General features: G+C 43.4%; 2 protein-coding genes across 2 annotated transcripts; both read right to left on the bottom strand.

The window, feature by feature from the left end:
- Positions 1-17,149: 17,149 nt before the first annotated feature.
- Positions 17,150-21,846, bottom strand: LOC100491339 (chemokine-like receptor 1). Its single transcript, XM_031906345.1, has 2 exons — positions 21,708-21,846; positions 17,150-19,022 (listed from the first exon to the last, which is right to left on the bottom strand). Exon 2 carries the CDS (start codon positions 19,012-19,014, stop codon positions 17,932-17,934), a length of 1,083 nt encoding a protein of 360 aa, XP_031762205.1. The 5' UTR covers positions 19,015-19,022; positions 21,708-21,846; the 3' UTR covers positions 17,150-17,931.
- A 23,243-nt stretch (positions 21,847-45,089) lies between these two features.
- LOC100491504 (chemokine-like receptor 1) lies at positions 45,090-50,251 on the bottom strand. Its single transcript, XM_031906688.1, has 2 exons — positions 50,076-50,251; positions 45,090-46,494 (listed from the first exon to the last, which is right to left on the bottom strand). The coding sequence occupies exon 2, from the start codon at positions 46,488-46,490 to the stop codon at positions 45,390-45,392; it is 1,101 nt and encodes a 366-aa protein (XP_031762548.1). The 5' UTR covers positions 46,491-46,494; positions 50,076-50,251; the 3' UTR covers positions 45,090-45,389.
- Between the last annotated feature and the right edge of the window lie 21,838 nt (positions 50,252-72,089).

Raw genomic sequence — 72,089 nt, 5'->3', positions numbered from 1 at the left:
GTTGTGATTTCACGGGGGCAGGGAAGAGGCAGGACAGTGAGCGGGGCTATGACATGGCAATTGTTGATTGGTCGATCACCGTGTCAATCTCAATGAATCCTACCCGGTTTTCCTAATTTGGAAAACTGGGCAGGAGGTTCGGAACAGGACAGCCCTTCCAAAAACCAGCTGTCTGGGTCAAAACTAGACAAGTGCCAACCCTAAATATGTCTGATTGGTTACAATGGGTTACTGGCCCAGCAAAACACTGGTCATGTTTCTACACTACATTTATAATATAAGCATATAATAAACTGACCACAAGCAAGCCAACTATGCAGGCTATTGGTCTAACTGACCCCCACATTGACCCTCATATGTGCCAAATCTTCATCTGTCAGTCACCTTGTTTAAGCTTATGCCAATAATTAAGCATCAGTGTGTAATTAAGCAGTAAGATGTTGAGAATTAAATTGCCAACTCTCAAGTAACTTTAACAGTAGCAACAATTTACCCTTCCTCAGGATCACTAAATACATTTTTTAGTATGGCTGGTATGGACCTTGTCAAGCTGCTCTTAAACTCTCTGCCCAAGAAGACATAGAGGATGGGATTGAGGCAGCTGCTGGTATAAACCAAACAGACTGAAACTGAACTTATTATCAAGTCGGCACCAATGTGATCTGCACTTCTCCCGAGTGCGATAAACTCCCATACGTTATATGGGAACCAGCAGCCGAAGAAGCAGGTGACAATTGCAATGATGATCTTCAGCGACCGTTGATATTTGTTTCTTCTTCTCACAGAGGCCACTTTGCAGATGATCAAACCATAACAGAGCAGGATAATAGTAAATGGTAACAAAAACATGACAACAAACCGAGTAATGTGAATAGTTTGCTCTAGTATATAAGGCTCCATCATCCCAGACTTCTTGAGTACTGGATAAAAATGACTTTCTTCTGGAGCGCACATCAACAAATCACGAAATCTCCAAATGAAATATATATTACTGACTAAGAAGAGTACAGACACCACCCAGATAACAACAATAACAGTGATTGCTGATCTTTTTGTCCTGTGACTTTTTGCCCAAAACGGCCACATTATGGTTATGCAGCGATCGATACTTATGGCGGTTAGGAAATAGACACTGGTGAGCATGTTTAGGAGGAGTGGAATAAAACTGAAAACACACAGAATGTTATCATCCACCAAAATCCACTCTGCAATACGCACAACGGTACTGACACTGCATATAAAGTCTGTTATCGCCAGGTTAAGGTACCATTTGGCACTAATTGATTTCATCTTGAAGCCGGCGATCCAGATGACTAAACCATTCCCTATAACACCAACGGGGCAGGTAATGCTGTGACAGATGATGGAGAAAATTTGCATGGCTCCAAATATATTTGGTGGAAGTTTAATCAATTTAAACCACCTGTCATCATCGGCAAAATCTTCTGTTTCCTTTGTGATGTTATAATGAGGTGTGACAGTAACGGACATGGTGATAAATGTTCTGGCAAAAAAAAAATAAGAAACATCAATTAACATGACATGAGCGGGAGATATAATACTAGGCAATATCAGTCCTGACTGGCTTAAACACAATCAGTGGTTTGGGTAATACTACATGGATAGTTATCCCCAGTTCTAGTAACCCAGTGATCCCCAACCAGTGGCTCAGCAGTAACATGTTGCTCACCAACCCCTTGGGGGGGGGGGAGCTGGAGGAAGCCGCAGGGGAGCCGGAGGAAGTTGCTGGGGAGCCGGAGGAAGTCGCTGGGGGGGGGGAGCAGGAGGATGCTGGAGGAAGTCGCTGGGGGGGAGCAGGAGGATGCTGGAGGAAGTCGCTGGGGCGGGGGGGAGCCAGAGGAAGTCGCTGGTGGGGGGTGAGTTGTAGGAAGCTGCAAGGGAGCCGGAGGAAGTCGCTGGGGTGGGGGGAGCCACAGGAAGTTGCTGGGGGGAAACTGGAGGATTCTGGGGGGAGCTGGGGGGAAGTCAGAGGATGCTTGGGGGGGTGCTGGAGGATGGTGGGAAGGATTCTGGGGGGGAGCTGGAGGATGCTGGGGGGCCCTGGCTACCAATGTTTTTGGGGCCCTGGCTACCAATGTCTGTGTATCCTTTGTACTGATGGGAGGGACCCCTGTACTAACCTATAACCTATGATACTTGACAGCAACCATCTGCTCGGTTGGTAAGAGTTAGTAGCCCTAGGTAAGCTTTGCATCTGTTTCTATTATACATTGCCCTGCAGCATTTAATCTCAGCTGTGCATTAAAAAAATCAAAAATGTCTGCTTATTTGTGCTTACTATAGGGGATTACCCATTGTAATATAATATTATGTCATTCTTTCTATGGGTTATTATAAAAGCAGGGTTTTATGTCTTTTGCATTTAAGGGAGCAGTTCAGTGTAAACATGTGCAAAGAGACAGACTGCGCAAAAGTTTCAATATAGTTAGTTAGGCGAAAATGTAATCTATAAAGGCTGGAGTGGGCACATGTCTAACATAATAGCCAGAACTCTACTTCTGGAATCCTACAAACACAGGGGTGACAGGTGGTTTTTTGTTGTACATATACTGTAGCAGAGAACTTTTGTTTTAACAGAAAATGGGTCTAATAGGACTTAATCCAACTCAACATTAAAATGCGTCAGTTCTAATGGAAACGTGGTCTCCAACGTGACAAAACCTGGAAATGTCTACATATTGTAAGGGAAGCCAAACCCTCTATGAAACTGCCCCGTTAGTTCCTACTATAGAAAGTGACCAAAAACATAACTACGGAAGCGAGAGAATTCAGCAGAGAGAATGTTAAAGACCTAGAATTTATATACAGATACCATGGAATTAACCAACAAGAATGCTGCTAACCAAGCCAACCAAGTTGGCTTGGTTGGGATCAAGTACAGGTACTGTTTTATTATTACAGAGAAAAGGGAATCATTTAACCATTAAATAAACCCAATAGGGCTGTTCTGCCCCCAATAAGGGGTAATTATATCTTAGTTGGGATCAAGTACAGGTACTGTTTTATTATTACAGAGAAAAGGGAATCATTTAACCATTAAATAAACCCAATAGGGCTGTTCTGCCCCAATAAGGGGTAATTATATCTTAGTTGGGATCAAGTACAGGTACTGTTTTATTATTACAGAGAAAAGGGGAATCATTTAACCATGAAATAAACCCAATAGGGCTGTTCTGCCCCAATAAGGGGTAATTATATCTTAGTTGGGATCAAATACAGGTACTGTTTTATTATTACAGAGAAAAGGGAATCATTTAACCATTAAATAAACCCAATAGGACTGTTCTGCCCCCAATAAGGGGTAATTATATCTTAGTTGGGATCAAGTACAGGTACTGTTTTATTATTACAGAGAAAAGGGAATCATTTAACCATGAAATAAACCCAATAGGGCTGTTCTGCCCCAATAAGGGGTAATTATATCTTAGTTGGGATCAAGTACAGGTACTGTTTTATTATTACAGAGAAAAGGGAATCATTTAACCATTAAATAAACCCAATAGGACTGTTCTGCCCCCAATAAGGGGTAATTATATCTTAGTTGGGATCAAGTACAGGTACTGTTTTATTATTACAGAGAAAAGGGAATCATTTAACCATTAAATAAACCCAATAGGGCTGTTCTGCCCCCAATAAGGGGTAATTATATCTTAGTTGGGATCAAGTACAGGTACTGTTTTATTATTACAGAGAAAAGGGAATCATTTAACCATTAAATAAACCCAATAGGGCTGTTCTGCCCCCAATAAGGGGTAATTATATCTTAGTTGGGATCAAGTACAGGTACTGTTTTATTATTACAGAGAAAAGGGAATCATTTAACCATGAAATAAACCCAATAGGGCTGTTCTGCTCCAATAAGGGGTAATTATATCTTAGTTGGGATCAAGTACAGGTACTGTTTTATTATTACAGAGAAAAAGGAAAACATTTTTAAAAATTAGATTTGTCTGCTTATAATGGAGTCTATGGGAGATGACCTTTCCGTAATTCTAAACTTTCTGGATAACGGGTTTCCGTATAAGGAATCCCATATCTGTATCTAGATTTGATTTGTATGTAGACTTTGTATGTATTCATGGCAGTTGTGCTATTCCATTGTTATAGTCTACTGAATCTACTGTGAATTATTTCCCAGTAAACAGTCGTCAGTTTTAATAACAGTCATCAATCATTCAGCAAAAATGGTAGAACCCCTTTAGCTTGCCAATATAATGTATAGGTCTCTTTCATTTGATGAGGGCACTTTTCTCAGTCAGTGGAGAACACAATACTACTCTTCGCACGTGTTAATCACATGTACTAAAAAGGAACAAAGAGAAAAAATTGATGGTGATCGACTCACCTCAGTGTGGATAGTTGCGGCTGTACTTGTTATTGGGTAGAACAAGGTAGTGACCAGTTACTAGTCTATCAGGCTCAGTCAGTCTCAGAGGCTGCCGTGACTCCGATAATCTAGAGCAGAAAAAAAAATCCATTGTGTCAGATGTACAGTATGAAGCAAAATGATTTAACGGCAATAATAATGAAAAACTCAGCAGAGCGAGGTAAATAGATAATACACAAGTCCTAACACCAGTCCAGAGGTCAGAGGTAGGCGGCAAGCAGAGACGGGTCCCTTAAGCAAAAAGTCTTGGAGGGCAGCAAGCAAGGAGAGTCCGATGAACAGGCTGAGGGCAGGGCTGGCTGAAGACAAGGAAAAAGTCTAGAGAACGGGCCGAGGTCAATACCAGGAGATGGAACACAAGCAGGCAGGGACTGGGCAAGGGTTCAGGAACTCTTGGGACTTGGGAACTCAGGAACGGGCAGGAAATCAGGCAGGGATCAGTCAAATATTCAACAACCAACTGGTAGGATCAGGCTCCTTAATTGATCAATTGAGGCCCCGTGTAGCAAAGGAGGTAGGAGGAATACATTTTGCCAAAGAGAAAGATATTGAGACCTTTTAAGAAAACTGGCCAGCACTAACTCAAATAGTGGCTCAGTGGGTTAATGCAGGTACAGTTCAACTCCAAACTTCGAGTCCATCCAGGACCTGCACATTGTGTTTCTATTCTTTAACATTTGCACATATTTCTGTCTATATAAGAGATGTTCAGTCAGAGAGTCACCATCTACTTTCTGAAGATACTGGAAGTCATAGTTCCATGACTGCCCACAAGTTCTTAGCTAGATCTCTATATTATCACAGAATATTTGGACTCCTTTCCTATGTTCATGATCATTCCTCTAGTCTCTCTATACGCCTACTTATCCCAGCTATATACGTTCTTACCGGACTTGCTGGTCTCACCGCTCGCTGCAGAGTCTCCCAACACAACCCCAATCACTAAGCACTGACGTTGGATCTCAGTGTGTGAGAGAATATTATCTCCTTCTGACACGCAAAGTGATTTTACCCAAATGTATCAGTTATAATATCACACGCACCTCATTATCTCCTAAGCATAGATTGTATCTACATATTTCCATCTCTTATGGGTTTACAGCAAAGATGTTCATTTAAGGGGACATATCCCTTCCATAGCAGTGTTGTTTTTCTTCAAATGTTGCTGGACCAACTCCCAGCAATCACCAGTATATATCATCAAGGGAATCTGAACACTGCTTGCTTAACCACACTACCGTTTTGTTTTCTGACTACAAATCCCAGTATTCTATAACATATTATCAATAGTGAGGACCAGTTTAGATAACACCTCTGTATGCTGCCGGAATCAAATGCAACCCTTCATCTACCTCACCTATTATTTACATCCTCCCTATAGTGGCTTGTTGCCCTGGATATGCTTTTAATTCAAAATGATAAGCCATAAAGGCTCAATTATTCTATAAGATGTCATAACTATGACCATGGTGACTGAAGAAGAACCCAGAAGGGGTTCCAGCAGCCTAGTGAGAAAAGGCCCAATTAGGCCTACCCAAAGCTACTGAATGTTACCATTACCATGCAAAATATTATTGCATTTCAGAAACCCTTCCCCCCCCCTACACACACACACACACAAGTGACTTTTCTCTCCTACTTACCATCAGGGACAATGGGTGTTTGTTGCTGTAGAAGTTCCCAGTTACAGAATTGGAGCTCCCGGTATCGCTGACCAACCATGGCCAAGGTCTCTCTGAATTGAATCCCAGTAGTTGAACCACTGAAACCGAATCTCACTGTCACTGATTGGCTTATTTTGTGATGCATAATACATGTTTTAACCAAATATAAGAAATATTCACATGTGCACTGTCACCCCTTTAGCTTAAGGGCTATCTATACGTATCCATCTTCTTGGGATTCCCAGCAAAAGATGTTCAAACAAAGTAAAAGTGCAGCTAAATGTTCCAGTTCCCCTGGCATTGCCGGGACCCAATGTCTTCTGAAGGTCGGGGGGAGAGTAAATGACCTTTCTTTCCTACCCTTAATTAGGTCTTTAGTCTTAAATTAGCAGAGTCTTCTACAGGATTAAATTAAACAATTCCAATGGACTTTAGTAGTTTATCTAGTACCACACAACCACAATATAATATACAATATGTAATGTATACAAAATGTGTTTTTGACATTTCTTTTTCAGTTTATATTTGTTTCCGGGGAAGCTCTGAGGGGAAGCCATTGGGTCCCACACGAGACCTGCATGAAGGGTGTAGAATGCGCCATCCTAACACTCGTACTTGACATTCCTTACTTGTATGTGTATAGCAGTGAACTGGGTTTCAAGCATCATCTTTCATTATGAACAGTCATTGCATCATGAGAAATAGCGAAATGCTGTTTACTTCCCATTGCATTGCAAATCTCCCAGACTTTAGTGCAACACTGAATGGGTCAAGCCCTACGAAGAAGGTGTTGATATTTTAATCTGTAATTCAACAGTAGAATGTCCTTTTAAGCACAAAGCAAGAAGCCAAAATAAGACGAATAGGCAACATGGTACAAATAATGAAACTCTTTACAGAACGAGACAAAAAAAATAACAGTAACCATAGGAATATTCTAGTAGGGGGCCCAGTAAGGCCCTAATTATAAAGCAATTTCAATATATCTTGGTAGAATAGATCAACTTTAGGGGCCCTGGTGCCGTGGTGCCCAGTAACATCTAGTTACACCCCTGCAAGAAACCAAATAATCAGAGATACCAAAGAGGCCCAAAGTGTTTTCTCCTGTGGTTCTGAGACCAGACAGGATACACAGAGACATGGCGGTCTGAGACACTGGCAAAATGTTAATAAAAGCAAAAGTATTGTTTAGTTTGTATATAAAGTTACTATAGGGCCAAAATGAACAATCATGGCTTAATGACCCAAGTTGTAGGCCTACTTTTTACATAGCAAATAATTTCGTCTGCCATTTAAAATGTTGTTCTTAAACCAACAAATGTATTTGTAGCTGTAATATTGGTGTGTAGGCGCCATCTCAGTGCATTGTGACTGAGTCTGAGCTTTCAGCCAGCGCTACACATTAGAACTGCTTTCAGCTAACCTATTGTTTCTCCTACTCCCATGTAACTGGAGGAGTCCCAAGCCGGACTTGGATTTCTTACTATTGAGTGCTATTCTGATACCTACTGGGAGCTGCTATCTTGCTCCCTTCCCATAAGTTAAAAGTAAACTTCTTTAGATACAGCACTGTCGAGGGTGAGTGAAAGCAGGCACCAATTGAGAAGTGACTATACAATTTATGTGCACGTTGGGGACTAACATGATAACTCTGCAATCTGTGGTAATGTGTAGGGACCAGGTCCCGAGGTATAAGGTAGGGCCCATGTTTAAGCAGCAGCATAGGGACCCTTACCCAATAACTGGGGTGTCATACCCATTAAATGAGTAATAATATTAAGGTTAAAAGACAGTATATATTCGTTTTACAGATTATCCATTGTACATTTGACAGTCCTCTGGAGAGGCAGTTGAAGCTCAATGTCTAAGAAGTGAATTATTATATTTGGTATATATTGATTGATGGTAATTGTGTATGTAATCAATGGGGACGTTGCTTTTTCTAATCGGGGGAAGGGTGTAGGGACCCTAATATTTAAGTTCCCTTACAAAGGTTCCCCTTTGAAAGTTCTGGCCAACTAAGTGGGCCTTAATTTAGTTCGGACACCTATAGGTGGTCCTAATTCTGTGTAAACACAATTCTCTCCAGGCCTACTTCCCTGTAGTTTTAAGAATGCCCAGTAGGTGGCAGTTGACTTCAATATAAAGAGGGATAGCACATGGGCTCAGTGTGTGTTTGCTGTTTAACAAATGCCTGGAGTCTGTGGGAAGTCCTGTGGGAGTTACGGGATCCTCAGAGGGGAAAAGAGGAGGAAAACATGTAGCGACAGATGAAAAAGTGGGATTTGGAAATTTGTTTTCTCTGGAAAAGAGGCGCTTGCGAGGGGACATGATTACTCTGTACAAGTACATTAGAGGGGATTATAGGCAGATGGGGGGGGGGGGTTCTTTTTTCCCATAAAAACAATCAACGCACCAGAGACCCCCCCTTTAGATTAGAGGAACGGAGCTTCCATTTGAAGCAGTGTAGGGGGTTTCTCACGGTGAGGGCAGTGAGGTTGGGGAATGCCCTGCCGGGGGATGTTGGGTAGGGGGTTCCTCACGGTGAGGGCAGTGAGGTTGGGGAATGCCCTGCCGGGGGATGTTGGGTAGGGGGTTCCTCACGGGGAGGGCAGTGAGGTTGGGGAATGCCCTGCCGGGGGATGTTGGGTAGGGGGTTCCTCGCGGTGAGGGCAGTGAGGGGGTTGGGGAATGCCCTGCCGGGGGGTGTTGGGTAGGGGGTTCCTCACGGTGAGGGCAGTGAGGGGGTTGGGGAATGCCCTGCCGGGGGGTGTTGGGTAGGGGGTTCCTCGCGGTGAGGGCAGTGAGGGGGTTGGGGAATGCCCTGCCGGGGGGTGTTGGGTAGGGGGTTCCTCACGGTGAGGGCAGTGAGGGGGTTGGGGAATGCCCTGCCGGGGGTGTTGGGTAGGGGGTTCCTCACGGTGAGGGCAGTGAGGGGGTTGGGGAATGCCCTGCCGGGGGATGTTGGGTAGGGGGTTCCTCACGGGGAGGGCAGTGAGGTTGGGGAATGCCCTGCCGGGGGATGTTGGGTAGGGGGTTCCTCACGGTGAGGGCAGTGAGGTTGGGGAATGCCCTGCCGGGGGATGTTGGGTAGGGGGTTCCTCACGGTGAGGGCAGTGAGGTTGGGGAATGCCCTGCCGGGGGATGTTGGGTAGGGGGTTCCTCACGGTGAGGGCAGTGAGGGGGTTGGGGAATGCCCTGCCGGGGGATATTGGGTAGGGGGTTCCTCACGGTGAGGGCAGTGAGGGGGTTGGGGAATGCCCTGCCGGGGGATGTTGGGTAGGGGGTTCCTCACGGTGAGGGCAGTGAGGGGGTTGGGGAATGCCCTGCCGGGGGATGTTGGGTAGGGGGTTCCTCACGGTGAGGGCAGTGAGGGGGTTGGGGAATGCCCTGCCGGGGGATGTTGGGTAGGGGGTTCCTCAGGGTGAGGGCAGTGAGGGGGTTGGGGAATGCCCTGCCGGGGGATGTTGGGTAGGGGGTTCCTCACGGTGAGGGCAGTGAGGGGGTTGGGGAATGCCCTGCCGGGGGATGTTGGGTAGGGGGTTCCTCACGGTGAGGGCAGTGAGGTTATGGAATGCCCTTCCTAGTGATGGGGTAATGGCAGATTCTGTTAATGCCTATAAGAGGGGCCTGGATGAGTTCTTGAACAAGCAGAGTATCCAAGGCTATTGTGATACTAATATCTACAGTTAGTACTAGTGTTTGTATATATAGTTTATGTATGTGAGTGTATAGATTGGTAAGTATAGGTGTGGGTGCTGGGTTTACTTGGATGGGTTGAACTTGATGGACTCTGGTCATTTCTCAACCTTATGTAACTATGTAACTATGTAACACATGGAAGCTGTACACACAAGTGTTGGTTTCACAGCAGCATAGATTGCATTGCAGTCAGCACCCAGCACATACAGTTCTATAACAATAGCTGGTCATTAGTTTGATCCTGGCACCGACTCATAATGCGCTTATATATTTTACACTGAATACTGGCCGGATAAAAGGCTCCTATGATCCCTGTGACTGTAGGGAAGGAACCTCCTCCTTTTGTTATAATACATTAACTGAACTTGAACTCTCTGCTCTGCAGTAAAGCAAATGAGGAACAAATCTGACACATTCATTTAAGCAATGTTAAAAGAAATCTGCCCCATTTTAAAGAACTCGTTTTCAATCTCAGTACCAGCCCAAGGCCCCCCCAACCCTTTAACAGGGAAGATCTGTGCAGTAAGTTCAATATATAAAGTACAGCATTTCTACTCCTATTTGTTTTTAATGTAAATATTACATTATATTGCGTGCATTATATTAAGTACAATTATAAACAAACAGGGACGTGTGTGCCCACATTTGGAATGATGCTGTCTATACCATACTAACAGTTAATTTTAAGGTAAACTTCCCCTTTACATGGTGATAAACATATTACAGAGATTACTGGTATAGTGATAAACATATGAAGGGTTATTAGACTCGTGCCCCATGTGACTTCCTACTTACAGAACTAACGGAGCCTAAAATAGAAAAAGCAGAATCATTGTTTTTTTATTTTGTCTGAAGCTTCTCTTTTTCTATTATTTATTCCGCGCACTTGGCAGCAGGCCCTGGAGAAAAGAGAAATAAGCCTCAGGGGTCATTATTAGATATATATCCACAAAAGATTTGTAGGGACCCATAGGGTTAAATTCTCCCATGGATTGGTCCATCCCCTACTAGACTATTTCCCCCTACCAGGTCTGGGTCGGACTTGGGGGTGCAGGACCCACCAGGGCTGCCACCACAGGGGCCCCATACCCCCCTCCCAAGGGACCCCTGCATTTTACTCTTAAAGCGGTATTCCTTAATAAAACTCTAGCTGTACAGGGCCAGCAACTAGTGAGGAGCGAATCTGTTTCGTTTCGCTTCGCCGAAAAATTCACGAATCTTTCAAAAGATTCGCGAAACGCTGAAAATGTCGTGCGACAAAAAATTGTCGCCCGCAGCTATTATTTTGTCGCACGGCTATTGTTTTGTTGCCCGCGGCTATTATTTTGTTTCGCGGCTATTGTTTCATCGCCCGCGGCTATTATTTTGTCGCACGGCTATTGTTTTGTTGCCCGCGGCTATTATTTTGTTGTGCGGCTATTGTTTCGTCGCCCGCGGCTATTATTTTGTTGTGCGGCTATTGTTTTGTTGCCCGCGGCTATTATTTTGTCGCGTGGCTATTATTTCGTTGCCCGTGGCTATTATTTCATCGCACGGCTATTCTTTTGTCGCCCGCGGCTATTCTTTTGACGCCCGTGACTATTCTTTTTTGACACAGGCGACAATTTTTGGACGTGCGGCGAATTTTTCCGCGGCAAATTTTTTCATCCGTTTCACGAAACAATACGCCAATGGCGAAACGTGGAAATTCGCCACGAATCCATGCCTGCCAAAATATTTTGCCCATCACTACCAGCAACCTAATGAATGCCAAATAATTCTCCAATGAGAATCTCACCTGGACTAAACCCTGCTGCACAGCGCTGCTCAACCAAACTTTACTCAGTTGTTGTCGGACTACCAATCCCAGAATAATGTAACATATTATCAAAGTGAAGGCATGCTGGGAGCTGTAGTCCAGCAACATCAGGGTTGTATTCTTAAAGCAATATTGCACAATAAAACTTCCCCCCAAATCCCCATTAAAATGCAAGAAATCCCCCAATGAGAATCCCTGTTCTCTGTTCCTGCAATTGGAGTTGGGAGCAATAAGCACAGTTTCCCAGCACTGAACAAGTCTGTCCCTTTATCCCCATGTCTGATTCCTGTGCCATATATAGTATATAGAGTTATATGAATTCAAAAGTTCTACTTTGGAAATCACTGCTGGCCTATTTGCAGATTATATTCATATGGCAAGATAATTATTTTTGTATTTCATTCCGCGGGAGCATTTTTTTCATCAAATCCTTCATGATCACCATTTAGTTTTCTGGGCTTACCTGCCCCCTGCTGGTCTCATGTGGATATATCACTTCTGCAACCTCAAATGATTATTTCTGTTTTGTCACCCTAAGAAACTTGCCATTGGAAAATTCACTTATCAAAACTGTTTCTCTGCCGAGTCTGTCACTTTCATGGATGTGATCTGGTTTTAAGGAATTCTGATCCTGAAATATGGCTTTGGGATAATCCAGGATGATTTATCTTTATCTTTGTCTGGTTTCTGTTTTTTATTTAGAGCCAAAGACTGGTATTCTGATTGGTCGGCAGTTGCTCACTATTATATACTAGAGGAACACGTATGGGATCCCTTATCCGGAAACCCGATATCCAGAAAGCTCCAAATTACGGAAAGCCTGTCTCCCATAGACTCCATTTTAATCAAATAATTCAGATTTTTAAAATTGATTTCCTTTTTCTCTGTAATAATAAAACAGTACCTGTACTTGATCCCAACTAAGATATAATTACCCCTTATTGGGGGCAGAACAGCCCTATTGGGTTTATTTAATGGTTAAATGATTCCCTTTTCTCTGTAATAATAAAACAGTACCTGTACTTGATCCCAACTAAGATATAATTACCCCTTATTGGGGGCAGAACAGCCCTATTGGGTTTATTTAATGGTTAAATGATTCCCTTTTCTCTGTAATAATAAAACAGTACCTGTACTTGATCCCAACTAAGATATAATTACCCCTTATTGGGGGCAAAACAATCCTATTGGGTTTAATTAATGTTTTTTTGATTTCTTAGTAGACTTAAGGTATGGAGATCCAAATTACGGAAAGACCCCTTATCTGGATTACCCTTGGTCCTGAGCATTTTGGATAACGGGTCCTATACATGTACATTATAAGCCTATTGGTAACTGTAGTGCTGCACTTTGTGTTTCCCTGTTTATCCGACTCAACCCAGTCGGGTCAGGGTAACTCCCAGCAACTCCCCACAGAGCGGATAGGCCCAAGCTGCGTTAGTGAAGGAAAGGGTGTAGTTGAACAATAACTCTTAGGTTGAATAAATCAATTGGGCGCAAGTGATTTTTTAACAGTTAACTGCAACTTTATTTAAAAAAAAGGGAGGATAATGGTGCTAAGTTATCGTTTAAAGTCTATTTGCATCTGGCTATTAATGTTGCTCAAATGAGGTAGAACACTAAATAAGTAGAATATTGCTCATAGATGAAACCTTGCAAGATGCAGAGACGCCCAGTGGATGCCATTCAGGAGCTGGGAGGATATCCTAGGTCCCTTTCCACTGTCTATTCTAGGCCAGTATTGCCTGGGGGAGAGGGTCAGACTGGGCCGGCAGGGCACCAGTGAAAAACCCTTGTGGACCCCACAGCCCCAGCTGACCCAGTCCACTTTCTCTGCCAACTGCAGCCACAAGGAGGAAGCAGGGTCAGACTGGGCCACCGGGATACCGGGAAAACACCCAGTGGGCCCCGGCCCAGACCCAACCCTTGCCGGCGCTCCCCCAGCCAACTGTTGCTTCCCTGACACATTAAACTTCTATGCACTCTGCGGGGGTAAGGAAGGCTCAGCAGGGGCCACTTCGGGGGGGGTTAGGGGGTGCTGGGGACGCGGCCGACAGGGGCACCTGCAGGACCCTGCACCCCCCAGTCCAACCCTGGGAGGAAGTGCAGTATGTGGTGGGGGGGAGGGGGTTCAATGTCATGACTGGGGTGGGGGGGAGGGGGTTCAATGTCATGACTGGGGTGGGGGGGAGGGGGTTCAATGTCATGACTAGGGTGGGGGGGAGGGGGTTCAATGTCATGACTAGGGTGGGGGGGAGGGGGTTCAATGTCATGACTGGGGTGGGGGGGAGGGGGGTTCAATGTCATGACTGGGGTGGGGGGAGGGGGTTCAATGTCATGACTGGGGTGGGGGGGAGGGGGGTTCAATGTCATGACTGGGGTGGGGGGAGGGGGTTCAATGTCATGACTGGGGTGGGGGGGAGGGGGGTTCAATGTCATGACTGGGGTGGGGGGGAGGGGGTTCAATGTCATGACTGGGGTGGGGGGAGGGGGGTTCAATGTCATGACTGGGGTGGGGGGGAGGGGGTTCAATGTCATGACTGGGGTGGGGGGGAGGGGGTTCAATGTCATGACTGGGGTGGGGGAGGGGGTTCAATGTCATGACTGGGGTGGGGGGAGGGGGGTTCAATGTCATGACTGGGGTGGGGGGAGGGGGGTTCAATGTCATGACTGGGGTGGGGGGAGGGGGGTTCAATGTCATGACTGGGGTGGAGGGGAGGGGGGTTCAATGTCATGAATGGGGTGGGGGGAGGGGGGTTCAATGTCATGAATGGGTGGGGGGGAGGGGGGTTCAATGTCATGAATGGGGTGGGGGGGAGGGGGGTTCAATGTCATGAATGGGGTGGGGGGGAGGGGGGTTCAATGTCATGAATGGGGTGGGGGGGAGGGGGGTTCAATGTCATGAATGGGGTGGGGGGGAGGGGGGTTCAATGTCATGAATGGGGTGGGGGGGAGGGGGGTTCAATGTCATGAATGGGGTGGGGGGGAGGGGGGTTCAATGTCATGAATGGGGTGGGGGGAGGGGGGTTCAATGTCATGAATGGGGTGGGGGGGAGGGGGGTTCAATGTCATGAATGGGGTGGGGGGTTCAATGTCATGAATGGGGTGGGGGGGAGGGGGTTCAATGTCATGACTGGGGTGGGGGGGAGGGGCCCCAGACAACCCAGCCCCAGACAACCCAGTCTGACTGCTGGATACTAACCCCATTGATCCCCTACTAAGCTGCCCTGGCTCACTAACCCTGCCTGCTCACTCCCCTAGGGAGTAATCCCTCATTCATAGGATCCTGGTACCCCAGTATAACCCAGAAAGTGAGGCCCAGAGTAGCGTCAGAACTCCCAGCACCTCTGCCTGCCCCTCACCTAAAGCCAAGCACATGGTGATTCCGCACATTTATCAGCCAGAGACAGGGATATCCCATAATATCACCTCCCTCCCACAGGGCAAGGGTCACCCCCTATCTCACATCTTGGGAAAGATAAAAAGATGAACTTTTGTTCCATCCCTACAAGTATATGTATGAGGGACATTTATCAGCAGTGTGTAATGTTCCATTGTTTAGACTCAAATTTCATTTTTCCCCCACAATGCAACATTATTTATAACAGAATTCCTGCTACAAAACTGAAAAATTAAGACCCACTAACCAGAAACTTGAGCAGTTTGGCTTTTTATATTGTTATTTTTATTATTGTAGTTTCCATATGCAACAAAAGATCTCGGGGCACCTATACTGAAGCATGGCGGGGGATTTATTTGGCATGATAGGGTTGGAGGGGACTTTTTTTGTAATAGTGGCCTTTGAGTGGGGGACGGAATAGGGGGCGGGACAATAACATGGGGTGGGGCAATGATGTCACCGGAATGAGGAAATGGACAGAGTAAGAGGAGGAATTGGGCAGAGTAGGCAGGTAAATGGGCAGGGTATAGGCGGGTCTATACTTATAAGCACTAATCCTTTAGCGGAGAGGGTCAGGGAAGGGAGGAATTTGTAGGGTATTACAGATTATACTGTAAATTTGTAATTCTGGCCCAGCCATAGCTGGTGATTTACCTGGACCTGAACAGTGAGCTTAATGGAAGCACCTGGCATATGCCCTTTATCCTACTGATATTCATCAACTGATCACTAAAGTCTGTGGAGCTCTATTGGTTGGTGAACTGCAAGTCCCAGCTTGTTATCCATAGCAGGAATCTCATAAAATGTCATCAAACCCCATGTAACTCTGCTGGGGAATTCTTATAACATTAATGACTCTATTTAACCAATGGCAGCCAAAGATCAGTTAGCTTTGGTCACTTTATTGCAGATAGAATCATAAAAGAAAATATATGATTGGTTGCTATGGGCTGTTGCACTGGAGTAATATGGCACCTACAATGTCGCTTCAGTGTTTTGTTGTGGAGTTGCTGCATGATGCAATGAACTCATTTCTTATGTTAGTAATGTTAAAATGGGCCTGTCCTGTTTCTCAACTATCCTGTATGCAATATCTTGGCTGAGCGTGAAGTCTAAAATGGAGTCAGTTTGCTGATTTAGGGGAAGCAGAAAGTACAGAAAGTACAGACAGAATGGAATCCAAAAATGGCCATTTTTTAGTGTCTATGGGGTTCAATTCACCATTCTGACCCCACCCCCCAATATTTTAGGGCAACTTATTTCCATTTAACTAAAGCACTAGTCCTTAGATCAAATTCTTCCTGGACCTGGAGCTCAGTCAAGTTTCATGACCCTCCGTGCTTAGTATCATCAAAACTGAAAAATAAACTTCAATAGGAGGTGTCACTGTGCACCTTTAGGCCACCAAGTTGAAGGTACTATCTACAAATCCATGTAGATCTATGTAGCCATCTCCTGTAGAAGGGGGCCAGAGAGCTATGGGACCACAGGTGTAAAGAATGGGTTTGTGAGCACAGGATCCTTTTAAAAAACTATTGTTGGACTGGGATGCCAGGGGCCCAACAGAAAACCTTAGCCCATAAGCCCACGCTCTCCATACTTGTCCTCTTCTCCTTATACCAATTTTTTATTCTATTAGTCTCTTCTCTTTACCTACTATAATCAAGCCTTCACTCCATTTCTTTTTCTACAGAAAAGATGAATGAGAAAGATATAGGCAAACAACCCAAAATGGTTGGGTGAGAAGTTGGGACCCCACTGACAACGGGGCCCACTGGGAGTTTTCCTGGTATCCTGGTGGGCCAGTCCAAGGCCAGTTCCTATGCTCTAGGTACTTCATCACACTCAGATGCGATAGGCAGGATATACAGTACTGCAGGGTCAGACTGGGGGGTGCAGGGCCCACCAGGGCTATCACTCCTGGGGCCTCGCACACCCCAAGGTGCCTCCTCCAGTAGCGTCCCGTGCATCCCACGTCCTCCCCTGAACGCGCATATGTGAAACGCGTCAGGGGAGGACATCGGAGGCCAGATGAAGCAGCAATAGGGTCAGATCTGGGCCGCTGGGGCCCTCCGGGTATTTTCCCGGTGTCCCGGTGGCCCAGTCCGACCCTACAGTACCTGTAGTTACTTAGGAATATACCCATGCCAAAAAAAAGCAAAAGAAGACAACTGCGCTTATATCAATCAGATTTACTTGTAATTTGTAATTAGCTCATTATTTACAGTATTTACAGAATGTTGACACTTTCAGGGGCCATTTATCAGAAGGGTAGGGGCACACGTGATGGAAATAGAGGAAAGCGTGCATTTGTGGGCCAAAATCCGCTCAGTGTAGCTGCACACAGGGTGGCCCAGTAACTGTCTGTGGCGCTGCCCAGTACTGCGGATAGGAGCTCATCTGCTTTTCTCAGTATAAAGCTAAGAAAAGTGGCTCATCCGCCATTCGTGCCCCTGCCCTAAGGGCTGAAAAAGCACCCAACAGGTCTCTGTGCTATAAAAAGTATCACCAAGACCCGCGCCAATCCATATAGGCCGGAAGACAGGGAGCAAAGTGCAAAAAAAATGGAATTGCGTCTGTTTTTGTGCACTTTGCACCCTGCTTTCCACATCATAAATGAGCCCTTTTATATATAGTGTTTGTCTAAGACCAGTCTTGGCTTTATCATATAATGAAAGGCCTTTGATTTTCATGATATGGAAATTATATAGTTTACACCAAATATAGAATGAAGGGGCCTTTTTAGATTAAGAAAGATAGTGGAAGAAACACAAAGTAGAGCATTGGCAAGAAAACCCTGTTACCATATAAAATGTCACATACATTGGGTTCACAAAGTTATATGGACATGGCGGTGCTAATTTAGTGGTGTATCTCTTTGGAAACAACAACAGTACTTTCATGAGGAAGGGTATCCCCATATAACACTTTATAATACTTTATAAATTCCTTCTTGATCTCAGACCAGGTTCGATTCGGACACTGACTTTGTTGACTTCGTTTGCTTGGTGTCTGTATGGAGCGAGTCCTCGCTGAAGGCCTTCTCGAAAACAGACTGTATAGAAGTCATGAACTTATTCTTGAAGTCTCTGCCCATGAAGACATACAGGAAAGGGTTGACACAGCTGTTGAGAAACGCCAAACTGGAGGTGATGGGTGTTCCAATAAGCAACACTGTTCCGTAATTGGCATTGGGGTTGGTGTATTCAGTCATTTCCAGGAACGAGAAGACGTGGTAGGGAAACCAGCAGACAAAGAACGAAATCAGCACGGCTATGATAATTTTGAAAGGCTTGGAAGATGTGGCCATGCGATTCCTTTGGAGTTTTAGTGCAATCACCGTGTAACAGAAGATAATGACTGAGAAAGGAATCAGAAATCCTACAAGGAATCTTATTATCACTGTGGCCTTGATTCTTTGTATTCCCAGATCAGTAAAGGTATTATCCTTATCATAACCAAAGTTATTGTAGCAAAGGACGAAGTCACGGTGCCGAAATGTGTCCCTAAAAATAAAATAAGGCAAACTGAAACACAGGGCAAAGAACCACACAGCCAGAGCCACAAAGGAGGCCAGACGGGGGGTCCTGTGGTTCTGAGACCAGACTGGAAACACCACTGAGATGCAACGGTCAACACTAATGACGGTGAGTAGGAAGACGCTGGCAAACAAGTTGATGAATGCAATGCTACTGTTCAACTTGCACATAAACGTGCCAAAGGGCCAGTGGAAATCAAGGGCAATGTAGGCCACGCTGAGCGGAAGGAAAAGGGTGAAGATGAAATCAGCAATGGCCAGATTAACAAACCATATAATATTGACCGTCTTCTTCATCTTGAAGCCTGCAATCCAGATGACAAGGCCATTCCCGGTAGTCCCGAGTAAGAAGGCCACGGAATAAACCAACATGGAGGAGATGTGCATAATTTTTTTGATGAGACGGGTTTCTTGGTCTTCTTGATATTCATCATCATCATAGTGAGACATTGCAGTAGGGGTCGTGTCAGAAAACATGGATGTTGGATATGTGACGTTGTCCATTTTGATATCTACATAAAAAAAACAGACATGAAGCAGTCAGTACATTCTTCTGTTACTCTTATAACCAAATCAATAACCATATATCAATATGGGATGAAACTAAAGAGCCCAGGGAAGGGTGAATAAGTTATAGCCAACTCTAATCCCAAAAGCCAACTTTGTGCTACTTTTGATGAAAATGGCACTTGCAACTGTCAGCCAAAGATAATTATTGGAACATAAATCAGTCCAGCTGAAGCATCCCAACATTTAACGGGGATCCATCTCTATGCCCATATAAGATTTTGTCATTGATAGTAAATATATGGTGTCACTAGGTGGGGTTTAGCGTCATGCCATAAAGTGAGCATTCAGTTGGGTTCTTATTATTACAGTTGAATAGAAAGGTTCATGTTTTTCCAATGCATTACTCCTGTGAGCCCTATTTAAATAAGTCATGGCTGGAGTTTTGCAGGAAAGGGTGGTGTAATAGACATTAAGACAGGCTTAGAGACCCCTGAAGAAGGCTATCATTTTAAAAATTTGTTTGGCCCCTGTGGCCTATGCAAAGGATATGTCTGTAGGGTTTCCACATTCTATGGAATAAATCCTGGTCTTTCTATTTTCTTTCCACCCTGGGCAATAAGTGTAATTTTTACTGGTTGGGCCAGTAATACACTGGCAAGGTGGCCACCCTATCTGTATGGCACAGAGTCCCCTTCACAATATATGAGGCTTATCACCATGTTTATGGCAGGTTTAGAGCTCTGACATGCTGGGAACTATCCCTCCCCACATCAGAATAATAAACTAGCCTATATGCACTCTGTTGGTTCCACCTCACCCATTTGCTGCTGATCAATTTAGACGCTTTATACTTGGCTCCATACAAATCAGTGCAGTCCGCAGCAGTTTTTTATGTAACCATGGATAATTGTACTTTATTCTACTTTATGGGGGTTATGTAATAAAAACACACAAAGTTGCACAGGTGCAGCAACGTATAGCAAGCAATAAGCAGGTAGCATTTACCCATCACCTGTCCAAAAGCAAACACCTTATTGGTTGCTATGGGTTACTGCACCTGGGCAAACTTAGTGCCTTTTTATTACATATGGGGTTATCACTTTACACCTTGACTCTTGGCCTTTCTCTTGCCCCTCCCAATAATTTATCCATGTGTTCTACTATGGGCCTCACCTTACAGACAAATACATGTAGGGTGCTGGCTATAGAGTGCCCTATCTAGGTTTCTAATCATTTAACTGCCATTGTCTTGCTTCCTAATACTACAACCCCCTTGTGTTCTACAGCCAGAGATGCTCCCCAACATCTCCACTACAACTGGCAAATCAGTTGGCATGAAGCCCCTAAGGGCCTTGCACCCTGTCCTTTCATCTCCTACTTCCCAATGTTTCTAAAGCAAGCCTTTCTCCCTTTGTATCCTCCATTGCTCCATCTCCACCCAACTTCTCTGGCCCCCATCAGCAGCTGCTCAGTGTTCCAATACTGCATACACCAGACCAGACACATACTAGTCCTACCAGGTTCATTGTAGGACATCTTCCAGCAATTTGCATCTCCTGCATGCAGCTTTCATGTCCGTTGTTGACTTTTAGACCAAATCCACACAAAACATATGGAGAAATCACACTTATGGGTCACAGTTAGAACTTATTTTCAAATGAGAATCTTACCCTTCGTCTAGGTGGGTCCGGGTGCTCATGCCCCAGACCTTCAGCTTAGGGAGCCAATAGTAAAATCACAAATAGAGTTAGTTGGCAGGCACTAAAAAGCAAAAATAGATAGCCTTACCCTTTGGTACGAAACGCGTAAAACTATCTATTTTGCTTTTTATGTATGGATAAATAAACTATGTGAGTTCTTATTTTACAACGCTGCTTCCTGACAACTTTTTTGTTCCTTGATATCCGGATGTGCCTGCCAACTAACTCTATTTGTGATTTTACACAAAACATCTGCACAAACTAGGATCCATTCTGCTGCCACCCAGTTATCTGCCTCAGTTGTGAGGCAACAGGGGTCCTACATACCTGCTCAGACTTCCTTTATCCTCCTTCCTCTATAAACTGTCAGTCTCCTTGTATGCCCTATCAGTCCACCTCCCTCTTTACCCTAAAAGTCTCCCAAACTCTAAGCTAGGGTTAGGGTGGATGATGGAGGAAGGAGACAGGATGGAGGTAGGAGTTTGACAGGTTGGTGAACAATGGACGAAGGAAGGAGGAGAAAGGAATCTAGAACAAACAGGGAGGAGAGCGGGGAGTAATAGGATCACACAGGAGGTATTAGTGGCACATTCAGAAGGCAGCATGGAGAAGGATGAAGATGCTGGAGGGTCAACAGGGATAGGGTACAAGGGACACAATGAAATCATGCATAGATATCATAAAAGGGACACTGTACAGGAAATATTATATGCCAATATATCAAACTACATGGACATAACAACAGAGAGTAATTTCATCAAAATTATATCAACATTTGCCATTACTCCTCCCCACAGTCCTCAGATGGGGCCCCCTTAGTGTTAACCTGATAGGTGACAATAGAATGGAATGGTAATGTTAGTGTCCCAGAATGTATGTGTGAGTTCTACCTCTTGAGTGAGTTGTGCCTGTGTGTGTGTTGTGCCCCTCACTGTGAATATACTGTATGTGTGAGTGGGTTGGTGAGTGTGCAGATATGACACTTACGTGGTTAATTATCCTGGCAGGTTGGGTCGTTCCTTTGCTTCCCCTCCTATCTCTGTGGCTTGGCTCCCTCTGGGCTTCGCTGCTTTATATCATTACTCAGAGTGATGTCAGCCAGTAAGTCAGCCAGTAAGTGCTCGCTCTCGGCATTTAAGGAAGTATTAGAAGCAGGAACCACAGCATGAAGTGACACTTAGGCAGATCAGATGCTGACCTAGTCCAATTTCCAGTAATAAGTTAGTACATTCCTTACTGCTTTCAAACAAACATGGAAATAGCGAAACAGGAAACCCCTGGGTTCCAAGCATTCCGGATAATAGATCCAATTCCTAATTACCCAGCTTTGCACATAATTATCAGTTCTTTTCAGACACAAGAAGTATTATGGGGGCATGGAGATGGGGCGAGCAACAGGGCAGTGCAACAGGCAATGAAGGAATCGTTTGTGTTTATATATTTGCTTTCACAACTCTTTGGCCCTCCTTCAGCAATACCCCAGAGCCTGGGCTTTCCAAACTATAAGATTCATTTTCAACAATTTCTCCATTGTGTAGAAAAGAATTGAACGATAAGAATCAGCCAGGGGATTAAAGTTCAAGCTCAACACAAGAATAAAAATACTTATGTGTATACACGGAAATATGATTTATTGCTATTGACTTGTTGGAAGCCAGGAGCCACCAATCACCTCTCTGTTTTTACAGTCCATTTATCCTTGTGGATCTGGATGACCAGCTGGGACCTAGTTGTAGGTCTGTTGCTCGGTACCCAGTTGAAAAACAATCCATTTGGGGGAGGAAACCCTGAAACAATTTGGGAAACAGCAGAACAGACCATTGCAGAAGATCCCAGCACAGTAAATTGAATAATGCAGACTAGATGTCCTTCAACCCTTTAGAACTTCTAGTTATATTGGAGGAGAATCCCTTATTTTCCAGTCTTCCATTCATCTGGAAGATTATTGAAGCTGAAATTAACTTAAGCCACAAAATGAAACTTGTGTGTACGCACACAAACACTTCAACACTCTTGGGGTTATTTAGAATTACTGGGAGAAAATATGAGCATCAAAAGGCCGTGCCCCTTGGTGCCCATTTAGCTTCTCCTGTTAGTCTGCCCCACTCTGTACCTTGTCCTGCATAGAGATCTGGTGTGAGGTGCAGACCCCCACATCAGTGGTACAAGCCAGCCCTGTCCTTACCACCTTCCCTAAGGTGTTTTTCCTCTACTGCTCCCTAATTAGCTTGTTTTAATGAGTAAATGTGCCATACATGGTAAGATCCGCTCACTTGGTGAGGTCCTAGGGCCATATGGACCAAGAACTCCATCAATGAGCAGTTGCAACCCCCGATTCAACAGGAAAATCTATCGAGATCTGGCCAATTTTAGACCAAATATCGGTCGGGTAGGCCCTTCTTGGGTGCCCATATACGGGAAAATAAGTTACCAAATCGGTCTGAAGAACCCAAATCGTCAGGTGAAATCTGGCCGTGTATGGCCACCGTAAGACATTATCTGTACAGATGTCTTTCAGATTCAAAGAGCCTATTATATTCATTGTAACGTAATACCATATGTTTTTTGTCTTTACTTAAATCTAACCAAAAAAATCCCCCGAGATTCCAAACCTTTCTGATGTAGAAGTTCATGAAAGGACTCTATTCACTATAGAGATGCAATGGCAGGAAAGAGCTTGTTCCTGTAATGTTCCTGCATTGTTAAATAATAATATTTTATTGAAAATAATAATTTGGACAGGAAAAAAGTGGCCCGGAGAGAATGTAGTGAAGGGAGAATAATGTCTGTAGGCAGAAGAGACAGCCCATGAATAATATTGCCAAATCCATGATATTGTTCTTTACTACAATTACAACAAGATGATCCTTCTTAAATTGAGAGTCACACAGTCCCATACAGGCTCCAAAGTGCAAATATTAAAGAGACACTGTCATGATTTTTATGGGCTTTTTATTTCTAAATTACACTGTTTACATAGAAAATAATCACTCTGAAATTTAAAAAGTTAATCTTGAACCAACAAATGTATTTGTAGCTGTAATATTGGTGTGTAGGCGCCATCTCAGTGCATTGTGCCTGAGTCTGAGCTTTCAGCCAGCGCTACACATTAGAACTGCTTTCAGCTAACCTATTGTTTCTCCTACTCCCATGTAACTGGAGGAGTCCCAAGCCGGACTTGGATTTCTTACTATTGAGTGCTATTCTGATACCTACTGGGAGCTGCTATCTTGCTCCCTTCCCATTGTTCTGCTGATTGGCTGCTGGGGGTGAGGGGGGGATATCACTCCAACTTGCAGCGCAGCAGTAAAGTGTGCCTGAGTCTGAGCTTTCAGAAGGAGCCAGCGCTACACATTAGAATTGCTTTCAGCTAACCTATTGTTTCTCCTACTCCCATGTAACTAGAGGAGTCCCAAGCCGGACTTGGATTTCTTACTATTGAGTGCTATTCTGATACCTACTGGGAGCTGCTATCTTGCTCCCTTCCCATTGTTCTGCTGATCGGTTGCTGGGGGTGAGGGGATGATATCACTCCAACTTGCAGCGCAGCAGTAAAGTGTGACTGAAGTTTATCAGAGCACAGGTCGCATGGCTGTGGCACCCTGGAAAATGAAGAATATGGCCATGTAAAACAGATTACAATGCAGGATTCTGCTGGAGTAGCTCTATTAACTGATTTTGAAAAAGACATGTCTTTGCCATTATGATGGGTAGTCTTTTTCCCTCTTATGATTTGCTCAGAATTGATTAAAATCTTGCTTTATAAACTATAATATATTATGTAAATGTATATAATATAACGATATGAATGTTCAGGTCAGGTTGGCCAGTGCCTGCCCGTGCTGTGCCGAGGTGCCACCAAAGGAGCCGGGCCATACCCCTATTCTCTGCAGGTAGTTTCCTACTTCTCTTACCTATATCATCACACAGTGTAAAGTAAAACCTGTGGCCATTTCTCCCATTCTTTGAGAATCTGCTGCTTGTAAGCCCCACGGCAGGGCACGTTCCTCATTGGTCTCTGTTTGACACACACACATTGCAGTTATCAAAGGTTTCCTTTCGCAACCCCTCATCCTTCCCTTTTCTGCTGCAGGACAACGTCTGTAAAATCCTGGGTAAGTCAAGCAAAACGGCTTCTTACCCCTCTATGTGATACAGCATTTGTTGAGACCTCCATTATCTCATATAAAGGATAACGATACAGGTATAAGACCCATTATCCAGAATGCTCGGGACCAAGGGTATTCCGGATAAGGGGTCTTTCCGTAATTTGGATCTCCATACCTTAACTCTACTAAAAAATTAATAAGACATTAATTAAACCAAATAGGATTGTTTTGCATCCAATAAGGATTATTTATATCTTAGTTGGGATCAAGTACAGGTACTGTTTTATTATTACAGAGAAAAGGGAATCATTTAACCATTAAATAAACCCAATAGGGCTGTTCTGCCCCAATAAGGGGTAATTATATCTTAGTTGGGATCAAGTACAGGTACTGTTTTATTATTACAGAGAAAAGGGAATCATTTAACCATTAAATAAACCCAATAGGGCTGTTCTGCCCCCAATAAGGGGTAATTATATCTTAGTTGGGATCAAGTACAGGTACTGTTTTATTATTACAGAGAAAAGGGAATCATTTAACCATGAAATAAACCCAATAGGGCTGTTCTGCCCCAATAAGGGGTAATTATATCTTAGTTGGGATCAAGTACAGGTACTGTTTTATTATTACAGAGAAAAGGGAATCATTTAACCATGAAATAAACCCAATAGGGCTGTTCTGCCCCAATAAGGGGTAATTATATCTTAGTTGGGATCAAGTACAGGTACTGTTTTATTATTACAGAGAAAAGGGAATCATTTAACCATGAAATAAACCCAATAGGGCTGTTCTGCCCCAATAAGGGGTAATTATATCTTAGTTGGGATCAAGTACAGGTACTGTTTTATTATTACAGAGAAAAGGGAATCATTTAACCATGAAATAAACCCAATAGGGCTGTTCTGCCCCCAATAAGGGGTAATTATATCTTAGTTGGGATCAAGTACAGGTACTGTTTTATTATTACAGAGAAAAGGGAATCATTTAACCATTAAATAAACCCAATAGGGCTGTTCTGCCCCCAATAAGGGGTAATTATATCTTAGTTGGGATCAAGTACAGGTACTGTTTTATTATTACAGAGAAAAGGGAATCATTTAACTATTAAATAAACCCAATAGGGCTGTTCTGCCCCCAATAAGGGGTAATTATATCTTAGTTGGGATCAAGTACAGGTACTGTTTTATTATTACTGTTGGAAGGACCTACTGGTAAATAAAACATTAGAGAGGTTATTATATGATCCCCTTATATATTTATACATAGTTATCATGTCACCCCTTAAGCGCCTCTTCTCCAGTGTAAACAGACCCAACTTGGCCAGTCTTTCCCCATAACTGAGACTTTCCATACCCTTTACCAGCTTAGTTGCCCTTCTCTGGACCCTCTCTAACTCAATAATGTCCCGTTTGAGCACTGGAGACCAAAACTGAACAGCATATTCTAGATGGGGCCTTACCAGGGCTCTGTAAAGGGGAAGAATAACCCCCTCCTCCCTTAATCTATACCCCTATTAAGTCATTTATTACTGGCAGGGAAGGGTGCAAGTCACCATGTTTTTGCACTTGCTGATCAGAAATCTGTGGGCTGTTGGAGGCAGACATATAATTGACATTTTATACTTCCATATTGAGCAATTTGTTCTTCATTAAACCTTATTTCATTGCGCCCACAGATTCACAATATTTCACTTCCTTACCACCCGGCCGGAGCAATGGGGAGCTATTTGGAGCAATGGTGAATGACGGCCTGTGTGACAGTCATGTGGTACCGGCCTTCTCATTGTGGGGAGAGTCAGATGTTTCAAAGCCTGGGCGATATTGCATAATATATGGGATTTACTAACGGCAGGTTGGGCAGAGCTGTTCATCCTGAATCTTGAAAAGAAGAACTGAAAATGCCCTCTTTACGTATTTACACATAGGAGCGGATTTATCAAAGGTCAGGGGAAAGAAAATTCCTTTATTTACCAGTCGTTTCTAACAACTTCAAAAGATTGTTAGAAAAAGTGCTCAACACTGCCCTCTGACCCACCGACCTACTGATCAATGGACTCACTGACCCACTGACTAACTGACCCACTGATCAATGGACTCACTGACCCACTGACTAACTGACCCACTGATAAATGGACTTACTGACCCACTGACTAACTGACCCACTGACCCACTGATCAATGGACTCACTGACCCACTGACTAACTGACCCACTGATAAATGGACTTACTGACCCACTGACTAACTGACCCACTGACTAACTGACCCACTGATCAATGGACTCACTGACCCACTGACCAACTGACCCACTGATCAATGGACTCACTGACCCACTGACCAACTGACCCACTGATCAATGGACTCACTGACCCACTGACCCACTGATCAATGGACTCACTGACCTACTGACCAACTGACCCACTGATCAATGGACTCACTGACCCACTGACCCACTGATCAATGGACTCACTGACCCACTGATCAATGGACTCACTGACCCACTGACCAACTGACCCACTGATCAATGGACTCACTGACCCACTGACCCACTGATCAATGGACTCACTGACCCACTGACCAACTGACCCACTGACCCACTGATCAATGGACTCACTGACCCACTGACCAACTGATCAATGAACTCACTGACCAACTGACCCACTGATCAATGGACTCACTGACCCACTGACTAACTGACCCACTGATCAATGGACTCACTGACCCACTGACTAACTGACCCACTGATAAATGGACTTACTGACCCACTGACTAACTGACCCACTGATCAATGGACTCACTGACCCACTGACCAACTGACCCACTGATCAATGGACTCACTGACCCACTGACCAACTGACCCACTGATCAATGGACTCACTGACCCACTGACCCACTGATCAATGGACTCACTGACCTACTGACCAACTGACCCACTGATCAATGGACTCACTGACCAACTGACCCACTGATCAATGGACCCACTGACTAACTGACCCACTGATCAATGGACTCACTGACCCACTGACCAACGGACTCACTGACCCACTGACCAACTGACCCACTGATCAATGGACTCACTGACCAACTGACCCACTGATCAATGGACTCACTGACCCACTGACCAATGGACCCAATGATCAATGGACTCACTGACCCACTGACCAACTGACCAACTGACCCACTGATCAATGGACTCACTGACCCACTGACCAACTGACCCACTGATCAATGGACTCACTGACCAACTGACCCACTGATCAATGGACTCACTGACCCACTGACCAATGGACCCAATGATCAATGGACTCACTGACCCACTGATCAATGGACTCACTGACCAACTGACCCACTGATCAATGGACTCACTGACCCACTGACCCACTGATCAATGGACTCACTGATCCACTGACCAACTGACCCACTGATCAATGGACTCACTGACCCACTGACCCACTGATCAATGGACTCACTGACCCACTGATCAATGGACTCACTGATCCACTGACCAACTGACCCACTGATCAATGGACTCACTGACCCACTGATCAATGGACTCACTGACCCACTGATCCACTGATCAATGGACTCACTGACCCACTGACCCACTGATCAATGGACTCACTGACCCACTTACTAACTGATCAATGGACTCACTGACCCACTGACCCACTGATCAATGGACTCACTGATCCACTGACCAACTGACCCACTGATCAATGGACTCACTGACCCACTGACCCACTGATCAATGGACTCACTGACCCACTGATCAATGGACTCACTGACCCACTGATCAATGGACTCACTGACCCACTTACTAACTGATCAATGGACTCACTGACCAATGGATTTACTGACCCACTGACTAACTGATCAATGGACTTACTGACCCACTGACTAACTGACCCACTGATCAATGGACTCACTGACCCACTGGATATAATGGGTTTCAGCTGCTCAAGTTGGAGAACATTTTCGAGAGAAAAAAATACTTATGGGGAGCTGGGGATTGTTCCTTTATTTCCATAAATCTGAAAAAACTCAGCTAGGAGGAAAACGTTTTGGGGGGACTGAGGAAGGGCAGCTCATGAATATGAATTATCCTAAGCCTCAATCAAGACTGAATTGAGACCCAGAGATAGCCCTGGCATTTCAAGCATAGTAATGGGCAAATACATGCCCAGTATGTGGCATTGGGCAATGGGCAATGGAAGCTTACAGCAGCCTGTCTGGCATTTATCAGAATATCAAGGCCTGGTCTCCACTAAATGCATCTTTTATATTGGCTGGGGGGAAAGCCCCTTAGTGCACATTCAGACAGTTCTTCTTACCCCAGTCTGGCCGTATAGGGGGCACCATATTCACAGGAGCAGTCACAGGTCTCTGCACTCCAAACAGAAATCACCCCTTCATTAAAGGGACACTAAACCCTGCTGCACAGCGCTGCTCAACCAAAATTTACTCAGCTGTTGCTGGACTACAAATCCCAGAATAATGTAACATATAATGAAGGGTGAGGCATGCTGGGAGCTGTAGTTCAGTAACATCAGGGTTGTATTCTGAAAGCAATATTGCCCAATAAAACTTTCCCCCAAATCCCCACAACCACCAGCTGCATTAAAATGCTAAAAAACCGTACTGCCCAATGGGAAGACATAACTGTTATGACTATTTGAGGTCAAAATATAAAGTAAGGATGAATAAAGAGCAATGCCTATGTGAATCATTTCCCCTTCCCTTTTTCTTATTTCTCTACCCCATTCCATGGAAATAACTAAAATAAAGAATATAAAAAATAAAAATTCAGAAAAAAAGATAACAGGGAGATGCCTGTCATTAAGCTTTTAATCAGCATTCTTATTGGTCAATGTGTTTGCATTTATAATAAATCTTTTGATCAGTAGAATTCTCATTTATGAACAGACCTATTGTCCCAATAGAGCCACATGCAAACGCAGTTTTAAAGGGGATGTAAACCCAACCATAACGCTGTCCCACTGCGCCCCCTAGTGTTGCTATAGAAGTTGTCGAAAAACCTAATTATAGATGCAATAAAATTCCCCACTGAGAATTCTACTGAGCAACCATCTCATTATAAGTGCAAGAGAAGTGACCAATGAGAATGCTGATTCCCAGCACTGTGTCAGGCATCTCCCTGTTACCTTACATATAGAGATAATGATGGCATTTTCCCGTCATTATATGGCACAGGAATCAGACATGGGGATAAAGGGACAGACTTGTTCAGTGCTGGGAAACTGTGCTTATTGCTCCCAACTCCAATTGCAGGAACAGAGAACAGGGAGCCGGATTTACTCACATCAGCTGGGATTCTCATTGGGGGATTTCTTGTATTTTGATGGGGATTTGGGGGAAAGTTTTATTGTGCAATATTGCTTTAAGAATACAGCCCTGATGTTGCTGGACTACAGCTCCCAGCATGCCTCACCCTTCATTATATGTTACATTATTCTGGGATTTGTAGCTCAGTTGAACTTTCTCTCACTGCCGTCTCCTTAATGCTGGAATGTACCATTTGCTTTCTAGGAAGCCAATACCCTTAGCATAGAATGAACTGAATGCTGCACACAAGCAATAAAAATACAGAACAATATTAACAAATAAAAAGCTCAGCAAACCACTTTGCCTTCCCAAACCAACCCACAAATAATCTGCCACTTCTGCAAATTCAAGTCTTAAAATAAATGTGCCGAGCTCAATAACTCAAGTTTGTGGCTATGTCTGTTATAGAACATGTTGGGTGAGAGCCAAGGTTGTGGCAAACTGCCCAAGGGCAAACATGCTGAATGGCTCAAGGTGCAGAATGAGCAATCATTTGATTGGCTCCAGTAAATAGGAGTTTGGCACCCCAGTAAATAGGAGTTTGGCACCCAGTGAATAGGAGTTTGGCACCCAGTGAATAGGAGTTTGGCACCCCAGTAAATAGGAGTTTGGCACCCAGTGAATAGGAGTTTGGCACCCAGTAAATAGGAGTTTGGCACCCAGTAAATAGGAGTTTGGCACCCAGTAAATAGGAGTTTGGCACCCAGTGAATAGGAGTTTGGCACCCAGTGAATAGAAGTTTGGCACCCAGTGAATAGGAGTTTGAAACCCCAGTGAATAGGAGTTTGGCACCCAGTGAATAGGAGTTTGGTACCCAGTAAATAGGAGTTTGGCACCCAGTGAATAGCAGTTTGGCACCCCAGTGAATAGAAGTTTGGCACCTAGTGAATAGGAGTTTGGCACCCCAGTAATTAGCAGTTTGGCACCCCAGTGAATAGAAATTTGGCACCTAGTGAATAGGAGTTTGGCACCCAGTGGATAGGAGTTTGGCACCCCAGTGAATAGAAGTTTGGCACCCAGTGAATAGGAGTTTGGCACCCCAGTAAATAGGAGTTTGACACCCCAGTAAATAGGAGTTTGGCATCCCAGTGAATAGGAGTTTGGCACCCCAGTAAATAGGAGTTTGGCACCCAGTGAATAGGAGTTTGGCACCCAGTGAATAGGAGTTTGGCACCCCAGTAAATAGGAGTTTGGCACCCAGTGAATAGGAGTTTGGCACCCAGTGAATAGGAGTTTGGTACCCAGTAAATAGGAGTTTGGCACCCAGTGAATAGCAGTTTGGCACCCCAGTGAATAGAAGTTTGGCACCTAGTGAATAGGAGTTTGGCACCCCAGTAATTAGCAGTTTGGCACCCCAGTGAATAGAAATTTGGCACCTAGTGAATAGGAGTTTGGCACCCAGTGGATAGGAGTTTGGCACCCCAGTGAATAGAAGTTTGGCACCCAGTGAATAGGAGTTTGGCACCCCAGTAAATAGGAGTTTGACACCCCAGTAAATAGGAGTTTGGCATCCCAGTGAATAGGAGTTTGGCACCCCAGTAAATAGGAGTTTGGCACCCAGTGAATAGGAGTTTGGCACCCAGTGAATAGGAGTTTGGCACCCCAGTAAATAGGAGTTTGGCACCCAGTGAATAGGAGTTTGGCACCCAGTGAATAGGAGTTTGGCACCCAGTGAATAGAAGTTTGGCACCCAGTGAATAGGAGTTTGGCACCCAGTGAATAGGAGTTTGGTACCCAGTAAATAGGAGTTTGGCACCCAGTGAATAGCAGTTTGGCACCCCAGTGAATAGAAGTTTGGCACCTAGTGAATAGGAGTTTGGCACCCCAGTAATTAGCAGTTTGGCACCCCAGTGAATAGAAGTTTGGCACCTAGTGAATAGGAGTTTGGCACCCAGTGAATAGGAGTTTGGCACCCAAGTGAATAGAAGTTTGGCACCCAGTGAATAGGAGTTTGGCACCCCAGTAAATAGGAGTTTGACACCCCAGTAAATAGGAGTTTGGCACCCAGTGAATAGGAGTTTGGAACCCCAGTAAATAGGAGTTTGGCACCCAGTGAATAGGAGTTTGGCACCCCAGTAAATAGGAGTTTGGCACCCCAGTAAATAGGAGTTTGGCACCCAGTGAATAGGAGTTTGGCACCCCAGTGAATAGGAGTTTGGCACCCAGTGAATAGGAGTTTGGTACCCCAGTGAATAGGAGTTTGGCACCCAGTGGATAGGAGTTTGGCACCCCAGTGAATAGGAGTTTGGCACCCAGTGAATAGGAGTTTGGTACCCCAGTGAATAGGAGTTTGGCACCCCAGTGAATAGGAGTTTGGCACCCCAGTGAATAGGAGTTTGACACCCAGTGAATAGGAGTTTGACACCCCAATAAATAGCAGTTTGGCACCCCAGTGAATAGAAGTTTGGCACCCAGTGAATAGGAGTTTGGCACCCCAGTGAAAAGGAGTTTGGCACCCAGTGAATAGGAGTTTGGTACCCAGTGAATAGGAGTTTGGCACCCCAGTAAATAGGAGTTTGGCACCCAGTGAATAGGAGTTTGGTACCCAGTGAATAGGAGTTTGGCACCCCAGTAAATAGGAGTTTGGCACCCCAGTGAGTAGGAGTTTGGCACCCCAGTCAATAGGCGTTTGGCACCCAAGTGAATAGGAGTTTGGCACCCCAGTAAATAGGAGTTTGTCACCCCAATAAATAGGAGTTTGGCACCCCAGTGAATAGGAGTTTGTCACCCCAGTAAATAGGAGTTTGTCACCCCAATAAATAGCAGTTTGGCACCCCAGTGAATAGGAGTTTGGCACCCCAGTGAATAGGAGTTTGGCACCCCAGTAAATAGGAGTTTGGCACCCAAGTGAATAGGAGTTTGGCACCCCAGTAAATAGGAGTTTGGCACCCCAATAAATAGGAGTTTGGCACCCCAATAAATAGCAGTTTGGCACCCCAGTGAATAGGAGTTTGGCATCCCAGTAAATAGAAGTTTGGCACCCCAATGACTAGGAGTTTGTCACCCCAATAAATACGAGTTTGACACCCAAGTAAAAAGGAGTTTAGCACCACAGTGAATATTTTAATCTGACTCCACCTAGTTTATAGGTATCTACCTATTTAAGCCAATATAACATGTGCAGTTTGATTCAAGTTGCAAGACACACATACTGTATATCTATCAAGAGCAACTCATACAGTTCTATACATCCCCCTAAAAGAACTGTCCCAGAAGCCATTTGGAAGTCATTTTCCAACTGAAAAATACTATACATGTAGCCTTCAGTGCTCTTCAATCTTATATAATGAATAAATGGTGGGGGCTTAAACTGCAGGTACCAAAGTGCCAAAGCAGAAGGTTCAATCTAATTGGCAAAAGCACTAGTCAATGTATCAGCCCTTTTCTACATTTACTGTACAACTTTTACACAAGCAGCCAATATCCACTACTGATGATGATGAAACTTTCTGCAAGGGCCTTGTGTGCACTGGGAAGCTGTAGATGGTTACCACATGGTAAGACCACATCTCCTTTCACAAGTGTCCCGCACTCACTGTCCAGCCTTGTTGGTTGTCTAATAGGCCAAAGTGATGAAAGAGGATGGACCAATAAGGGCTTGAACTTGCGTAAACCCTCCAAGGGCCCCATTCTCACGTTTCCAAATCTAGCTGTGGCAATGCAAACATGCGTTTGACTATAACTAAGCCGATGAATATACAACATTCTTTGTAGTCACTGTGCTTTGTGCCATAACCCTATGAGAAGGCACGCTATGGACTATAGAGTATAGAGTATTAATACGGATTTTTAAACAGTGAATCACTTTCATGAGGCTCACAGCTTAACATGGATGTATCATGTAGGCTTGGGCAACAAAACATATGGATACTTGTCCAAGGAGCTGACACTCTATATAAAGTGGTATGACTACATCCCAGAAGCTTACAGTGCATCTGGAACAGATATATAGTGAATAACGTACTCCCTTTTGTAAAATATTAGGATATTATAAGTCACCGAGGAGCTCTATGGCCATATAAAAGCACGAGGCTGAAGGTCAGGTCTTGGAACTCATGAAAGTCTTGGTGAGTCACATGACACAAATGACATCACTAAGCACTGATTATAACTGATGACATCAATGAGCACCATTTATAAGGATATAATTTACAGGATATTCATGGCTCTTGTGTCATTGGAGAGAAGGCCTGGGTGCACACCGCAAAGGAGTAAATCTAGAACGTCATATAAAGCAGGGCACTCAGAGGACTTAATAGTATAGCGAACAAAAATATATAGTTTAGTTGTCATTCCAACGTTTCAGTCAACCTTGGCAAAGGTCTTACGGAAGACTGAAAAGTTGGAATAACAAATAAACTTTATTTCTTTTTCACCCTACTATTTAGTCCTGTGAGGGCCCTACTATATATATATATATTGTCTATGACCAAGGGGGGTGAATGGTTTTCTGGAGGCCAGAAGCAATGGTAGCGTGTGTGTCTCCCTGTGTTTATGTTTGTTGATATATAATAGTAATAGTTAAACCGCACAGTCCCATATGCTGTTTACTATTTATCGGAGGGAATAGTCTGTTACAGAGACACGTTTTCCACTTCTCCATTTGTGTCGGAGTCTCGTGATTTTTCTTGACTGCCCTAGTTCCCTTATTCAGATTTCTTCTTTTAAACATGTTTTCCCCTAATTATAATATCTTTGTGTTTAGGACCCAATGCCTGGAGATATTTCCTATTGTTTGCTATATCAACCTCATTTCCAGTTACTCTGCTTGCTTTGACTTCACCCCGCTTGCTTGCACCTAGAACCTTCTCCACTTGCTGGCACTTAGAACCTTCCCCACTTGCTTGCACCTAGAGCCTTTCCCACTTGCTTGCACCTAGAACCTTCCCCACTTGCTTGCACCTAGAATCTTCCCCACTTGCTTGCACCTAGAACATCCCCCCTTGCTTGCACCTAGAACCTTCACCACTTGCTTTCACCTATAACATCCCCCCTTGATTGCACCTAGAACCTTCCCCACTTGCTTGCACCTAGAAGCTTCCCCACTTGCTTGCACATAGAACCTTCCCCACTTGCTTGCACCTAGAATATTCCCCACTTGCTTTCACCTAGAATCTTCCCCACTTGCTTGCACCTAGAACCTTCCCCACTTGCTTGCACCTAGAATCTTCCCCACTTGCTTGCACCTAGAAGCTTCCCCACTTGCTTGCACCTAGAAGCTTTCCCACTTGCTTGCACCGAGAATCTTCCCCACTTGCTTTCACCTAGAATCTTCCCCACTTGCTTGCACCTAGAACCTTCCCCACTTGCTTGCACCTAGAATCTTCCCAACTTGCTTGCACCTAGAATCTTCCCCACTTGCTTGCACCTAGAAGCTTCCCCACTTGCTTGCACCTAGAACCTTCCCCACTTGCTTGCACCTAGAATCTTCCCCACTTGCTTGCACCTAGAACCTTCCCCACTTGCTTGCACCTAGAATCTTCCCCACTTGCTTGCACCTAGAAGCTTCCCCACTTGCTTGCACCTAGAAGCTTTCCCACTTGCTTGCACCGAGAATCTTCCCCACTTGCTTTCACCTAGAATCTTCCCCACTTGCTTGCACCTAGAACCTTCCCCACTTGCTTGCACCTAGAATCTTCCCAACTTGCTTGCACCTAGAAGCTTCCCCACTTGCTTGCACCTAGAAGCTTCCCCACTTGCTTGCACCTAGAACCTTCCCCACTTGCTTGCACCTAGAATCTTCCCCACTTGCTTGCACCTAGAACCTTCCCCACTTGCTTGCACCTAGAATCTTCCCCACTTGCTTGCACCTAGAACCTTCCCCACTTGCTTGCACCTAGAACCTTCCCCACTTGCTTGCACCTAGAATCTTCCCAACTTGCTTGCACCTAGAAGCTTCCCCACTTGCTTGCACCTAGAAGCTTCCCCACTTGCTTGCACCTAGAAGCTTCCCCACTTGCTTGCACCTAGAATCTTCCCAACTTGCTTGCACCTAGAAGCTTCCCCACTTGCTTGCACCTAGAAGCTTCCCCACTTGCTTGCACCTAGAAGCTTCCCCACTTGCTTTCACCTAGAAGCTTTCCCACTTGCTTGCACCTAGAATCTTCCCCACTTGCTAGCTCCTAGGACCTTCCCCACTTGCTTGCACCTAGAACCTTCCCCACTTGCTAGCTCCTAGGACCTTCCCCACTTGCTTGCACCTAGGACCTTCCCCACTTGCTTGCACCTAGAACCTTCCCCACTTGCTTGCACCTAGAACCTTCTCCACTTGCTTGCACCTAGGACCTTCCCCATTCAAGGAAATATACTTCTTTTTTCACAATTTCTATGATACTAATGAAATATTGATTTTAACTCATCAAGGCTGTGGTTAGGTTAGCACTTCCATATCGGCACATAAGGACAAACATTATGAGCACCGCCAGTATTTGATTTGTGCCCCCCCTGCCCTGCTGATTGTAAGTGTTGCACTTGAACCTAGAAGTGGAATTCTGTTGTTTTGGAAAGTACCAGTTATTTTCCCATCAATCCTTATTATTTTCCTCATTCAGCTAAATATATTTCCAGTCATTTGCTGACTATGGAGTAAATTCATGTGATCTTGTTGGCAACAAGGTTTAATAACTTCTTACTTCCTTATCAGTGTATAATGCAAGGATCTATATTTTTGTAATACAGGTATGGGATCTCTTGTCCAGAAACTCATTATCCAGAAAGCTCCAAATTATGGAAGCCTGTCTCCCATACACTCCTTTTTAATCAAATAATTCAAAATTTTAAAACTGATTCCCTTTTCTCTGTAATAATAAAACAGTACCTGTACTTGATCCCAACTAAGATATAATTACCCCTTATTGGGGGTAGAACAGCCCTATTGGGTTTATTTAATGGTTAAATGATTCCCTTTTCTCTGTAATAATAAAACAGTACCTGTACTTGATCCCAACTAAGATATAATTACCCCTTATTGGGGGCAGAACAGCCCTATTGGGTTTATTTAATGGTTAAATGATTCCCTTTTCTCTGTAATAATAAAACAGTACCTGTACTTGATCCCAACTAAGATATAATTACCCCTTATTGGGGGCAGAACAGCCCTATTGGGTTTATTTAATGGTTAAATGATTCCCTTTTCTCTGTAATAATAAAACAGTACCTGTACTTGATCCCAACTAAGATATAATTACCCCTTATTGGGGGCAGAACAGTCCTATTGGGTTTATTTAATGGTTAAATGATTCCCTTTTCTCTGTAATAATAAAACAGTACCTGTACTTGATCCCAACTAAGATATAATTACCCCTTATTGGGGCAGAACAGCCCTATTGGGTTTATTTAATGGTTAAATGATTCCCTTTTCTCTGTAATAATAAAACAGTACCTGTACTTGATCCCAACTAAGATATAATTACCCCTTATTGGGGGCAGAACAGCCCTATTGGGTTTATTTAATGGTTAAATGATTCCTTTTTCTCTGTAATAATAAAACAGTACCTGTACTTGATCCCAACTAAGATATAATTACCCCTTATTGGGGGCAGAACAGTCCTATTGGGTTTATTTAATGGTTAAATGATTCCCTTTTCTCTGTAATAATAAAACAGTACCTGTACTTGATCCCAACTAAGATATAATTACCCCTTATTGGGGGCAGAACAGTCCTATTGGGTTTATTTAATGGTTAAATGATTCCCTTTTCTCTGTAATAATAAAACAGTACCTGTACTTGATCCCAACTACATTACTTTTTCTCCTCCCGTGACCCTTCCTTTCACGATCTACATCCCATAATCTACAAAACCGGATCCAGATATCCCTTAATCTTAAATTTCTTCTCCATTTCCTCTAACCTAGAAGCCCACTGTTCTTCACAATACCCTGTATCCTACATAGTTGTGATCTAGGGAGGAATTATTTTTATGTGTTAGGGATGATACAAACCCTATAGGTCAGTTCTTTGACCACAGAGATCCATTCGCTGTTCTTTTAACCCTTTCCCCAGGTGGGTTATATGAACATGTTTGTTTTTCATGCCGTTCTTAAGTTCCCATTTTAACCATTGCACAACTGGATGTAGCAATAAGCAAGTGAATGCAGTGTATAGTAAGGGAGGGGGATGGAAAGGCAGGAATTTGCATGAGAAAAACAAAAACATCTCATTTCTGTTTAATTTGAAGCACTTGTATCTCATTATACTAAGTGGTGATTTCTGAAAAAAAAAAATATATGAAAATTCAACTGTTTCAGGGGTTTATTTTTTACATTTGAGTGCTGTGTATAGATTCACATTCGGCTTATAATGCCCTAAACTATGATCCCCGGACATGGTAGAGAGCGGGGAGACGGAGGATCTGTAGTATAAAAGCGCACAGCTTTATGTAGGATGGGCAACAAAGCATTTCTAGTGCAACAGACCCTCATCGTGATTTTCTAGCACTTTTGGCTCTTGTTATACAGATATGGGACCCCTTATCCGGAAACCCGTTAACCAGAACGTTCCAAATTACGGAAAGGCCATCTCCCATAGACTCCATTATAAGCAAATAATTCTAAATAATAAAGTTTTAAAAATGATTTCCTTTTTCTCTGTAATAATAAAACAGTACCTGTACTTGATCCCAACTAAGATATAATTACCCCTTATTGGGGGCAGAACAATCCTATTGGGTTTATTTCATGGTTAAATGATTCCCTTTTCTCTGTAATAATAAAACAGTACCTGTACTTGATCCCAACTAAGATATAATTACCCCTTATTGGGGCAGAACAGCCCTATTGGGTTTATTTCATGGTTAAATGATTCCCTTTTCTCTGTAATAATAAAACAGTACCTGTACTTGATCCCAACTAAGATATAATTACCCCTTATTGGGGCAGAACAGCCCTATTGGGTTTATTTAATGGTTAAATGATTCCCTTTTCTCTGTAATAATAAAACAGTACCTGTACTTGATCCCAACTAAGATATAATTACCCCTTATTGGGGCAGAACAGCCCTATTGGGTTTATTTAATGGTTAAATGATTCCCTTTTCCCTGTAATAATAAAACAGTACCTGTACTTGATCCCAACTAAGATATAATTACCCCTTATTGGGGGCAGAACAGCCCTATTGGGTTTATTTAATGGTTAAATGATTCCCTTTTCTCTGTAATAATAAAACAGTACCTGTACTTGATCCCAACTAAGATATAATTACCCCTTATTGGGGGCAGAACAGCCCTATTGGGTTTATTCAATATTTAAATGATTTTTAGCAGACTTAACATATGGGGATCCAAGTTACAAAAAGATCCCTTATCTGGAAAACCCTAGGTCCCGAGCATTCTGGATAACAGGTCCCATACCTGTACATTGTTCCAGTACATACTAGCCATAAATGTACTGATGTATATGATACTGATTTAATGATATATTGTATATGATTGGTGCCTGTAGGCTGGCCGGGCAATCCCAGTTTATGTACCAAGGATATTTGTTGGTTCAACTGGAAATTTTGAAAAAGTAATCTGGGTGCAAGGTGGTGCATTGGCACCTTCTGTACCAGTCCCGGCAGGGCTCTCCCGCTCAGGGTGCCATCGCCCAAGCAGTCCCATGTTTTCTGCCTAACAGATTATGACGCTATGCCTGTCACCCCTGGGTAGGTATAATATTTTACTCTTTATCCTTTTATACAGAATGTGTTATAGATGTCTATCTTTCCTGTGAACTCATTGCTGCAAATGGGCCAATATCCTCCAGTTTTATTTCTCTTTATCATACTGTTAGTTTCTCTAGAACAGGGATCCCCAACCTTTTATACCCGTGAGCCACATTTAAAATGGAAAAAGTGTTGGGGAGCAACACAAGCATGAAAAAGGTTTCTGGGGGTGCAAATAAGAGCTATAATTGGGTATTTTATAGCCCCTATGTGGACTTGCAGCCTATAGAATGCTCTGTTTGGCATTATACTTGGTCTCCTTACCAGAAATTCAAACATGAGCCCCTGCTTTGAGGCCACGGGGAGCAACATCCAAGGGGTTGGGGAGCAACATGTTACCCCTGAGCCACTGGTTGGGGATCACTGCTTTAGAAGATGAGGAGCCCTATAAATAAATATATATAGACATACAGAGGCCCCTCTCCTCCCATTGCACATATCTGTGGGTTGCCTCGGTGGCATGCTGTCTCTCAATTGCTCCACAGCGTTTCCTGATTGCACAAAGTCCAAATGCTCGGCCTGTGCCGCTCTCACTGACCTTATTTGTTCCGTCGCCAAGTTATATTGAGCTGAGGAACATGTTATCACTTTCTGCCATAACACATAGCGATCACGTGAGTTTCAATCGCAGCAACGGTGAGAGGCAAGAATGTCCTGCCAGCTGGGGGCACATATGGGCAACATTATAAATGTCATTAACGGAAAAACGAATGTACAGTGCAAACAACTTTCCACATATTAGTACATCATCTTAGCTTGCACCAATGCACAATGGGGGTAATAAAACTTCATACAGAAAAAGTCATTAATTGTCGGCATAAAAGCCGCCACCACACGGGTAGTTGATTAATAACAGATAAACAAACAATGTTCTATTGCAAATGAATTCTTTATGGCATGGGTGGCTTTTAATGAAGGCTCTGCAAATCAGCATCAATGAATCTACAAAAGCATGGAGGTATTATACATGAAACTGGCACTAAATTTATATTGTATATGGATATTGGGGTTACTATACATAAAACTGGCGCTGTATTTATCCTGCCATGTATATTGGGGTTACTATACATACAATTGGCGCTGTATTTATCCTGCCATGTGTATTGGGGTTCCTATACATACAATTGGCGCTGCATTTATCCTGCCATGTGTATTGGGGTTCCTATACATACAATTGGCGCTGTATTTATCCTGCCATGTGTATTGGGGTTCCTATACATACAATTGGCGCTGTATTTATCCTGCCATGTGTATTGGGGTTCCTATACATACAATTGGCGCTGTATTTATCCTGCCATGTGTATTGGGGTTCCTATACATACAATTGGCGCTGTATTTATCCTGCCATGTGTATTGGGGTTCCTATACATACAATTGGCGCTGTATTTATCCTGCCATGTGTATTGGGGTTCCTATACATACAATTGGCGCTGTATTTATCCTGCCATGTATATTGGGGTTCCTATACATACAATTGGCGCTGTATTTATCCTGCCATGTATATTGGGGTTCCTATACATACAATTGGCGCTGTATTTATCCTGCCATGTATATTGGGGTTCCTGTACATACAATTGGCGCTGTATTTATCCTGCCATGTATATTGGGGTTCCTGTACATATAATTGGCGCTGTATTTATCCTGCCATGTATATTGGGGTTACTGTACATACAATTGGCGCTGTATTTATCCTGCCATGTATTTTGGGGTTCCTATACATACAATTGGCACTGTATTTATCCTGCCATGTATATTGGGGTTACTATACATACAATTGGCGCTGTATTTATCCTGCCATGTATATTGGGGTTACTGTACATACAATTGGCCCTGTATTTATCCTGCTATGTATATTGGGGTTCCTATACATACAATTGGCGCTGTATTTATCCTGCCATGTATATTGGGGTTACTATACATACAATTGGCGCTGTATTTATCCTGCCATGTATATTGGGGTTCCTATACATACAATTGGCGCTGTATTTATCCTGCCATGTATATTGGGGTTACTATACATACAATTGGCGCTGTATCCTGCCTTTCGTTTTAGGGTTTCCATATATCAAATTGGTGCTGTATTTATCCTGTCTTGTGTTTTTGGGGATACTATACTTGAAATTGGCACTGTATTCATCTTTCCATGTGTATTGAGGTTACTATACATTTAGCACTTTATCTTGCTAGTGTTTTGGGGTTACTATACATGGGATTTGCACTGTATTTATACTACCATGTGTTCTTGGGGCATTGTACTATATTGAATTTCAACTGTTTTTATCTTATAATGTGTCCTGGGATGCAAAACATTGATACTAGATTTGCCACGTGTTCTGTGTGTGTTATATATGAAACTGGAACTATATTTATGCTACAAGGTATTCTGGGGGGGTTGTATTAAATCGACACTGCATCCTGCCATGTGTCGTGGGATATTATACATGGGATAGTATGGAGTAATCTGTGCAGAGGTTTTCCCATCCCCCCATTTTCCCAAGTTTGGATTGGGGGGATTTGTTCACAGAATGTCCCCCGTCCATTCACCTTACTGTACCCACAGTGGGGGTACGATACCAAAACAAGTTGGTTACCTTTTTATGTATTATTGTACCAGGGTCTAAATAATCTCTCTCTCTCTCTCTCACATACAGTATCTTCACAGTTTTGACATAAATAAAATAAAATTCTTTAATCTGAAGTACAGTATTAGGCTGCCATAAAGGGGTTACTGAATAATATACAAAGTCTGAGTTAGTTCTTGTAACTCATAGCAACCAGTTAGAAAGTACCATGTGCTTGAAAGTGTCCGAATGGTAACCATGGGTTATCAGACCTGGAGCAACTTTTTACATTACTGTACATTACCCTCCAGTGATGGCTGCAGTACTCCATTGAAACCCTTTATGGAATGGAACCATGTTCTTCCACCTTGTAAAGTAACTATACGTTTCAAGATACTGTAGAAGCTTACTGCCAGCGGTCAAACACATTTAGGGGCCCTTTGTGGTAAATAAAGAGACTGGGAATTGGATACATATATATGCAGGGTCTCTATTTGTTCCAAGGGATGAACATGGGGCTTAGTCTGTTATTAAAATACAAATACACACCAATGGGCCAATTAGATGAGAAAAGTTTATCTCCTAATTCAATTCCAGAAAATTCTATAAGAAAAACCTATCTCCCTGTTTCTCACATGGAAACTCTAGTGAAGTCTGGGCTGTGGGAAAAACTGGAACTGAATAAGGAGATAAACTTTTCTCATCTAATTGGCCCATTGTGTGTTTGTATTTTAATAACAGACCAAGCACCTAGCCAGTAAAATTTCAGCCAAGGTCGGGGCTGGCATTACATATTTTCCAGCAATGTACATGTTGGTACATTTTTTAAATAACTAGTCTGTCCACCCCTAACATGCCTCAGATCCACTCAAATCTCCCTTCCAGTCCCAGGTTTTGACCGATGGCATCACAACTCAGCCCCTTTACATCACAACCCCACCCCATTGAGTCACAGACCCCACCCCCTTGCAGATCTGTCTCCACCAGTATTATCTGTAGCAAAAGATTGCAACCCTAGAAATACCCATAGGTTCCCCTCTAACCTACACCTGAATGCTTCAGACCCTAACTGGCACATAGTCACCCAGGGTCCTACCGCAAAACACTAACTCCACCAGGAGGCAAAAGACTACTCTTGCTGACTACCCCTAGCTGCCTCTTCTAAACTGAGCAGATACCTCAACTAACAAATTGCAGCCTCCCAACTGGTCTGGGTCTCAAGTCTATTCTGCCTTTAGATCAGGGATGCCCAACCTTTTTTACCCATGAGCCACACTCAAATGTAGAAAGAGTTGAGGAGCAACACAAGCATGAAAAATGTTCTTTAGGGTGCCAAATAAGGGCTGTGATTGGCTATTTGGTAGCCCCTATGTGGAAAGGCAGTCTACAGGAGGTTCTGTTTGGCAGTACACCTGGTTTTTATGCAACCAAAACTTGCTTCCAAGCCAGAAATTCAAAAATAAGCCCCTGCTTTAAGGCCACTGAGAGCAACATCCAAGGGGTTGGGAAGCAACATGTTACCCCTGAGCCACTGGTTGGGGATCACTGCTTTAGATAATAGACCAAAGGAGAAGACCCTGGCTCCTGCACTTCCTTATAAAGGATCCTATAGGGCAGGGGTCCCCAACCTTTCTTACTCGTGAGCCACAGTCAGATGTAAAAAGACTTGGAGAGCAACACAAGCTCCATAAAAGTTCATGGAGGAGCCAAATAAGGGCTGTGATTGGCTATTAGGCAGCCTCTATGCACCCTATCAGCTTACAGGGGCTTTATTTGGTAGGAAATCTTGTTTTTATTCAACCAAAACTTGCCCCCAAGTCAGGAATTCAAAAATAACTCCCTGGTTTGGGGGCACTGAGAGCAACATCCAAGGGGTTGGGGGGCAACATGTTTCCCCTGAGATACTGGTTGGGGATCACTGCTATAGGGCAATTTCTCCAAAGGCCAACCTAGGTTGGTACCACCTGCTGGCTGAACTAAATATTGCCCAGCTATTTTCATTGGAAATAAATCTGTGTTTTACCTCCTTAAAGACACATCAAACAGAATTGCTTCTAGTGAACTGTAACTAACACCTTTTATGCCAAAATCATCTCTACGCCAGTGCTGTATTTTGATTCAGTGCCCCTCCCCCCACATCCCAATTGGCACTTATGCAGAAGGAAGTGGGCAAACCCAATTTGCACATGATGTGAGGGCTGATTTCTCACACAACTTGCAAGCTGTGACGTATGCCAACTTTGCTGAGATTTTTGGATGGAAAAAGCTGCATTATAAGTAAATAATGGTGCTTTATTATCTTTTCTGCACATAGCTAGTGATGAGCGAATCTGTCCCGTTTCGCTTTGCCGAAAAATTTGCGAATCTTTCAAAAGATTCGCGAAACGGCGGAAAATTTGTGAAACGGCGAAAATGTTGCGCGTCAAAAAAAACCTGTCGCCCATGGCTATTCTTTCGTTGCGTGGCTATTATTTTGTCGCCCACAACTATTATTTTGTCACCCGCGGCTATTCTTTTGTCGCGCGGCTATAATCACTACACATAATGTGTTGCACTAGCATTCATAAGGAAGCCTTTAGATGTAAAATAACAAAATGTAAAATTAGCCCTCTAATAGGGATACTTGTTTTTTTTAAAAAACTCCCATTTTCACAAATATACCTGTTTGTATTATTTATTTGTATCTATTCATTTTACCTGATTACAATAACATCATATGGGAATCAGTCTTCCTTATGACCTGCCTAACAAGTTTAAAAAAAATAAAAAAATAGTTGAAGGCCATTTTGAAGGCAAATGTACATAATAAAATAGGTTCATGTTACAAATCTGTTGAATAATACTTGACTTACAAAACCACAATGAAATATCCTAAATGTTGGACAGATGATACCAAATCAAACCTTGTCTTTCAGGATATAGTCAACTTTTTGTTTTCTTCTGTTTCCTTTTAGAACCAGTTAAGTGAAATGAGACTCTTGGGCAGAGAGGGAGCGGGACCTGACATGGCTCTCATTTGTCTTTCCGGGTTCCTCGCTGAATGCACTTTCGAAGGCAGAGAGAATGGACTTGCGCAATGACTCTTTAAAGTCTCTTCCCAAGAAAACATAGAGGAAGGGGTTTAGGCAGCTGTTGAAGAATGCCAAGCTTGTAGCCAAGGGAGTTCCAATCAGAACTGCTGATTTTAATGTCCTGTTATTGGTGTGGTGCATCACCACCTCCAGCACCGAGAGGACATGATATGGAAACCAACAGATGAAGAAGACAACCACCACCGTAGCCATGACTCGAAAAGGCCGGCTGGACCAAGCCATTTGGCTTCTCCTTAGCTTCAGTGCCATCAAGGAGTAGAAGACTACAATAAGGCCAAATGGGAGCAAGAATCCAAAAACAAAACGAACGGCGATGACAACCTGGTGTCTCATCGACCTCAGGGCTATCACCTCCTCATCCACAAAGTCAGTAGAGAAGGCATAGTTGTTGTAGCAATGCGTGACATTGTCTTCAGTATTTCTCTGGGTGTCCCGAAAAGCTATGTAAGGCGAGCAAAGGAAAAGGGCTGCCAGCCATATGAAAAAGGCAACGATGGAAGCCAGTCTGGGTGTCCTGTGGTTCTGGGACCACACGGGTCTTACTACAGATACACAGCGGTCGGCACTGATAACCGTGAGCAGAAATACACTGGCAAACAAGTTAAGGAAGGCGATGGTGCTATTCAGCTTGCACATCAAGGTCCCAAACGGCCAGTGAAAGTCAAGGGCCGTGTATACGACGCTCAACGGCAAGAAGAAGGTGAATATGAAGTCAGCGATGGCGAGGTTTACAAACCACACCGTGTTGACAGTCCTTTTCATTCTAAAACCAGCAATCCAAATGACCAATCCGTTGCCAGTCGTCCCCAGAAGAAATGAGATGCTGTAAATCACAATGGAGAGGAAGTGAAGGGCGGTTTCAAGCTCAGAGGGAATCATATCTGTGAAATCATCCTCCTCGTCCTCCATGTCCCACTGGAGAGTTGGGGTGTTTGAAGAAAATGGGGGAGTGGAGGTGGAGCTTTCCATTTTCCTGCAAAATATTAATACAGTTAGGAATGGAATTAAACATTTTGCTATTGTTTATGACTCAATGATCAAGCTTCCTAGAAGAGCCAACAACAAAAATTATTTTCCATTTGAGACTGAAGCCTAAGGAACGGTATGTAGATGTAACGCTTGTTTGGCTATATTTAGACAAAGCCTAGGCTAGTGTTAGGGTTAGAGCATGGGTTACATGCGACTCTCTTAAACAGGATGGGCCTTCGCTAGGTGGAAGAGACCAGTCGAAACGAGGGTGTAGTGGAACTACAACTCACTGTAGCTGTGTAGTGCAGACTTAGACAAGATGGACGCCAGAAGGTTCTTGCGTTTGAACTATAGTACAAGTTTATTGTCAAAGACAAATGATGATGCAGGGTTAAGTCAAGTATACTCACAATACAGATGGTAAATGATAGTACTCTGAGGACAACAAGAGAGGATGCACACCGGTTTATCCCACCTGCTTTAGAGTCTGGGCAGGGTAAATGCACCTATCAGCTTGGCACCCCATTTGGAAGCAGTTAGGATAGATACCTCAGTCCTCAAGTTGATAACCCCTAGCTTGAGAGTCCTACAGGTGACTAGGGATCAGGGTTTTTTATAACCTGTCTCCTATGTCTACTCCGTGGCCCTACGCTGAGGCAACATTGCCGGATGGAAGGTACTTTCCTTGGTGGAGCCGAAAAGCTGCTCCTGCTTCCTTCCCTCTCTACCTCACTCTCCTAGAAAGTGCTCTTACAAAAGTAACTATCTTACTGGTCCTCTGTCCCTGACTTCACCAGATTGGATGGTAACACTCTGGGGCAATAAGGCTTTTCTGGGGCCTAGTTCTGCTCCCAGGCTCAGTGGACCTGCACCTGAGATACAAAGGCAGCCAAAGAGGAAGCCACACCCTCCTGCTAAACACTATATGAATTTGCAAGGGGTGTGGTCAACCCAAGTAGCCAATAAGGTATAAGTGCATAACTATAAACTAGATACATGGGACTTTGCCCAGTAACAGCAGAAATAAGGGAGTAGTAGGGTTTAAAGCCTTAGGGGCAGATTAACCCTATGGGTCCCTACACATATAAAAGCCATGGCACAGATGTCCCATAAAGACACTCATAAGCTTTATATCAAATTAACTTGCAAACTTTATTCATACGTTGGGACATGGCTTGTATTTTTAGGTGACCGCAAATGTTTAGACTGTAATTCAGGAGAAAAAAGGATTTGTCAGGAAAAACATGGTGAATTCTGCTGATTTTCACACTTTGTGGAATGACCCTAATGCCTGTGAGAGCTGTGCCTGATGCTGATAATGACAAATACAGATAAACTCTGCTCGCTCAGCGGAATCCTGGGCGAATCATAACAAACTGCTGCCCTAACCCCTCGGCAAATAACCGTAACTGCTCTACAGGATCCGACCCATTTATTCAATGAGATTGCCCCACGCTGTACAGAGTATTTATCCACTCTCTCTCCATCTGGGAACCTCTCCAAAATATATAAAAATGAGCAAAACCAAAGGAACAGGGTTGTTTAAAGAAACAGAGGCTGAAATTACGACGTATTTATTTAAATGTTTTATGATTTAACTTTGGTTAGATCATTTTCAATACATAGATATATATAGACAGCTCTTCGAGAATCGACTTGCATTCAACTGAACAGGTATAGGATCCGCTATCCAGAAACCCATTATCCAGAAATCTCTGAATTAAGGAAAGGCCATCTCCCATAGACTCAATTTAAATCAAATAATTTATTTTTTTAATATGATTTCCTTTTCCTGTGTAAAATTAAAGCAGTACCTTGTATATGATAATTCATCCTTATTGGGGGCAGAATGATCCTATTGGGATTATTTAATGGTTAAATGATTTCCTTTTCTCTGTAATAATAAAACAGTACCTGTACTTGATCCCAACTAAGATATAATTACCCCTTATTGGGGGCAGAACAGCCCTATTAGGTTTATTTAATGGTTAAATGATTCCCTTTTCTCTGTAATAATAAAACAGTACCTGTACTTGATCCCAACTAAGATATAATTACCCCTTATTGGGGGCAGAACAGCCCTATTGGGTTTATTTAATGGTTAAATGATTCCCTTTTCTCTGTAATAATAAAACAGTACCTGTACTTGATCCCAACTAAGATATAATTGCCCCTTATTGGGGCAGAACAGCCCTATTGGGTTTATTTAATGGTTAAATGATTCCCTTTTCCCTGTAATAATAAAACAGTACCTGTACTTGATCCCAACTAAGATATAATTACCCCTTATTGGGGGCAGAACAGCCCTATTGGGTTTATTTAATGGTTAAATGATTCCCTTTTCTCTGTAATAATAAAACAGTACCTGTACTTGATCCCAACTAAGATATAATTACCCCTTATTGGGGGCAGAACAGCCCTATTGGGTTTATTTCATGGTTAAATGATTCCCTTTTCTCTGTAATAATAAAACAGTACCTGTACTTGATCCCAACTAAGATATAATTACCCCTTATTGGGGGCAGAACAGCCCTATTGGGTTTATTTAATGGTTAAATGATTCCCTTTTCTCTGTAATAATAAAACAGTACATTGTAATTGATCCCAACTAAGATATAATTACCCCTTATTGGGGGCAGAACAGCCCTATTGGGTTTATTTAATGGTTAAATGATTCCCTTTTCTCTGTAATAATAAAACAGTACCTGTACTTGATCCCAACTAAGATATAATTACCCCTTATTGGGGGCAGAACAGCCCTATTGGGTTTATTTCATGGTTAAATGATTCCCTTTTCTCTGTAATAATAAAACAGTACCTGTACTTGATCCCAACTAAGATATAATTACCCCTTATTGGGGGCAGAACAGCCCTATTGGGTTTATTTCATGGTTAAATGATTCCCTTTTCTCTGTAATAATAAAACAGTACCTGTACTTGATCCCAACTAAGATATAATTACCCCTTATTGGGGGCAGAGCTACAGCACTGCCGGGAGTTGCATTTGAATGACAGTTAAAGGCTGCGGGTTGGCTATTCCTAATGTATATACTGAAAATATCTAACAATGGTTGCTGGGCAGTAGCAACATGGGAAACAGACTCTACAGCTGTAGGGGGCAAGTGGGTATTTTAAGAACCTTCAACTCCCTTGAAATGGTGGAAGGGGCCCTGAAAATATTTTTTTAAGGAGCAGTTACAACCCCAGTCTCAAAATAATAAGTCCTTCCATCTGCACTTACCTTCCCATGATATTGGAACCCAGGGCAAATGCCCTTTCTGCCCTACCATAAAGCAAGTCCTGCTGCTTTGATGGCAAGATGGTTCCTCTCAGCAGCATCCGGACTTAGTGTTAATGTAAAATCTATTCCCTAAAGGTAATTATTGATTTGTTGCAATAAATCTCTGAAGTTGGGACTGCCTTGGATAGAACAATAAAGCAGCTGGAAAAGAAGAATTAGCTCTGTGACTTTAAGAGAACTGCTATTCTATCCATGAAATGTTATTCTATCCCTGCAGAGCATCTCGCCTGAGGATATATTTATATATATATGTGGCCCTAAGAGCTTTGCACATGCAGACTTACCTGCAGCTCGATATCTTCCTCTGCCTCTCGTACTCTTTCCATCTGTGTGTGTCTGAATCACAGGAAAGATCCACAATCCCGATCCCTTTGTGACTCACGTCTGCACTAACTCTTCCCTCTGTAACCCTTTGTGTGGGGCTGGGGAGTCTAGCACTTCTCTCCTTCAGCCAAACAGCTGCTGCTACTCTCAGTCCCTTGTTTAATTCCATTTAGGTACAGGTATGGGACCTGGTATCCAGAATTTAAACATAAATAATTATATCTTAGTTGGGATCAAGTACAGGTACTGTTTTATTATTACAGAGAAAAGGGAATCATTTAACCATGAAATAAACCCAATAGGGCTGTTCTGCCCCAATAAGGGGTAATTATATCTTAGTTGGGATCAAGTACAGGTACTGTTTTATTATTACAGAGAAAAGGGAATCATTTAACCATGAAATAAACCCAATAGGGCTGTTCTGCCCCAATAAGGGGTAATTATATCTTAGTTGGGATCAAGTACAGGTACTGTTTTATTATTACAGAGAAAAGGGAATCATTTAACCATTAAATAAACCCAATAGGATTGTTCTGCCCCCAATAAGGGGTAATTATATCTTAGTTGGGATCAAGTACAGGTACTGTTTTATTATTACAGAGAAAAGGGAATCATTTAACCATTAAATAAACCCAATAGGGCTGTTCTGCCCCCAATAAGGGGTAATTATATCTTAGTTGGGATCAAGTACAGGTACTGTTTTATTATTACAGAGAAAAGGGAATCATTTAACCATTAAATAAACCCAATAGGGCTGTTCTGCCCCAATAAGGGGTAATTATATCTTAGTTGGGATCAAGTACAGGTACTGTTTTATTATTACAGAGAAAAGGGAATCATTTAACCATTAAATAAACCCAATAGGGCTGTTCTGCCCCCAATAAGGGGTAATTATATCTTAGTTGGGATCAAGTACAGGTACTGTTTTATTATTACAGAGAAAAGGGAATCATTTAACCATTAAATAAACCCAAAAGGACTGTTCTGCCCCCAATAAGGGGTAATTATATCTTAGTTGGGATCAAGTACAGGTACTGTTTTATTATTACAGAGAAAAGGGAATCATTTAACCATTAAATAAACCCAATAGGGCTGTTCTGCCCCCAATAAGGGGTAATTATATCTTAGTTGGGATCAAGTACAGGTACTGCTTTATTATTACAGAGAAAAGGGAATCATTTAACCATGAAATAAACCCAATAGGACTGTTCTGCCCCAATAAGGGGTAATTATATCTTAGTTGGGATCAAGTACAGGTACTGTTTTATTATTACAGAGAAAAGGGAATCATTTAACCATGAAATAAACCCAATAGGGCTGTTCTGCCCCCAATAAGGGGTAATTATATCTTAGTTGGGATCAAGTACAGGTACTGTTTTATTATTACAGAGAAAAGGGAATCATTTTTAAACATCTGAATTATTGGATTGAAATGGAGTCTATAGAGGTGGTTCATCTTTAAAATAACCTTTAGTATGGCGCAGACAATTTGCAATTGGTTCCCTGCTAACAGGAGCACCGGCCTGGGGCATCAGGTAAGTAATTACAATCATGGGAGTTGTGCAACATTCGGTGCCCCCAGCCATTGTGACTTCTCTGTTATACTGAACATTACGGGAACATTTCTTTTATATAGTAAGTAGTAAGTAAGTAAGTTGGGTTGAAAAAAAGACACACGTCCATCAAGTTCAACCATAATGCCTATATATAACCTGCCTAACTGCTAGTTGATTCCGAGGAAGGCAAAAACCCCATCTGAAGCCTCTCTAATTTGCCCCAGAGGGGAAAAATTCCTTCCTGACTCCATGATGGCGATCGGCCCAGTCCCATACACACCTGCAAGCAATATTCCCTTAAATATAACTGGTAATTATGTGACTGTGCTCAAAAACATTGGGAATTGTCTAAGAAATAATGTTGCACAAAACTGTATTGTATGCCGAGAATTTCCATTTCCTCTGAATCTGCTGTGAAAATGTTGGGTTTGCTGGGAAGAATGTGCAGGGGCGCTGAGCTCCGGCTGTACCGAACTATAACACAATGCATTCCAGTAGGCGGCCAATACTCGGCTCACATTTCCTTGTTATATATTTGTACCATCTGGCAGCCCAGGCTTTGCCATATTTTATATCAAATGTGTATGAAATAATATTTCCTATCTTTATACAGATTCGCTCATCACTAGTGAGAACCAAAACCAGATTGATACCTGGTAGGGGCTCATTCAGACACCAGGCCAAGCCCCATAAGTTAAAAAATACAATAGGCAAAAAAACTCATGTCCTAACTATTTTTTGTTCATAGATTACATACAAATGAAGGCCCCATTGGGGTTAGGCATTCTAATAAAGAAACGCGTTTCTCCATCCAGTTAGTTGACTGTTCCACCATCTCCCACTTTCTGACACCAACAGAGCAGCAAAAAAAAAAAAAAGATCTAGATTGGACCCCAGTGATTTACCTATTGCCTGGGAAGGTGAATAGCGTAGCAAGGAAGTCTTTTTACATTTGACTGTGGCTCACAAGTAAGAAAGGTTGGGGCCCACCGGTAGTTTTCCTGGTATCCTGCTGGGCCAGTCCGACACTGGGAGATACCACAGTAGAAATACTAATGTCAAAGAGTTGACATTTCCTTATGTGCTGTCAACTTTTTCTTCCAATAAATGAAATTCACCTTGTTTTTTTTTACCCACAATGCAGTATTCCCATGCACCTGTTGATACAACCTTCTGTGGAAACCCTGGAGCTGTCAGAAGGTGCACCATGCGTGAGAGGCAGGGGTGTAATTACAGAGGGGCCAGGACTGTAGAGGGCCCAATGAGGCCCTAGTTAACGAGCAATTTCACAATATCAACTTGGAGCCCAGTAATATCTAGGTACTCCATGGTCAGAAGAGTCAGGATGGACGCAAGTCATGCCCATATGGAATCACAGCACCATGTTAGGTACCCTACTGAACTACATCCATATGGACTCCACTCCATCCATTTTGAAGCACCCACAGTACCTCAACATTCAAACACATATGCCACAGTCTCTTTTTCAGGCCACTAGAAAATTATAGCCAGAAGGCTTAGGGGTACCATAATATTGGTAAGTCACTGTTCCTCCTTTACCACAAAGCTTTCCCTACATAGACAGACACTGGTGAGAATTAGTGATGAGCAAATTTTTTCGGCCGGCATGGATTTGCAGCGAATTTCTGCATTTCGCCATTGGCAAATTGTTTAGCGAAACTTCCGTGAAAATCGCCGCGGGAATAATTCATCACGCGGATTTTTTTTTGTCGCACGTCAAATTGGGCGACAAAAAAGGGCGCGGTCATGTAAAAAAAGGGCACAGTCAAGTCAAATTGGGCGAGGTTGCGTTATAATTGCCCGCAGTCGCGTCAAGAAAATAGACACGGGCAAAAAAAAGACGCGGGCGACAAAAATTAGACGCGGGCAAAATCGAGCAACAAATGCATTTCGCTATTTTTTTGCCGTTTTGCGAATTTTCTTGCCGCGGAACAGGACAGATTCGCTCATCACTAGTGAGAACCAAAACCAGATTGATACCTGGTAGGGGCTCATTCAGACACCAGGCCAGGCCCCATAAGTCAAAAAAACACAATAGGCAAAAAACTCATGTCCTAACTGTTTTTCTTCATAGATTACATACAAATGAAGGCCCCATTGGGGTTAGGCACAAAGAAACGCGTTTCTCCATCCAGTTAGTTGACTGCTCCACCATCTCCCACTTTCTGACACCAACAGAGCAGCAAAAAAAAGGATCCAGATTGGACCCCAGTGATGTATTTATTGCCTGGGAAGGTGAATAGTGTGAGTAGCAAGGAAAGAAGGTATCAGAGGCTCCAACATGCAGACTCCAGCCAACGTTGAACACTTATCAGCCCACCATCAGCCCTGCCTCCAGGGTAGAACTATGAATTCATCCTCATTCCCCATAAGGGTTAAAACTTAATATACACTTTTTATAATGCAGAGTATAAAAACAGAATTCCCTCAGGGGCCTGTGTGGGAGCCCACAAGCACATTATGGAGATGTGGCTAAAGCACAGACAGTAAATAAACATAATACCGCTGAGTTTATAGTCTTGTTTCATTCTCCGGAGAGGGCGTGTTGAGAAAAGGAGAGCTCTATGCACCAACATTGTTTTAGAAGACCCATCAGCAGAGCTAAGGAACTGTATGCTCATAGCACATGGGGCATATTCCTCACATTTCCTCCATCCTCATACAATCGGTGTGCCATGATGAGCCACAATGTGGAAATATACACCTACCCCACATCCTTCCTCAGGGAGCTTCAGTTTTGAAGTAGATGGATTGTCCCTGTTATACAGGCGTAATACATGCTGCTGTCTTACATCCCACCCCAAAGCTGTCCCATTCCATCTCCCACCAGGAGGCCCATGTCTGTTTATCCCCCAGAAAGCAATATTTTAGCATTGTTTCATTTCTGTGTCCTAAACACTTGAACATTTCCATCTTTTTCGAAATCCCACCGGTGCAGTTGACACCAACAGACTCATTTGAATCAGTTCTTTTAGAAATATCTCTCCTGGAATCTGGATTGTCTGGCTTCATTGTTATTCTCCTTGATCATTCTTGAGCTTCTAAGAATCATTTGCTTCCTTGTACTGAGAATTATTGGCCTTTTTGCTTTTTCAATTCCTCTTTTTTCTCAATGACCTATATTTTAGCCTGAGTTTCCGTTTGTGTGTTCCCTTCACTCTGCTCCCTACTCAGTTGTATTCCCCAGTATCTCAACAACTACCATACATACATACCATAGACGTGAAAAAGATGTGTAATTTACCGCTTACCAACTTTTGGAGATGTTTCACCAGGATCAGACTGACCTAACAGAGGATCTCTTGTTGGACCCTGACTTTATTAGGTCTAAACCTAAAAACATTTCCATCAATGTGTAACAGAGGGACCTCTATATCTCTCTATATTAACTTCTCCTGTGTGCCCAAGGGCCCAGTCTGACTCTGGATTTAATAACAAAGTGGACATGACAAGACTCCAGTGCAGATAATCCATAACTGTTCCTTTGCGCTGCTCCCTACTCAGTTGTATTCCTCAGTATCTCAACAACTATAATGACAACATTCACTGCCCTGTTTAGACTGTAACCCCTAAGGCAGTGATCCCCAACCAGTGGCTCAGGGGAAACATGTTGCTCCCCAACCCCTTGGGTGTTGCTCTCAGTGCCCCCAAACCAGGGAGTTATTTTTGAATTCCTGACTTGGGGGCAAGTTTTGGTTGAATAAAAACCCAGTATAATGCCAAACAGAGCCTTCTGTAGGCTGCCAGCCCACATAGGCCAATTATTGCTCTAAGTGGCACCACCAGGAACCTTTTTCATGCTTGTGTTGCTCCCCAATACTTTTCCTATTTGAACGTGGCTCACGGGTATAAAAGGTTGGGGATCCCTGTCCTAAGAAGTAAGGTTCTTTTCTCCTGTTTATTTATTTTAATCAATGTACTTCTCCCACCTTTTGTTTTTCAAATTTTTTGGTCATATAAATTAAACACTTAAAGTAGCCATCCACTAGTCAACCTTCTTCAGTATCCAGCTGATCAACCCACAGGCCAAACAGATGGATACTGCATAACTGGCTATGGATGGCCACATTTTAATGTTCCATTCATTTAGGCTGATAACCCAAGCAATACTCATCTGCTGAAGCATCAACGGACATGGTCCCTCAGAGGATGGAGTTGGTCTGTTGAAACCAAACCTCAAACTGATATACTTGCCCATAGAGTCAAGCAGTATAGTTGAAATAGGCAGGGTTATTCCTGGTGTGTACTACCCTACTAGTCAAGTGACACTAGTGTACTACCGAACTTGACCAGTGTACTATCATGCTTGGATTAAAGCCAATGAGCTGCTGTTTGCTATACAGTCTGCATTACCAATGCTCTATGTGAGCAGACAGATAGGCTCCTAGTTATATGCTGTGTTCCCCTTTAGTTTACAGATAGGCATAGTGAATTCAGCTGTTAATATGGCTCAGAGTTAGCCATTAGCTTGCCTATATATCCTGACCTGGTTGTGACCCGGCCTGTCTGACTATCTCCAGCTCTTATTGGCTCCTTCCCTGCAGTATATGTTTTGTCCCTTCCCTGCCCCCATTGGGTTCTTAAAGTCCTGTCCTACCGGAGTAGCTGAGGGCCAGGCCCAAATCCCAAAGTGACTGTTATAGGCAGAAAAGCACCCGTATACTAGAATCCATAGACTCCCCATGGGTTTGCCATACATGACAACTGTTTTACTTTAGCAAATGAGCGACCATCAACATAATCATCTAAGGTTTACTCTTTCTGTACTCTACCCAACCCTTACATTGGCATTGCACTTATGGCCTTTGAATTTTTCACCATTTCCAAGAAATATTTAATTCTATGTCATAAGTGATGAGCGAATCCCGTTTCGCTTCGCCGAAAAATTCACAAATCTTTCAAAAGATTTGCGAAACGGTGAAAATGTCGCACTTTGAAAAACAATTGTCGACCGCGACTATTCTTTTAACACTTGCAACTATTTTTTTTTTATGCGCGACTATTATTTAGACGCCCACGACTATATGTTTCTGACGTGCGCCCATTTTTTTGCCACCCGTGACTATTCTTTTGACGCATGTGACTATTCTTTTAACACCCGCGACCATTTTTTTTACGCCCGCGACTATTTTTCTTTTTGACGCGCGACTATTCTTTTGACTCTCGCGACTATTCTTTTGACACTCGCGACTATTTTTTTTTATGCGCGACTATATGTTTCTGACGTGCGCCCATTTTTTTGACACCCGTGACTATTCTTTTGACGCACGTGACTATTCTTTTAACACCCGCGACCATTTTTTTTACGCCCGCGACTATTTTTCTTTTTGACGCGCGACTATTCTTTTGACTCTCGCGACTATTCTTTTGACACTCGCGACTATTTTTTTTTTATGCGCGACTATATGTTTCTGACGTGTGCCCATTTTTTTGACACCCGTGACTATTCTTTTGACGCACGTGACTATTCTTTTAACACCTGCGACCATTTTTTTTACGCCCGCGACTATTTTTCTTTTTGACGCACGACTATTCTTTTGACTCTCGCGACTATTCTTTTGACTCTCGCGACTATTCTTTTGACACTCGCGACTATTTTTTTTTTATGTGCGACTATATGTTTCTGACGTGCGCCCATTTTTTTGACGCCCGTGACTATTCTTTTGATGCACGTGACTATTCTTTTAACACCCGCGACCATTTTTTTTACGCCCGCAACTATTTTTCTTTTTGACGCACGACTATTCTTTTGACGCAGGCGACAATTTTTGGACGCGCAGCAAATTTTTCCATGGCAAATTTTTTCATCCGTTTCACAAAACAATCCGCCCATGGCGATACGCAGAAATTAACCACAAATCCATGCCTGCCGAAACATTTCGCCCATCACTATATATCATCAGTCTCTTATTTAAACAGTTCTGATTAATCTACAAACTCTTTAAAGCGATTGCCACACTGCTTCTCCATTCTAAATTGCCTCTAAAATTACAGACAAGATATGGTTATAAGTCTCCATAAAATCTAACATAAGATTTGCCCATATTGACTTAAGGTCTGAAAAAAAGTTAACTATTATTCCTAGTTCCAAATCTCTGCTCCCAAGGGCCCATACCCTGTATTTACTATGTACTTGAGTGGCCAGAGATAATTATAGGGCAGTGGCTTCAAAGGCGCCCTGGAAGCAGTTTGGTGGTTGGTTTCTGTAGTGTCCTGTTGTCCGTTCAGTTGCTAAAATGTTATTTTTCATTACAGAAAAACACCCTGGTTCTGGTGCCTGAGGGAAATGTGTGCAGCATTTTTCAGTAAGAGAATCAGGAAAAGATTGTTGATCCAAATAAACTGAAAATAATTTTGGCAACAGATATAGAGGTTTGCTGTTGTCTGCTCTATTATTTATCCTTATAATACAACATCAGTATAAATGGGTCATTATAAACACCAGCAGGATGGACTAAGGTAACCCCCCTTGCACGAAGTCTCTACAACTTGCACCAAACATGCCTGATAAAGGAATATGGTTGCACTATAAACCCACTCAGGACAGCTAGTACCATCGGATACAATACAGTGGGACCAGTAGTTCATACACATTGGACCCAATCAAAGACACATGGCCTGCCTGTTTGGTAGAAAATGACTATAATGACCAAACTCAGTGTTTCCGACATCATTAATGACAACATTCTGTCAGTCAACGTTCAGATTAGTTTAGTTAAATAATATAAAAATAAGAAGACAACAACTATATATTGTATAAATGGTTCAGCCCATAGACATAATCCAAGAAGCACTCGGTATAAAAGATCTTTATAAAGTCAGTATGAAATTCAAAACAGTTCTTCTCTTCTCTTTCTGCATCATTTGAAATTCTGGCGGGGGAGGAGGGACTAAAGCACTGATGTTACAAATTGTAACAACTTCTCCACAGCTTAAGGTGGCGATACACGGGCCGATTGTAGCTGTTGATATCGGTCCCTTGGACTGATTGGCAGCTTATCGGCCCGTGTAGGGGCAGCAACAATGGCCATGCCTGACCGATATCTGACCTGAAATTGTCCAGATATCGATCGGGCAGGTTAAAAGATTTAGTCGGATCGGGGACCGCACCGGCTTGTTGATGCGTTCCCCTAACCGACTGTGCCATTGCCACCATTAGAATTCGATCCTTTGGCCCCAGGGCTAATCGAATTAGCCTACATTTTCCCGATATCCCCCGCCCGTAGGTCGCCAAGCAAGCGGATCGTATCATTTATGGGCACCTTTACAGACAGCATGAAGGAACTACATAACCCACAATGCATTGCACTGTGATGTTCGTTTCCTAATTGACATCATGTGTGCAGGGAATTGTGGGATTGGGAGGATGCAGGCTGAAGGCAGACTAGGTAGTCAACGTAGTCAGCCAGTTCAGCAGGGGAACAGGGGGCGGGGCTTAGGGAACTGTTCCAAACAATATTATTACATTAACAATCAAAAAAGGCTGCATATTTTTATTGATGTATATGGAAAAGTTGCTTGAAATTATATTTACTTTTCATAAAGCCTACGTTGTGTTTGGGTGGAGTCCATGAAACAGTCAGTTCTACAGCACAACATTTATAGACTCAATGTAGAACAGCTGCCAACCAATCAGAACTTCAGGTCTTTGGCTCCAAGTGAAGACTATAAACAGATGTAGGTTCAGGTTCAGTAATCCAGAAGTCTAAGTGATTATCACAGAATCCTACAGTAGGAACATTTCCTGCTATTCTCCTGAGAGCGGTTTAGGCCGCCATCCTGGTATTTCTCGTGTAAAAGAATCTTTCGACCTCTTTAAGGTGATGATTTACAGAATGATAATGGCCCAGAGATCATGTTCCTCCAAACTCTCCCCAAATCAGTCGAGTGAAACAAGAGACCTGTGTGCCTGCCCGCCAAGCGGGAAAAGTAGTTCCAGGAATTTGGGTTCTTCTCGGAGAATCCAACGTATCGCCTTTCGCATAAGACAAAGCTGGCGGAACGTTCAGAGAGCGTTTAAGGTCCGAGCTGTCCACAGCTGAGTTGGTTTCCCAACATGTACATTCTTCTGCTCTCAGAGATATTTTGTTCCAGAAAAAACAGTTGTAAAAAAATTCTCTTCTCAGTTTAACGCTCAGGTTATGGCTTGGGGCAAGAGATATGTGTTGCTGCTCATATTCTCGCTATGCCGAAGAGGTAAATAAGACATTGATGGGTTCATTTATGAGAGGAGGGGACAAAGTGCAGAAAAATATAGTATTGTTTTCCCACATTGAGCCTCGCTCATGGGATATGCATGTAGCTCCCTTAAGGTCCCACATGGGCCGATTGTAGCTGCCGATATCGGTCCCTTGGACCAATTCAGCAGCTTATCGGCCCGTGTAGGGGCAGGAACGAGGGGCCTGCCCGACCGATATCTCACCTGAAATTGCCCAGATATCGATCGGACAGGTTAAAAGATTTTGTCGGATCGGGGACCGCATCAGCTCGTTGATGCGGTCCCCAAACCGACTGCCCCATTGCCACCATTATAATTTGATCGTTTGACCCCGTTTTAGGTGCTTTGAATCTCCATAAACCAAACATATCTTTTACTGGTTGGATTCCCAATGAGTTTTATTTTCAGGAATATACAAATGGTCAGAAAGCCCCACTGGGGGTAACTTGTGGGCACCCTGGGAAACTACCAGCTGACATACACAATTTCACATTATAAAACTATTACTTACTTCTCGGTTTCTATGGGTTACTCCAAATTTTCCCAAAAATTTCGCCCACTCTGCCCGCTGTTATTGAATGAGCCCCAATAAGAGTTTCCGACAGTGTATGTTCAGCTACACGGAAATTAGAATGAATATTTCTTAACGTTCCTTTTATCTATTAATAGGAAAGTGAAAGGGAGTATGTGGAGCAGGAGAGGGTTACTGAGCAGTTGCTGGAATCCCAAGAGTCGGATGTCTCACTGGCCGCAGCACATGAAGTGGCTTCACTTTCCGGCTTTGCACATGTGTGTGTCACGGCTCAGGCCAATTTTGGTTTTATTGCCCAAGAGCAGTATAATTCATAGCAGGTGTGTTAGTGCAGCTGTGCCCGCAGCGAGAGCGCTCGGTTTTGCTATAGAGCAGTTTAGAGACAGAGGGCAATTTGTGCTGTTTAATGAGGGATGAATGAATGTGAAATCTGAGCGGCACAGATACCGTCTTTCCTTGGATATGGGAAGGGGGGGGACTGGGTACATTGTCTTTGGTAAAGTGTCTCCGATTATGGGAGGCAAGTAGCCCCGACACTTGGACGGAGATGTGACCGCCGGAGGTGGACGGTCCTACCAGGAATGATTAAAGGGAAGGACTACGCCGTAATAATGTGGCTGGTAAATTAAATCCCCCAAACATCTGGAAATAAATGCAGAACAACTTGTTGCAGTCACTTCCCAGAGATGAGACAACCTGTTTTTAACCCCATCCTCGTCTTTCCATTACTTTTATTATTATTATTAACATTTATTTATAAAGCGCCAACATATCCCGCAGCGCTGTACAATAAGTGGGTTACATACATTGGACATACAGAGTAACATATAAAGCAAACAATAACCGATACAGGAGGGGAAGGGAGCCCTGCCCAAAAGAGCTTACAATTTTACCAATTACACCAGTATTACACAATGACCCCTTTGTTTACGTGGTTGTTCTAGGTTTGGTTTTGAGGGTTCTAACTGTGGTAAGTCTGAACCCATCAGTTCGGGGCTGGGCTGGTGGGACACTAGAAGAAATTCAAGTGACCCCCCTCCCCCCCACGGCTCTTATAGGCCCCATCACCCCAGGCCCACTTCCTGTCCAGCTGGGCAGGTTGGCCCTTTGGTGATAGCTGTATTTTTGGACTGGAAAGCCTGTGTTAATACAGACAGTGGGTCTCAAACACCCCAGTTCAACACTTGGGAAGTTGTGGGGAGGAGGGTATAATAATTAGAATTCAATCGTTTGGCCCCAGGGCTAATCGAATTAGCCTATATTTTCCGCATATCCCCACCTGTTGGTGAATAGGAGAATATAGTGTTCCTATAACATGGCCGCCCACACTGGGAGCCCCTCCTGTTGCTGGGGGCACAGTGCCCGTTGGGAGCATTGTTTGCACAAAATGGTATTATGTCCCCCAATCAGAGGGTGGGCTCTATTAACCTGCACTTCCAGGGGGGTAAACAATTCTCCATGGATAGGTGCCAGTAAAGGGCCCAGAACATTCCCTTTCTGTATATGAACGTGGGCTAGATTGCACCCATCAGAGTGCTACTTTTTTTTATAATTATACTTATATTTGTAACTTTATTATGAATAAATAGGAACCTAAGCTAATTGAGTACCACATTTTTTTAAGAAGGGAAGTCAGATACCCTAAGAACATGTTTACACAAAGGAGAAGAGAAATCCTGTTTCTTTTGATAGAGGACTCAGTGCAGCATTTCTGTAAGTGCTTATGGCTGTATTTACAGTACATAGACCTTTCTGATAAAGCTTACTTAGTTTTTACCTTTCCTTCTCCTTTAAAATTGCTTTGGAATGATATTATTGCTCCTAGTAAACTAGATCTGTGCAGTAAACTGGGGAGGCAAGATCTGTCCGTCTTATTTATATACTTACAATATTACAGAAAAACAAAATCATAGTGGGAATGGAGCTCTGTGGCAAAGCGTTTGAGCAACGCCTAAACCACAAACATCCTCATTCTGATGAAAGACTGTCAGTGTCGCACAACAACGACCCAAGAGCCTTAGCAACCATGTAATCCCACTTCCAACCCTCCGGCACTATAGGGGCCGTGTTATTACAAAATGTGGGCATCGGCCGCTCCAGACTGTTTGTTTCATGCAGGGGAGGCGGCACAGTCACACGTTCAACGGCAAAAATGTGGTGTGTCAGCTCCAGGGCCCAAACGCGTGGGAAAGGTGGCCTGCTGGGAAAATTGGGGATTTTCGTGACTTTTCTGTGACTTTTTCAGTTCACACTTTTTAGTAAATGAAAGACATTCGTGGAAACGAGTTTAATCGAATGAATAGTGAATCGGCAATTAGTGATGAGTGAAAAAATTCGGCAGGATTCACCATCGGCAGCATTTTTTCACGACAAAATTCGCCACAGAAAAATTGGCAGTGCGTCAAAATAAGAACTGTTGTGTCAAAAAAAGAATTGTCTCTCACGTCAAAAAGAAATGTCGAGTGTCAAATAGCGATGAGCAAATTTTTTCGGCAGGCATGGATTCGCTGCGAATTTCTGCATTTCTCCATTAGCAAATTGTTTCACAAAATTCTGTGAATATTTGCTGTGGAAAAATTCGGTGCGCGTAAAAAAAATTTAGTTGCACGTTAAGTTGGGCGCTCGCGTCAAAAAAAGTGTGCAGTCGCGTCAAAAAAGGGTGCAGTCGCGTCAAAAATTTTCTTGCCGTTTCGTGAATTTTCTTGCGAAACGGGATAGATTCGCTCATCTATGTCGAGTGTCAATGGATCGTGTTGGAGTCAATGGATCGGGTAGGAGTCAATGGATCGTGTTGGAGTCAATGGATCGGGTAGGAGTCAATGGATCGTGTTGGAGTCAATGGATCGTGTTGGAGTCAATGGATCGGGTAGGAGTCAATGGATCGTGTTGGAGTCAATGGATCGTGTTGGAGTCAATGGATCGGGTAGGAGTCAATGGATCGTGTAGGAGTCAATGGATCGTGTAGGAGTCAATGGATCGGGTAGGAGTCAATGGATCGTGTAGGAGTCAATGGATCGTGTTGGAGTCAATGAATTGTGTAGGAGTCAATGGATCTTGTAGGAGTCAATGGATCGTGTAGGAGTCATTGGATCTTGTAGGAGTCAATGGATCTTGTAGGAGTCAATGGATCTTGTAGGTGTCAATGGATCGTGTTGGAATCAATGGATCGTGTAGGAGTCAATGGATCGTGTAGGAGTCAATGGATCGTGTAGGAGTCAATGGATCTTGTAGGAGTCAATGGATCGTGTAGGAGTCAATGGATCGTGTAGGAGTCAATGGATCGTGTAGGAGTCAATGGATCGTGTAGGAGTCAATGGATCTTGTTGGAGTCAATGGATCATGTTGGAGTCAATGGATCATGTAGGAGTCAATGGATCGTGTTGGAGTCAATGGATCGTGTAGGAGTCAATGGATTGTGTAGGAGTCAATGGATCGTGTTGGAGTCAATGGATTGTGTAGGAGTCAATGGATCGTGTTGGAGTCAATGGATCGTGTAGGAGTCAATGGATCGTGTAGGAGTCAATGTATGTATGTATGTATGTATAACTTTATTTATAAAGCGCCACAAGGGTACGCAGCGCTGTACAATCTCATAGAATACAAAATTACACACAGGGAGGACAAGTGATATAATAAATAAATACAGTAAATATATATATATATATGGATCGTGTAGGAGTCAATGGATCGTGTAGGAGTCCCTTTCCCTTCCCTGGAGGATCCTTCTTTCCTTCCAAACTACAGGTTTTCGGTAGTGATGAGCAAATCTGTCCCGTTTCGCGAAACGACAAGAAAATCCATGAAATGGTGAAAAATTCGCGTCTTTTTTCATCGATCGCGTCTTTTTTCCATTGCTCGTGGATTTTTTTGTCGCTTGCGTCTTACGTGACAGCGCCCACTTTGTCATGACTGCGCCCATTTTGACGTAGCCGCAACTTTTTTTGCTGCACAAAGAATTTTTCCACCGCGAATTTTCACAGAAGTTTCGCAAAACAATTCACCAATGGCGAAATACGGAAATTTGCTGGCGATAAATTTGTTCATGAATAATTGCAGAGGCAATTCTCAGCATTGGCAGGGTATTTTCTGAGAGGGTTTCAAAGGTGGAACATGGGCCGGTCGCCACAGGCTGGGGTCGTGTTGCTGCAGCTGATTAATGACCCATGATAATGGGATAATTAGTGATGAGCAAATCTGACAGCGAAAAATTCGTGAAACGAAACGTCAAAAACAATTGTTCTGCGACTCTTTTGTTGTTGCTTAGTGACAAAAAAAATGTTTGCGAATAGTTTTTGTTATTTTCACTGTTTACTATGCGACAAAACACCTAAAAATCCGAATCCAACAATCCGCCGGCTAAAACGCGCCGAGACAATTTCATTGCTTCAAGTTTGTAGAGGTTTTCAGATCTAGGACGCTGGTTTTTGCACGACAATTCAAAAAAGTCGCAGTCGTGAATGTGAATCTAATATACAGACTCCGATAAATCCAGGTTTGGCTCCACCAGGACTTTTTTTTTGTGGGGGGGAGAGGTGAGAAGGGGAAATTGTCCTTTACCCCCAGTATTACAAAGAGGCCCAATGAAGAAAGTAAATGTATTACTGCACTGGGTGAAACAATTACTGTATATCTATATACTGTATATATATATCAGCTGTATCCAATCAACCAGCAGCGCCCCCCCCCCCACCCACTGCCCCCTCCCCATTTTTTTTAACTCCGCCCCACACCCAATAACCCTCTCTGTGCTATTTCTGTGACTTTATATCCACAATCCAGTTATTCCCGGCTCAGTTTGTGGCTCTCGGCATTACGTTTGTGGCTTTGGGAACAAGCGCTCACAGCTCAGAGCAATTCGTTAGGCCCCGGTCACATATTAATTCTGCCCAGTTCCTTCTGTAGAAATATCTGCACAAACCCCCCTACTTATTAACTGTGTGCCGTAATAAGGAAATACAGCTTAAAGGGCAAATAAAGTTGAAGTATTTATAAAGGCAACACAAGGTGATATCTTTATTGTATAAATGACATGTCTAGATTAGACAAAGTTCTATATATAGCCAGGCAGATATATCACTGCATGGAATATGTATAGATAAATAAGATAGATGTGTATGTCTTATGTCTAGGTGTTGGTGTCTGTGTGTGTGTGGGGGGGGGGATATATATGTGTTAGAGTTTGAGTCCTGCAGTGGGTCAGACTGGGGGGGTGCAGGGCCCACTGGGGCTTCTGACTCAGGGGCCCCTGCACCCCCCAATGGCCCCCACTGCCTTCACCCCCCCCCCCCCCCCCTCCTCAGTAGCACAAGAACATATTTGTTTAAGGGCTGTTATTCTGCTTAATGTATGTACAAAGATGCCCATAAAAGTCTTTTTAACAGAATTCAGTCACTTCCCAAGGCAAATCAAGGCAGGAGGCTTGTTACAAATCTTGTACCTGGTAAAAACAAAAACAAAAAAAAAGCTGCAATAACTGAATTCACCACTGGGTGTCAGACTACTACCGGGTTGTAGCAACTGTCAGCTAATACAATGCTGCTCTCTGTTCCCTGACACTGAATAAACTTCAGATATGAATAAGATACAGGTCAGAGCAGAGACGGAAGTCATTATTCCTATAAAGAACAGTTAAGGGCTCCTTAAAATTAATAAGTAACCAGTTATAAAGTAACGTTATATGAAAACTAAAATTCTAATTGGTTGCTAGGGATTGCCAGACCTGGAACCAACTTTGTCCCTGTTATTACATTGCCCTGATAGGACGAGAGCCCACCCAGACCCCACTATTCTGAATAAAACCTCACTACAGTAGGTAATCTATGAGAAGATTCAGTTACATACATGCCTCTCAGTGTATATTGTGTATTTGGGGTATCAGTTCCCTCTGCTTCTCACTATATATAATGTGCATGGGGTGCCCACGGCCTCTCACTGTATATTGTGTATTTGGGGTATCAATTCTGAATGCACATGGGATGCCCACAGCTTCATAGCATCAATACCCCCTGCCTCTTACTCTCACTGATTTTTTTGGTTGGGAAATCAGTACAAACCTAACCCTCTCACTTTATGTAATGTATTTCAGTACCCACTGCTTCTCACTGTATACAATATGCTTGGTGTTCCAGTACTGCTGCCTTTTACTGTATATAATGTGCTTAGTGTATCAATACCCACTGCCTCTCACTGTATATATTATACAGTGGGAAGCAGTAGCACTGGCTCTTACTGTGTATAATGTGCTTGGGGTATCAGTACCCACTGCCTCTCACTGTATATAATGTGCTTGGGGTATCAGTACCCACTGCCTCTCACTGTATATAATGTGCTTGGGGTATCAGTACCCACTGCCTCTCACAGTATACAATGTGCTTGGAGTGGCAGTAGCCACTCACTCACTGTTTATGATGTGCATGGGGTGTCGGTCTCCCTGCCACTCAATGTATAGAATGTATTTGTAGCTTTCTCTCTTATTGTGCAATTTTTGGAGGAGACAGACCTCTCACTGTATTATGTACTTCTTCCCACTGTCTTTTTATAACCTATTGTTTTTGGGGTGCAGGACTCATTGTCCAAGAAAGTGTTGCCTTTAGCGGCCTCAGAGAGTCCCGGCACAGACATGCAGGAGGGATATGGGTGCTTTGCACAATGCGCTAGCTAGCTGATGGGCCCCACACAGGGTTGGACTGGGGGGTGCAGGACCCACCGCGTCTTCTGCCTTAGAGCCCCTGCACCCACCCATGGGCCCCTGCTGCAACCTTCACACACCCCTGAGCGTGTGTAAATTAAACTTACCCTTAGCACACGTGGGAGGGAGACTGGCAACTTGGGGGGAGCGCCCTTCGGGGATTGGGTCTGGGCTGAGTCAGACTGCACTCAAATCCATACATGTCTATGGGATGCGCACACACACATACACACCCCCTCCATGTAACAGCACACAATTCTGCAGGCAGAGCCTTTACATGCCTGTAACATGATTGCAGAGGCAAAATACATCATTTATGGTGTCAGTCCCCCAACATGCCCACCTAAGGTGGGGGATATCATATTACAACTAGTAATGGATTTGCAGAGAATTTCCGCATTTCGCCATTGGCAAATTGTTTTGCAAAATTTCTGCAAAAAGTAGCCTGTGTTTGGCCGCCTAAACTGTCTCAGAACAAAGGATTAGAGGTAACAATCTGCCCATAACATCATCCTGGTGAGGCTCCATGAAAACTAAAAATCAGATACTAGTCACCAGCAATCCCATCAGTGGCCACTAGGTGTCATGTGAGTACAATCAGAGTAGCCCAAGTTCTGTTCTAGTAGAAACACACAGATTAACCTTTTCCCTGCCAGCCCACCCAGTTGTATTTATTCATTGGCAGCAATTCAATGGGGAAGTGTAGACTCTACGGAAAGTGGCAGCTCCATCTGTTGCTATGGACTCCATTCCTGGAAAGGGGAACTTTTGACATTCTCAGTTGCGCTACCAAGTGTAACAATGTGCCATTCACTATTTATATACATTGTGCAATTGTGACAGGAGGGAAAGCGCTCCTGCGGATGCATCATATAACTGCAACGGCAGATTCACACTCGTCTGACTGACACTGCCCCATATCCATAGTACATAGATAGAAGTCGAGGTGTAATAAACCTTCCCCTTAGTGGGTCCTAAATTATACGCCAGATGCATCAATTTCTGTCTTCTCCCACCACTCTGACTGGCCCCTATCAAAAGAGTACTGCTCCAGGCACTTTTGGCTGCATTCACCCATTAAGGAAACAAGGGTTGTTGACCAACTCATCTCTGGGGGGGGGGGGGGGGGTAGGTTACCAGAGTGGGTAAGTACTTGTACTGCCCCACTACATGTGTACATAGGAATGCTTCTAACTAATCCAGCAGACCTGTTTAATTTCATCTCCCTTGTGTCTAGGGTCTCTATTATGTATGCATATAGTGTGACATCTAGTGGTAGATAGTGGAAGTGCGCCTGCATAAAGGCTACATGCATACTGTGCTGGTACAGGTATGGGACCTGTTATCCAGAATGCTCAGGACCAAGGGTATTACGGATAAGGGGTCTTTCCGTAATTTGGATCTCCATACCTTAAGTCTACTAAAGAATCAATAAAACATTAATTAAACCCAATAGGATTGTTTTGCATCCAATAAGGGGTAATTATATCTTAGTTGGGATCAAGTACAGGTACTGTTTTATTATTACAGAGAAAAGGGAATCATTTAACCATGAAATAAACCCAATAGGGCTGTTCTGCCCCCAATAAGGGGTAATTATATCTTAGTTGGGATCAAGTACAGGTACTGTTTTATTATTACAGAGAAAAGGGAATCATTTAACCATTAAATAAACCCAATAGGGCTGTTCTGCCCCCAATAAGGGGTAATTATATCTTAGTTGGGATCAAGTACAGGTACTGTTTTATTATTACAGAGAAAAGGGAATCATTTAACCATTAAATAAACCCAATAGGGCTGTTCTGCCCCCAATAAGGGGTAATTATATCTTAGTTGGGATCAAGTACAGGTACTGTTTTATTATTACAGAGAAAAGGGAATCATTTAACCATTAAATAAACCCAATAGGGCTGTTCTGCCCCCAATAAGGGGTAATTATATCTTAGTTGGGATCAAGTACAGGTACTGTTTTATTATTACAGAGAAAAGGGAATCATTTAACCATTAAATAAACCCAATAGGGCTGTTCTGCCCCCAATAAGGGGTAATTATATCTTAGTTGGGATCAAGTACAAGGTACTGTTTTATTTCTACAGAGATAAAGGGAATCGGTTTTAAAATTCTGAATTATTTGATTAAAATGGAGTCTATGGGAGACAGGCATTCTGTAATTTGGAGCTTTCTGGATAATGGGTTTCCCATACCTGTACTGTTCTGGTGTAATTCTGTGCTGGGATTGGCTGTCAGCCTGTGCATATGGCATTGGCTTCATCCCTATTGGATCTGCTAGAGTTTAGACCCAATAGGAATGGGAAGAGTTTTTAACTCTTTAATAAGCTGAGCTAGTACGGAGAAGGGTATTAAAGGAACAGTTCCCTGACTACTCACTGACTCGATAGCAATAAAGGGGTGATATACAAAACTTCAATATGATGTTACTGTGTAAATTTGCACACATTTATTCAAGTGTATTTAATATCTGAAAATTCAATTTTGGAGAAAAACGTTTTTTCCTTATTTATCTTTTTTTGCCTAAGGCATTTGTTGTTCTATGAGTGTCAAATTTTAATTCTTAATCCGACCTGACACATTGTAGGCAGTCATGTTCTGCCTGCAGTTCATCTATAAGGGGTGGTGCTAACATTTTGCAATTACACAAGGGATCTGCTGCCACCAACAGGTGAAATGTGGTACTAAAAGTGAATGGCATATCTGCCACCATCCAGCCTAATGGAGCCCCAAGCCAACAAGGTTGCCTAGGGCGCACTGTTGCTGGATAATGTAGCCTTATAGGTAACGCATTTGATATCAACCAAGATGGCCATCTGGCTAGTGTTTGACTGGCCTGGCTGGTAAAAATCATCTCAATATCAGTAAGCAGCCAGAAGGATTTATTAGCTCAGCCCTGATCATTAGGGCAATTCCGCCCCAACACCCAGGGGCCGCTGCCTGCCCTAAGGATTCTATATGTGGACAAAAAGTCATATTTTCACTCATTAACCATATTGATTGTTTTATATTTCATATCTTCTCCTTTTGTAATCTAGAACTTTGGAATGGCCAAAAGGCCACACGAATGGCTACAGAAAGATCACTTGAATGTCAAGGGAAGATTCCTGCCCCGACTCTCTATCAGCCAAGCCTTGACTATCTGCTATAAGCAGGGCTAATGACGCCTTAGCAACTTTATCATGTATCATGTATGGGCTGCGTTGCTATGGTATTTAACACTATGAACAAAAACTGAAGTCAATCATTAAGTACTATCTGTTAGGTGTTGCATAATATACTAGGGCTACGTTAATAATGGATAAGGACAATACAATGGCTATTAACTATACTGCTGCCCAGGTCGAGCAGCCCATAGCAACCAATCAGATGTTTGCTTTCCAACAAATACTGCCTTATGATTGGTTGGGTTTAGCCACTAGATCAGCAACAAACTTTGTGACTTTCATGACATCATTCCCCCTTTTTTTTTTAATTGGTGCATTTGAGTTTTGTTAATGATTATTATTTGTCGTCCTACAGCTTTCATGCCTGGAATTTATACTGCTATGCGGCTGCCTAGGCTTTAGGAAGCTGTATGGGAAATAGCTTAGAGATAAAACAAAATAGCAATAAAATGGAAGCCTTGTGGCCAGTCTGTGCCGGGGTCAGTAATCCAAAATCTGCATTTTCAGTTGCAGCCTGGAAAGAACAGAGTTAGTAGTTTAAAAAATGATGCAAAAAGAAAAGTGCCTATAAAATACTGACAGTTAATTTGAAGCAGAACTTACCCTTTAATGGCCATGCATTTTTTTATCCATGTTAAAAAATTTACCGAGATGCCACGTTGGTAACATAAAGAATAAAGCATATGTGTATGGTGCTTTGTAATCAGGCCCGGACTGGCAATCTGTGGGTTCTGGCAAATGCCAGAGGGGCTGCTGTAAGGTGCCATAGACAGTCACTATTTATTGGGCTGGGGGGGGGGGCTGTTTGTGCCTCTGGGTACTGGGAATGCCAGGGGGGCTGTAAGATGCCATAGACAGTCCCTATTTATTGGGCTGGGGGGGCTGTTTGTGCCTCTGGGTACTGGGAATGCCAGGGGGGCTGTAAGGTGCCACAGACAGTCACTATTTATTGGGCTGGGGGGGGCTGTTTGTGCCTCTGGGTACTGGGAATGCCAGGGGGGCTGTAAGGTGCCACAGACAGTCACTATTTATTGGGCTGGGGGGGCTGTTTGTGCCTCTGGGTACTGGGAATGCCAGGGGGGCTGTAAGGTGCCACAGACAGTCACTATTTATTGGGCTGGGGGGGCTGTTTGTGCCTCTGGGTACTGGGAATGCCAGGGGGGCTGTAAGGTGCCACAGACAGTTACTATTTATTGGGCTGGGGGGGCTGTTTGTGCCTCTGGGTACTGGGAATGCCAGGGGGGCTGTAAGGTGCCACAGACAGTCACTATTTATTGGGCTGGAGGGGGCTGTTTGTGCCTCTGGGTACTGGGAATGCCAGGGGGGCTGTAAGGTGCCATAGACAGTCACTATTTATTGGGCTGGGGGGGCTGTTTGTGCCTCTGGGTACTGGGAATGCCAGGGGGGCTGTAAGGTGCCACAGACAGTTACTATTTATTGGGCTGGGGAGCTGTTTGTGCCTCTGGGTACTGGGAATGCCAGGGGGGCTGTAAGGTGCCACAGACAGTTACTATTTATTGGGCTGGGGGGGGCTGATTGTTCCTCTGGGTACTGGGAATGCCAGGGGGCTGTAAGGTGCCACAGACAGTCACTATTTATTGGGCTGGGGGGGGCTGTTTGTGCCTATGGGTACTGGGAATGCCAGGGGGGCTGTAAGGTGCCACAGACAGTCACTATTTATTGGGCTGGGGGGGGCTGTTTGTGCCTCTGGGTACTGGGAATGCCAGGGGGACTGTAAGGTGCCACAGACAGTCACTATTTATTGGGCTGGGGGGGGAGCTGT

This window comes from Xenopus tropicalis, chromosome 7 (genome assembly GCF_000004195.4).
Source record: "Xenopus tropicalis strain Nigerian chromosome 7, UCB_Xtro_10.0, whole genome shotgun sequence".
NCBI lineage: Eukaryota > Metazoa > Chordata > Amphibia > Anura > Pipidae > Xenopus > Xenopus tropicalis.
The sequence above is the reverse complement of the archived record's forward strand: the minus strand, read 5'-3'. Positions and strand labels throughout refer to the sequence as shown.

Excerpts from the sequence above, each read along its gene's own strand:
- LOC100491339 (XM_031906345.1), bottom strand. The coding sequence starts at position 19,014 with ATGGACAACGTCACATATCCAACATCCATGTTTTCTGACACGACCCCT.
- LOC100491504 (XM_031906688.1), bottom strand. The coding sequence starts at position 46,490 with ATGGAAAGCTCCACCTCCACTCCCCCATTTTCTTCAAACACCCCAACT.